The 60948-nt window shown below is 39.1% G+C and overlaps 1 protein-coding gene across 1 annotated transcript; it reads left to right on the forward strand.

The window, feature by feature from the left end:
- Positions 1 to 45733: 45733 nt before the first annotated feature.
- On the forward strand, positions 45734 to 56792 carry LOC104108865 (persulfide dioxygenase ETHE1 homolog, mitochondrial-like). The gene is made up of 9 exons (XM_070177182.1): positions 45734 to 46098; positions 54192 to 54320; positions 54432 to 54539; positions 55013 to 55147; positions 55750 to 55791; positions 55921 to 55980; positions 56062 to 56115; positions 56388 to 56412; positions 56498 to 56792. Exons 1-9 carry the CDS (start codon positions 45853 to 45855, stop codon positions 56572 to 56574), a joined length of 876 nt encoding a protein of 291 aa, XP_070033283.1. The 5' UTR covers positions 45734 to 45852; the 3' UTR covers positions 56575 to 56792.
- The last annotated feature ends 4156 nt before the right edge of the window (positions 56793 to 60948 follow it).

The following is a 60948-nucleotide window of genomic DNA, read 5'->3' on the forward strand; positions in this document are numbered from 1 at the left end:
GAATTTTGGTGTTGAAGTCATAAAAGTTGTGATTTACATTGAGGCAAAGTTGTAAGTTGTTGTAATACCATTTTGTTGAGTTATTCACTTTCGGTTGCTATTGTTGAGACTCTTGTGCATATTGTGGTTGAGCCATGGGCTATTTATTGTGGAAACGCTATTATTGTTGACTTCTTTGGCAAGTTGTGATATTGGGCACTTGAGGTGCTATTTGTGAGATGTTGTAATATTGATACGCATGCGGTGGTATTATGATTGGGGTTGAAACGCACGCGGTGAGATTTGGTGGGATTGATTCGCGTGTTGCTAGTAGGGAAACTACTTGTAGTCACGGTGTGATAGGAGGGCTAAAACGCGGGTAGCTATTTTGGGAAAATGATTTTCAAAACTAAATGCAAGGATCCCGCGGTGATATAAGGAAAGATTGTGATTTGATTTGTGAAATGAGACTACGAGGCGGTACCTCGGTAGTGATTCTTGTTGATACCTTTCAATTACATCACTTGTGTTTTGTTGCATTGTTTCCATGGCATTTTATTCTTTGTATTCTTCCGTGATGTCTTAATTTCCTTAGTTCAGTGTAGCTATTCTGGTTATAATTCTTCATGGTATCAATTTCATTATTTTTCATTATCATGTTGCCATATATACATGTTCAGTTTCTTATTTATTCCAGTAGGATCTTGACCTGACCTCGTCACTACTCAACCGAGGTTAGGCTTGATATTTATTAGGTATCGTTGTGGTGTACTCATGCTACACTTTTGCACATATTTTTGTGCAGATCCAGGCACCTTTTACCAGCCTAGGCACCAGTGAGTCGGGTTCGGATTTGGAGACTTCAAAGTATACTTGTCGGCGTCCGCAGGCCTCGGAGTCACCCTCTATCTAGTTCTATTTCATTTTCCCTTTTATATATACTGTTGTATAGGGATGTTCTGTATACTCTAGTAGAGCTTGTGACTTGGAATCACCGAATTTTGGGAGTTTTGTTTTGTTGAGTTGCGAAGTTCTTTTATAATAGTTGTTGAATTATTTGAGAGTTTTTATCATTTTTCAGTTAAATTCTGCATGTATGTTATGCTTACCTAGTCTTAGAAACTAGGTGTCATCACGACATCCTACGGAGAAAAATTAGGGTCGTGACATGAGTGCATCCTAATTTAATTATACCCGAGATATGCATCAAGAAAACTCATCAATTCATGTACGGCCAAAGCATCGATCATTTTGTCAATGTTTGACAACGGGAAAGATTCTTTAGGGCATGCCTTATTTAAATATTATTCTATACGCATTCGGAAACAGCCTCTCTACCCCAGGGTAGGGATAAGGTCTGCGTACAAACTACCCTCCCCAGACCCCACTAGTGGGATTATACTGGGTTGTTGTTGTTGTATTCTAAACTTATTATTCATTTTAGGAACAACCACTACGTTAGCTAGCCAATCAGGATGTTTCACATCACCAATGGAACCTATATTTTATAACCGAGTTCCCTCCTCTTTAACAAAATTGTTCCTGACCTCAGCTATCGGCCGTTTCTTTCGCTTCACCGACGGGAAATTAGGGTCCAAACTTAAGTTGTGGACAGCCACATCTAGTAGAATACCTGCCATATCAGAATGAGACAATGTAATGCAATCAAAGTTAGCTTTTATAAACTCAATAATTTTAAGCCTGAGTTTGGGACTCAATATCGTTCCAGGTAAAAAAATTTAATAGGGAACTCCGCGAATAAAGTGATTTGTTCCAGTTCCTCGGCGATTGACTTTGTGGCATCTGCTTCTTTTAGTACCTAAAAGGATATAGGAACCTGATAATAATCTCATGTCTCCTTGTCTCCAACACCTTATACCAGAACTGGAAGGGCAGCAGACATCGGTTCATGTAGTTGTTATTTGCTCGTTCCTTCCGACTTGTTGCTGGATAATAAGGTGACTGCATTCATTTCCCTCGCAGCTAGTTGATCACCTCTAATTTATTTGACCACATCTAGTGTAGGGAACTTCACTAGTTGATGGTAAGTCGATGGCACCACCTTTATTTCATGAATCCATGGCCTTCCAAGTATCACATTGAATCCCATAGCGTCATCCACCACCTCAAACAAAGTAGTCTTCGGCATGTGTGGGCAATGAATCACCCCTCGAGTTGCCCGGCTAGAAGCTTTATTGCGAGAACTATATTTTGGGTTAACTTAGCTTGTTCCAAAACTCTCAACTAGATGATATTGGTTGAACTACCTAGATCAACCAACACACATTTAATTTTAAAATCTAAATTATTAAGTGATATTACAAGTGCGTCGTTGTGCGGTAAAATAAAACCATCGGCATCTTCTTCCACGAAGGTAGATTCATCATCTTCTGATGATTCTCGTACTCTCTTGCCATGAGTTACCGATATCTTTATTTTCTTTGCTGCCGAAAACGTCATCACATTTACTTTAACTCCACCAAAACATATGTTTATTGTTAGAAGGGGTGACCCTATGGATGGTTCCGTAGCATCTCGATTCCTTCCATAATTGTTCTTGGTGAGGTCACTCAGAAATTCTCTAAGATGACCATTCTTCAGCAATCTTGCAACCTCTTCATGAAGATACCGACAGTCCCCAGTCTTGTGGCCATACGTTCCATGGAATTCACACCATAGAACTAGGATCCTTTGACTAGGATCTGACCAAATTGGATTCGGAAATGTCGACTCCTTGATGTTTCTCAGAGCTGAAACCAGTTCTACCAAACTAATATTGAAGTTATAATCAGATAACCAAGGATATACTGAATCTTGAGACTTTTATGACCCAAAGTGTCACGACCCAAACTAACCTCTGTCATGATGGCGCCTATCGTGGAACTAGGCAAGCCGACTCATTTCCAAAACAAACCGATATTTTTCATTTCAAAGATAATTTCAAGGTTATTTAACATAAAACCTCCATTTAAAGAGTTCAAATCAAAGAAAAATAGAAGTGCGGAAACGAAAAGCCCGACATCGGGGTGTCACTAGTCATGAGCATATACTACAGTCTGTCTAACAATATCAAGGCTAACGCAACCCGGAAAATAGCTAAATACAACCAGAGGAAGATAAGAGGGAGAAGAGTAGGGGCTGCGATCGCCAAACAGCTACCTTGCTATTTCCAATAAAATCTGCAACCAGAACACTCAATAACCGCTACCTTGTCCAGCTACACCTGGATCTGCACACAAGGTGCAGGGAGTAACGTGAGTACGCCAAATCAGTAAGTAACAACAATAAATAAAGACTGAGCAGTAGTGACGAGAAATAAAGCATATAACGTTCATATCAGGAAATCTTAGTAAAATACCACATGCTCTTAAAAATCAAGATTTGAATCAAACATCTCGTTTAAACCCAGTTCCAGTAAAAATCATTTTAAAGACATTTTTCCAACAGTTTTTCAAATTAAGGCACAATGCAAAGGTGAACAAAAATGATGAAATCATAAACAGACCCTCGGGCAAAACATCACTCATATACAGCCTATCGGGCAAACCTCACAGTCACTCGTGCCACTCGGGCATACCTCACAATCACTCTTGCCACTTGGGCATACCTCACAATCACTCTTGCCTCCTAGTCACTCGGCCCTCGGCACTCGCACTCAGTAGGTACCTGCGCTCACTGGGGGTGTGTACAGACTCCGGAGGGGCTCCTTCAGCCCAAGCGCTATAATCTGCACGGACAACTCACGTGCGATAATAATAAAGTATGCTGCAGGCGGGCAGCCCCGATCCACACTCATCCTCACAAATCAGGCCCTCGGCCTCACTCAGTCATAAAGTATGCTGCAGGCGGGCAACTCCAATCCATACTCATCCTCACAAATTAAGCCACTCTGGCATTTCACTAAAACAGGGCATTCGGCCCAAAATATTTATATGCATCAAAATAGAGGCATAAAACTGAGTTATGCGGTAAACAAGTATAACCATGACTGAGTATAAAATTTTCAATCAAAAACAGTGAGAGGATGGTAAGAAACAGCCCCTAAGGGTCCAAACAACATTGATGCAAGGCCCAAACATGGCATTCAGCCCAATTTACAGAAAATCTTTCAAAAACATATAAGTATCAATGGTTTCAAAAAAGTATGCAACTTTACAGTTGCTACGGGACGGACCAAGTCACAAATCCCCAATAGTGCACGCCCACACGCCCATCACCTAGCATGTGCATCACTTCAAAATAATAGAATGATACAAAATCTGGGGTTTCATACCCTCAGGACTAGATTTACAATCGTTACTTACCTCAAACCGGTCAAATCTCTACCCCGCAATGCTCTTGCCTCTGGACTCAGCCTCCAAATGCTCTAAATCTATTCACAATCATTATAATACCATCAATATACACTAATGGAATGAATTCCACAAGAAAAACTTCAAATTTAGACCAAAACCCGAAATCGGCTCAAACCCGGCCCCCGGGCCCACGTCATAATATCTGATAAATCTTATAAAACTAGAAAGCTCATTCACTCACGAGTCTAACCATATCAAATTTATCAAAATCCGACATCGTTTGATCCTTCAACTCCTTAAATTACTCTCCAAATATTCCAAGCCCTAACCCCTCATTTTCACTAATTACCATGATTAAACAACGGAAAATTACCATATATACAAGTATTAGGGCTCAAGTAACTTACCTCAGCGAATCCCCCTTGATTCCCTCTTCAAATCTCTCCCAAAAGTTCCAAAAACCGAATAGAAATGGTGAAGAATGCACCAAAATCGCGAAGGGTTCTATTTATGGTTTCTGCCCAGGTTTTTCGCACCTGCGGCCATTTGCTTGCACCCGCGCGACCGCACCTGCGGTCCAAGAAGCCGCACCTGTGCAACTCACTTAATCACCCAGCTTCCGCACCTGGGAACATCTTCCTCGTACCTGCGGACTCGCATCTACGGTCCCAGGTGCACATCTGCGAAACCAGCCCAAACTCCTCATCTCCGTATCTGCGCTCAAGGCCTCGCACCTGCGGGCTGGTAGATGCGGCCAATTCTTGGCACCTGCGTTCCCAGCCTTGGCTCAGTGTCTCCCGCACCTGCGTACTCCCCACGCATGCCAGCGGCCTCGCACCTCCGACCCTTGCTTCCGCAGGTGCGAAAATAGCAGAAGCAGCAACTCCAGCTGAAATTTCCAACTTCAACAAATCAGTTAACCACCCGGAATCACCTCGAGGCCCTCGGGACCTCAACAAAAAATACCAACAAGTCATATATCAACATATCAACTTAGTCGAACCTTCGAATCACTCAAAACAACATCCAAATACCAAATTACCCACGGATTCAAGCCTAAGAACTTCTAAATTTCTAAATTCGGCAACCGATGCCGAAACCAACCAAACCATGTCCAAATTACCTCAAATTTTGCATACACGTCACAAATGACACTACGAACCTACTCCAACTTCTGGAATTCCATTCCGACCCCGATATCAAATTTTCCACTGCCGACTGAAATCGTCAAATTTCCAATTTCGCCAATTCAAGCCTAATTTTATCACGGACCTCTAAATCATATTTCGGACGCACTCCTAAGTCCAAAATCACCTAACGGAGCTAACGGAACTATCATAATTCAAATCCGAGATCGTTTACACATAGGTCAACATCCGGTTGACTTTTCCAACTTAAGTTTCTACTTAGGAGACTAAGTGTCTTAATTCACTCTGAAACCACTCCGGTCCCAAACCAACTAACCCGATATAACATAACACAGCTGAATAACATAAAAGAAGTAGAAATGGGGAAAACCGGGCTATAAATCTCGAAATGACCGGCCGGGTCGTTACATCCTCCCCCTCTTAAATATTCGTTCGTCCTCAAACGGGTCTAGAAACATACCTGGAGTCTCGAATAGGCGTGGATATCTGCTCCGCATCTCCCGCTCGGTCTTCTAGGTGACCTCCTCCACAGGCTGACCTCTCTATTGCACCTTCACTGAAACTATATCCTTTGACCTCAACCTTCGAACCTGCCGATCTAAAATAGCCACCGACTCCACATCATAAGTCATATCACCCTCCAACTGGACCGTGATGAAATCCAAAACATGGGACGGATCTCCAATATACTTCCGGAGCATGGAAACATGAAATACTGGATGCACACTCGACAAGCTGGGTGGCAAGGCAAGCTTATAAGCCACTTCTCCTATCCTCTGAAGCATCTCAAAAGGCCCAATGAACCGGGGGCTCAACTTGCCCCTCTTCCCAAACCTCATAACACCCTTCACGGGTGATACCTTCAGCAAAACCTTCTCCCCAACCATAAAAGACACATCACGGACCTTCCTATCCGCGTAGCTCTTCTTCCTGGACTGCGCCGTGCGAAGCTGCTCCTGAATCACTTTCACCTTAACTAATGCATCCTGGACCAAGTCTGTACCTAAGAGCCTAGCCTCACCCTGCTCAAACCATCCAATCGGAGATCTACACCTCCTCCCATACAAAGCCTCGTACGGAGCCATCTGAATACTCGACTGATAACTGTTGTTATATGCAAACTCCGCGAGTGGCAGAAACTGGTCCCATGAACCCCCAAAGTCAATGACACAAGCATGAAACATGTCCTCCAATATTTGAATAGTGCGCTCGGACTGCCCGTCCGTCTGAGGGGGAAAAGTCGTGCTTAACTCAACCTGAGTACCCAACTCTTATTGTACGGCCCTCCAAAACTGCGATGTGAACTGAGTACCCCTATCTGAAATGATGGAAACTGGGACACCATGCAGGTGAATGACCTTTCGGATATATATCTCAGCCAACCGCTCTGAAGAGTAAGTAGTACCAACTGGAATGAAATGTGCGGACTTGGTCAGCCGATCACAATAACCCAAATAGCGTCGAACTTCCTCGAAGTCCATAGGAGCCCAACTACAAAGTCCATAGTGATCCGTTCCCACTTCCACTCTGGGATCTCTAACCTCTGAAGCAAGACACCCTGTCTCTGATGCTCATACTTAACCTGCTGACAGTTTAGACACCGAGCCACAAACCCAACTATATCCTTCTTCATCTGCCTCCACCAATAGTGCTGTCTCAAATCCTGGTACATTTTCGTTGCACCTGGATGGATGGAATACCGCGAGCTGTGGGCCTCCTCAAGAATCAGCTCTCGAAGCCCATCTACATTAGGCACACATATCCGGGCCTGCATTCTCAGCACCACGTCATCACCAATAGTCACATACCTAGCATCACCTCTCCAAACCCTGTCCTGAAGAACGAGCAAGTGAGGGTCATCATACTGATGCTCCCTGATACGGTCATAAAGAGAAGACCTGGATACCACACAAGCCAATACCCGACTAGGCTCCGAAATATCCAATCTGACAAGCTGGCCTGCTAAGGCTTGAAAATCCAATGCCAAAGGTCTCTCTACTACTGGAAGATATGCTAAACTCCCCAAACTCTCTGCCCGGCGACTCAAAGCATCGGCCACAACATTAGCCTTTCCCGGATGGTACAAAATAGTGATATCATAGTCCATAAGAAGCTCCAACCATCTCCGCTGACGCAAATTAAGATCATTCTGCTTTAACAGATACTACAGACTCTGGTGATCTGTATAGATCTCACAATGAACCCCATACAAATAATGACGCCAAATCTTTTAGGCGTGAACAATGGTTGCTAACTCAAGATCATGGATAGGATAGTTCTTCTCATGGGTCTTCAACTGGCGCGAGGCATAGGCAATCACCCTACCCTCCTGCATCAAAACACAACCAATGCATATCCTCGAGGCATCACAATACACGGTGTAAGAACCTGAAGCTGATGGCAGAACTAACACTGGAGTTGTGGTCAAAGCAATCTTGAGCTTCTGAAAGCTCTCCTCACATTCATCCGACCACCTGAATGGAGCACCCTTTTGATTCAATTTGGTTAAGGGCAATGCAATAGATGAAAATCCCTCCATAAAGCGACGGTAGTAACCTGCCAAACCAAGAAAGATCCTAATCTCCGTGGCTGAGGATAGTCTGGGCCAACTCTGCACTGCCTCTATCTTCTTTGGATCCACCTGAATACCATCACTGGACACCACGTGCCCCAAGAATGCTACTGAACTGAGCCAAAACTCACATTTAGAGAACTTTGCATAAAGCTTCTCCTCCCTCAATCTCTACAATACAACCCTCAAATGCTGAGCGTGCTCTTCCTGGCTACGAGAGTACACCAGGATGTCATCAATGAATACAATGATGAATGAGTCCAAATAGGGCTGGAATACACTATTCATCAAATGCATGAACGTTGCTGGGGGTATTGGTCAGCCCAAAAGACATCACCAAGAACTCATAATGGCCATATCGGGTCCTGAAAGGTGTCTTGAGAATATCTGAATCCCGAATCTTCAGCTGGTGATAACCGGACCTCAAATCAATCTTGGAGAACACCCTCGCTCCCTGAAGCTGGTCGAATAAATCATCAATACGAGGCAAAGGATACTTGTTCTTGACTGCGACCTTGTTCAACTGCCTGTAATCAATACACATTCTCATGGAACCATCCTTCTTTTTCACAAATAGAACCGGTGCCCCCCAAGGTGACACACTAGGCCGAATAAATCCCTTATCGGGGAGTTCCTGAAGTTGTTCTTTCAATTCCTTCAACTCCGTCGGTGCCATACGATACGGTGGAATAGAAATAGGCTGAGTGCTTGGCACCAAATCAATACCAAAATCAATATCCCTGTCATGCGGCATTCCCGGTAGGTCTGCAGGAAACACATCCGAAAAATCACGTACCACCGGAACATAATCAATGACGGGGGTCTCAGCACTAACATCCCTCACAAAAGCCAAATAAGATAGGCAACCCTTCTAAACCATGCGCTGAGCCTTCAAATATGAAATCACCCTACTTGGTACATAATCTATAGAACCGCTCCACTCAACCTTCGGAATTCCCAGCATAGCCAACGTCACCGTCTTAGCGTGACAATCTAGAACAGCATGACATGGAGATAACCAATCCATACTCAATATCACATCAAAGTCAACCATACTGAGCAACAATAGATCTACTCGGGTCTCCAGACCCCCAATAGTCACCACACATGACCGATATACGCGATCCACAATAATAGTATCACCCACAGGAGTAGATACATGTACAGATAAAACTAAGGACTCACGGGGCATATCCAGAAAATGGGCAAAATACTAGAAAATATATGAATACATGGAACTAGGGTCAAATAATACTGAGGCATCTCTGTGGCAAACTGAGACAATACCTATAATCACAGCATCTGAAGCAAACGTCTACTGAGATGGACCTCCATGACAATGAGGACACTGCCTCCACATATGCCCAAGCTCCCCACACTCAAAACAACTCTCTGGTGCTGGCGTCGGAACCTGAAGGGAACCCCTACCACCGGGATGACTGGTAGAAGAACCTGGCATGGAAGAGCCCTGAACAGGTGGAGCACGGGACGAACTTTGAACTATAAGGGAACTAAGTGATGAGTGGCCTTGATGAGAACTGTAAGAACCATGGCCAGATGATACACCCCGATGAAATAGCCGAGCTGACTGAGCCTGTCTGAAATGACGACCTCTACCGTGCTGGAACTTACCCCCAAAAGGAGCACCGCTGAATCCACCCTGACCATGAGGCCTCTTGGCCTCCCACTCAACCCTCTCCTGATCGCGAACCATCTCAATCTGCCGAGCAATGTTGACAACCTCATCAAAGGTAGCACCCGAAACCTGTTCCCTGGTCATGAGCAACTGTAGCTAATAAGTGAGGACATCAATAAACCTCATGATCCTCTCTCTGTCCGTGGGAACCAACCAGATAGCATGACGGGCCAACTCGGAGAACCGCATCTCATACTGCGTCATAGACATATCAACCTGGCGGAGCCGTTCAAACTGTCTACGCAACTCCTCTCTGCGGGATCGAAGCACGAACTTCTCCAAAAAGACCACGAAGAACTGCTGCCAAGTAAGGGGTGCTGCGCCAACAGGCCTATGCCTCTCGTAAGTCTCCCACCATCTGAGTGTAGCCCCAGAAAACTGAAAGGTAGTGAATGAGCCCCACAAGTTTCCAAAATACCAGCAGTACGGAGTATCCTCTTACACCTGTCCAAAAAGTCCTGAGCATCCTCTCTCTCTGTGCCACTAAAAGGTGGTGGCCGAAGTCTCCCAAACCTCTCCAACCTGCGCTGATCATCCTCAGGCATAGCAGGAACCACATAATCCTGAGCAACAGCAACCGACTGGGCTGGTGGTGCCTCTGGTGTCTGAAGTCCCTGAATAACCTGCTCGGATGTACGAGCGACGGGAGTCTGAGTGCCTCCCCTGGCCTGAGAAGTGGCTGCGGCCGTCAAAATAGAGACCGCCTGAGCAAGGCCAGTACACGCTGTTAGAATCTGAGCTAGGGCCTTCCAGAAGGCCTGGAATCACAATAGGCACAGGTGGTGCCTGAGCTGGTGCATCAACAACTGGAACTTGGTCCTGATCTGAGACAACCGGTGGATTTGTAGGTACTGCCCCAACTGATGTACGGGCTGCACCTCTGCCCCTACCATGGCCTCTCGCGGCCCTGGCTGGGGGTAATGGTCGCTGTCCCTCCTGACCGGTAGTACGAGTCCTCACCATCTGTGAGAGAATGAAACAACAGATGTTTAATTACTAGAATCAACAAATTCGGACGACAAGAATCCAAGAATGTGAAGTTTCCTAAAGGTTTTGCACCCTCCTGAAGATAAGTACAGACGTCTCTGTACCGATCCGCAAGACTCTACTAAAACCGCTCATAACTCGTGAGACCTATGTAACCTAGGCTCTGATACCAATCTGTCACGACCCAAACGAACCTCTGTCGTGATGGCGCCTATCGTGGAACTAGGCAAGCCGACTCATTTCCAAAACAAACCGATATTTTTCATTTCAAAGATAATTTCAAGGTTATTTAACATAAAACCTCCATTTAAAGAGTTCAAATCAAAGAAAAACAGAAGTGCGGAAAAGAAAAGCCTGACATCGGGGTGTCACTAGTCATGAGCATATACTACAGTTTGTCTAACAATATCAAGGCTAACTCAGCCCGAAAAATAGCTAAATACAATCAGAGGAAGATAAGAGGGAGAAGAGCAGGGGCTGCGATCGCCAAACAGCTACCTTGCTATTTTCAATAAAATCTGCAACAAGAACACTCAATAACCGCTACCGTGTCCAGTTACACCTGGATCTGCACACAAGGTGCAGGGAGTAACGTGACTACGCTAACTCAGTAAGTAACAACAATAAATAAAGACTGAGGAAATCTTAGTAAAATACCACATGCTCTTAAAAATCAGGATTTGAATCAAACATCTCGTTTAAACCCAGTTCCAGTAAAAAATTATTTTAAAGACATTTTTCCAACAGTTTTTCAAATTAAGGCTCAATGCAAAGGTGAGCAAAAATGATGAAAACATAAACAGCCCCTCAGGCAAAACATCACTCACATACAGTCCCTCGGGCATACCTCACAAACACCTTGCCACTTGGGCATGCCTCACAATCACTCTTGCCTCCCAGTCACTCGGTACTCGCACTCAGTAGGTACCTGTGCTCACTGGGGGTGTGTACAGACTCCGGAGGGGCTCTTTCAGCCCAAGCACTATAATCTGCATGGACAACTCACGTGCGATAATAATAAAGTATGCTGCAAGCGGGCAGCCCCGATCCACACTCATCCTCACAAATCAGGCCCTCGGCCTCACTCAGTCATAAAGTATGCTGCAGGCGGGCAGCCTTGATCTACACTCATCCTCACAAATCAAGACACTCGGGCATTTCAGTAAAATAGGGCATTCGGCCCAAAACATTTATATGCATCAAAATAGAGTCATAAAACTGAGTTATGCGGTAAACAAGTATAACCATGACTGAGTATAAAATTTTCAATCAAAAACAGTGAGAGGATGGTAAGAAACAACCCCTAAGGGTCCAAACAGCATTGGCGCAAGGCCCAAACATGGTATTCAGCCCAATTTACAAAATATCTTTCTAAAACATATAAGTATTAATAGTTTCAACAAAGTATGCAACTTTACAGTTGCTACGGGACGGACCAAGTCACAAATCCCCAACAGTGCACGCTCACACGCCCGTCACCTAGCATGTGCGTCACTTCAAAATAATAGAATGATACAAAATCTGGGGTTTCATACCTTCAGGACTAAATTTACAATCGTTACTTACTTCAAACCGGTCAAATCTCTATCCCGCAATGCTCTTGCCTCTGGACTCGGCCTCCAAATGCTCCAAATCTATTCACAATCAGTATAATACCATCAATATACACTAATGGAATGAATTCCACAAGAAAATCTTCAAATTTAGACCAAAGCCCGAAATCGGCTAAAACCCGACCCCCGGGTCCATGTCTCAAAATCCGATAAATTTTACAAAACTAGAAAGTCCATTCACTCACGAGTCTAAGCATACCAAATTCATCAAAATCCGACATCGTTTGGTCCTTCAACTCCTTAAATTACTCTCCAAAATTTCCAAGCCCTAACCCCTCATTTTCACTAATTACCATGATTAAACAACGAAAAATCACCATATATACAAGTATTAGGTCTCAAGTAACTTACCTCAATGAAGCCCCCTTGATTCCCTCTTCAAATCTCTCCCAAAAGTTCCAGAAACCGAATAGAAATGGTGAAGAATCCACCAAAATCGCGAAGGGTTCTATTTATAGTTTCTGCCCAGGTTTTTCGCACATGTGTCCATTTTCTCGCACCCGCGCAACCGCACCTGCATTCCAAGAAGCCGCACCTACGCAACTCACTTAATCGCCTAGCTTCCGCACCTACGAACACCTTCCTCGCACCTGTAGACTCGCATCTGCGGTCCCAGGTGCGCATCTGCGAAACCAGCCCAAACTCCTCATCTCCGCATCTGCGCTCAAGGCCTCGCAAATGCGGCCAATTCTTCACACCTGCATTCCCAGCCTTGGTCCAGTGTCTCCCGCACTTGCGCACTCCCCACACACACCAGCGGCCTCGCACCTGCGACCCTTGCTTCCGCAGGTGCGGAAATAGCAGAAGCATCAGCTCCAGCTGAAATTTCCAACTTCAACAAATCCGTTAACCACCCGGAATCACCCTGAGGCCCTCAGGACCTCAACAAAAAATACCAACAAGTCATATATCAATATACCAACTTAGTCGAACCTTCGAATCACTCAAAACAACATCCAAATATCAAATTACCCTCGGATTCAAGCCTAAAAACTTCTAAATTTCCAAATTCGGCAACCGATGACGAAACAAACCAAACCATGTCCAAATAACCTCAAATTTTGCACACACGTCACAAATGACACTACGAACCTATTCAAACTTTCGGAATTCCATTCCGACCCCGATATCAAATTTTCCACTGTCGGCTGAAATCGTCAAATTTTCAATTTTGCCAATTCAAGCCTAATTCTATCACGGACCTCCAAATCACATTCCGGACGCACTCCTAAGTTCAAAATCACCTAACGGAGCTAACGGAACCATCAGAATTCAAATCCGAGATCGTTTACACATAGGTCAATATCAAGTTGACTTTTCCAACTTAAGTTTCTACTTAAGAGACTAAGTGTCTCAATTCACTCTGAAACCACTCCGGTCCCGAACCAACTAACCTGATATAACATAATACAGCTGAATAACACAAAAGAAGTAGAAATGGGGAAAACAGGACTATAACTCTCGAAATGATCGACCGGGTCGTTACACAAAGAAACGTGACCGGCACCCGGCACATTATCCGATCCGAGCGAACCAACCCATATGAAAAGACTCTCTCTAACTCAAGTTCCTGGGATAAGATTTTATAAACACTATGCAACTAATATTTTATAAAAAGTGATAAATAATTATATAAATCATACATTTTATCATTTCAAATGAAAAGACAAGTGAAGTATCAACCATGATATAAATTCTTAGAACATTTATATCAATCTAAGATTTTGAATAAAAATAATACAAAACCATTTCAATTTCATTAAGTCATTGAAATCACTTTCGGCTCCCGAGACCTAAACATAAGAAAGTCTTTTTTATCTTTCACCGGGAGTGTTATACCAATGCCGACATAATAAACAACCACTAGGTGATCATCCTAGGAACAAGTATTTGACTCTACTCATCTGGGCGGCTTTTCGTAGTGTCATACGAGTTGACTTAACCTCATTACTTTAAGTAATGATCATTTGCCCTCTCAATGGGGTACTTCATCCCACAAACTACGGTTTAGCCTTGGAATACGTCCCTATACCGACACGTGTAGTTTCATGATAATAAACTTAATATTTAAACCAATCTTGGTCGTCTCCACTAGTAACTCCCAAAATATTTGAATATCAAAAATAGATTCACAGCATAATTGCCTCAAAGGATCTATTTTTATCAAATCATGATTTTCATAGCCAATCCAAATTATTTGAACAAAATCAAATGAATAACCTTTTTCATGTTAAAGCCTTTAGATATTAACATCAATCTAAAGATACAACAAGTACTTCCTTTATTGAAATTTCAAAAGACAAACTCTTTCATGAAAACATATCTTTATCACTCAAGCATTTTATACTTTTATCAACAAATAAACTTTGTTTGTTGGATCTCTAGGAATTCCTTTCAACCAAGAGGGGGGGAATTTGGATATATTATCGAAATGGTTAGCTCCATCTATAAATCTTTTGCATCAAAAGTCGAATAATTCGATGGATTGGAATGAATTTTTAAAGGATGCAGTTCTTTCAGTCAGTATAGCTTATTTCGGAATATTTATAGCATCCTTTTTATATAAACCCATTTATTCTTCTTTAAAAAATTTTGAGTTAATTAATTCTTTTGTTAAAAAGGGTCCTAAGAGAATTCTGTGGGACAAAATTATTATAAGAATTTCCTAAGTGTCATTTCGCCAACGAGTTTTGAGAACAAGATTTTTATAAATTATATGACACTTCAAAAGTAACAATTTAGAAACACATGGTGACATCTTTCCCGCTTGTCCCCGCAAGTACGGATGCACATTTACAAATAATATAATGTATCGACTTAAGACATGCTTTTAAAGAGAATCACTCAAGAAGAGTAAGTCATAATCAACTTACCTAAAACTTCAAGATCCAAAAGTAATACAATGCTCCAATTGATTAAAATGCCCAAATATCACCCACAATTCAATATCTACCATTAGATATCCTAATCACATCAAAACAAATACGAAAAAATTCATAAATATCAATTTAGGCTTCACAATTCGGCAGCAAGAAATTATCCAATAGGTTCACCCATTAGCATATTCAGTTCCATTCTTATCATTTAATACTCATTTGGAGTCACTAATAATACTACTTTAATTACCCAACATCATCAAGTCACTATTCATTGCCTTCTCCAACAAAACCCAAGGTTCAAGAATACCCATTTCAAGAACTAGTATTGTATCTTATCTAAATGGTGATTTCTAATTAAATTCGTTCATCAATTAAGTTATCAAGTCTATCAGAATCATTAGAAACTCAAAATAATTTCATTTATATCAATTCATCATTATACATCTTTTGCTTTACCCAAAATGCCATTCTCAAGACCCACCTTTAGGGTTCATACAATACCCCATTACAACTTCAAATAAAACTCATAAACATGCTACCATACTCCAATATGTCATATATTTAAAGCTCAAGTGAAGAGATTATCTCTTGGTGGAAGAATCTCACGTTTTCTCTTTTTGATGTTCTTGAAGATTGAATACATTTCCAATGGATTTTGATCTATGAATGATGTTAGAACTAACATTAAATGGTATTATGTAGACACAAATGCATCTTAAACACTTATCTTGAAGTGTGTTGACGAGGGATGTGCTCTACCTTCTCTCTAGATTCAAGACCCTTGTCCAAAATTCCATCTCTTTCTCTCTCCCCAAAATAGTCACTTTTATAATTTTTATGGCATGCCTAGCTACGCACACCTCCAACGTAGCTACGCTCCCTTTCTCTTCAGCTCCCTTTCATTTGAATACCTTGCTGGAATTAGCTATGCTTATCTTTATTTTTTTCACTTACCCATTTAAGTCCACCTATCTCATTCACGCATATTTTGGTATGCATTATTGAATGTTAACATATGTTAGTATCTCATTCGTTACCTGGGAGATATTCATGATTCACCTACCCTTCTCATACTTATGATATGCTTTGAATACCCTGAATCTGTGCCCATACGTGACACTTTATTTCTTACAATTTACTTCCTTACATGCGACATTACCCTAATGACAACCTCGTCATGTCGAGGGTCTCCCAATCCATAGTGAGAGTGAGGATCATCTCTTGTATCTTGCCTTATTCACTTTTTGAAAGTCTTGAAGGTTTCCTTACACCCTCTTTTTTTAGAGATGTTTTCAGTCATTCTTGACATTATCCCAAATAAGTCTTCATTCTTATAAGTCACAATGCGATTTCTACAAACTTGGTTGATTCACACTCTCTTACCAATTCGATTTTCGTCATTCCTCGACATCCCATCAAAATAATTTGAGATAAAACCTTCCCATTTATCTTGGAACCATTATGTTTTCTTCTTTGTACCTTTGTCGTACTCATTAGTGGTGACCGTCATAGTGACCGATCATTTTAACATCTTGACTTAAATTCTAAATTCTAGATCAGGGCCTTACCCTTTTGAGGTTCCCTCTTTCACATCCTCTAGTATAATATTTTGTACGTTCTGGATCTACTTTGACAGTACTAGCTGGCATCATTACCTCAATTTCATTTTCATGAGCCATCAGTATACATTTGATAATTTTTATTCACCACATCCGTACATCTTGGCATAATCAAATCCACTCTATTTTTTAACCTTAAACCATCCTTCTATTTATGGACAATCCGACAAATTTTCCAAGCAACACGTGTAATATCTTGAACCGCGAGCTTTGTGCTCGTCACTTCTGTATATACCATGTCAAATAATCAATACACCCAAAAACTGTGTCTCTCACTTCAGGCACAAAGCACGATCTAGTAAGAAGAATCCTCCCCTATATAAGTGTGGTCGGCAACACACCGATAAGAGGGACTCTACTTGATATAGCTCCATAGACTTCCTAGGACTCGACTTAGAAAATAGTATTCTAATATTAAGTCTGTCACGACCCAAAGTCACGTGACCGGTACCCGGCACACTATTCGATTTGAGAGAACCAACCCATATGATGCACCCAAACCATATGCATGAAACCCAATTTAAATGTGGAAGCTCTTTAAAAACATATATATTTTCAAGTTAAACGATGGAAAGTTTTCCAATTCAGAATCATACATGAAGTTTTCCATAATAAGAACAATGAGACTAAGTAAAATAAATATATTTTCATGTATGTCGTGTACAACCCCATTACTACAACTTTTTACGACTATCTATGGAGCCTATATGCCAAAGAATATAACTAAACACTTGGGATAATGCTCGACTAATATAAATTAAGAAAATAACATGATAACTACCACGCAATAAGTGTGGTGCCTCACCATATACCTCAAGAAGAGAGTCATCCTAGTCATATCCGCATGCCACATATCATACCTCATCCTGAAACATGTAAAGTAAGTGAGGCCCTGGAGGGGAGGCACTAAGGGCTGAGTATACCACAACGGTACTCAATAAGTGTCATAGACTCTCTCTAACTCAAGTTCTTGGGACAAGATTTTACAAAAACTATGCAACCAATATTTGATATAAAGTGATAAACAATTATATAAATTATGCTCTTTATCATTTCAAATGAAAAGACAAGTAAAGTATAAACCATGATATAGATTTTTAGAACATTTATATCAATCCAAGATTTTGAATAAAAATCATATAAAACCATTTCAATTTCATTAAGTCACTGAAATCACTTTCGTCTCCTTAGGCCTAAACATAAGAAAGTTTTCTTTATCTTTCACTGGGAGTACTATACCAACACCGACATAATAAACAACCACTAGGTGATCATCCTAGCAACAAGTATTTGACCCTACTTATCTGGACGGCTTCCCATAGTGTCGTACGAGTTGACTTAACCTCATTACTTTAAGTAATGATCATTTTCCCTCTCAATGGGGGACTTCATCCTAAAAATCTCAGATTAGACTTGGAATGTGTCCCTACACCGATACGTATAGTTTTATGGTAACAAACTTATTGAACCAATCTCGATCGTATCCACTAGTAACTCCCAAAACATTTGAATATCTAAAATATATTCATAGCATAATTGCCGTAAAGAATCTATTTTTATCAAATCATGATTTTTACAGTCAACCCAAACCATTTGAACAAAACCAAATGAATAACTTTTTTCATGTTAAAGTCTTTAGCAATTAACATCAATCTAAAAATATAACAAGTGCTTCCTTTGTTGAAATTTCAAAAGACAAACTTTTTCATGAAAATATATCATTAGCACTCAAACATTTCATACTCTTATCAACAAATAAGTTTTAATAAAACTTATAAGAATTTCCTTAAGTGTCATTTTGCCAACAAGTTTTGAGAACAAGATTCTTATAAAATTACATGACACTTCATAAGCAACAATTTAGAAACACATGATGACATCTTTCCCGCTTGTCCCCACAAGTATGGATGTACATTTACAAATAATACAATGTATCGACTTAAGACATGATTTTAAAGAGAACCCCTCAAGAAGAATAAGTCTTAATCAACTTACCCCAAACTTCAAGCTCCAAAAATATTCAATGCTCCAATTGATTAAAATTCCCAAATATCGCCCACAATTCAATATCTACCATTAGATATCCTAACTACATCAAAACAAATACGAAAAGATTCATAAATATCCATTTACGCTTCATAATTCGGCAACAAGCCTTCAACCATCCTAAATTATCCAATAAGTTCACCCATTAGCCTATTCACTTCCATTATTATCATTTAATACTCATTTGAAGTCATTAATGATACTACGTTAATTAACCAACATCATCAAGTCACTATTCATTGCCTTCTCCAACAAAATCCTAGGTTTAAGAACACCCATTTCATGAACTAGTGTTGTATCATATCCAAATGGTGATTTCCAATTCAATACATTCATCAATAAAGTTATCAAGTCTATTGGAATCATTAGAAACTCAAAACAATTCCATTTATATCAATTCATCACTATACATCTTCTTCTTTATCCAAAATGGCATTCTCAAGACCCACCCTTAGGGTTCATATAATACCCCATTACAACTTCAAATAAAACTCATAAACATGCTACACATACTCCAATATGTCATATATGTGAAGCTCAGATTACCTCTTGGTGGAAGAATCTCACTTTTTCTCTTTTTAGTGCTCTTGAAAATTCAATACATTTCCTATGGATTTTGATCTATGAATGATGTTAGAACTAACATTAAATGGTGTTATGTAGCCACAAATACATCTTAAACACTTACCTTAAAATCTGTTGATGAGGTATGTGCTCTTCCTTGTCTCTAGATTCAAGACCATTGTCCAAAATTCCATCTCTTTCTCACTCCCTAAAATACTCACTTTTATAATTTTGATGGCATGTGTAGCTATGCACACCTCCAGTGTAGCTATGCTCCCTTCCTCTTCAGCTCCCTTCATTTGAATACCTTTCTGAAATCGGCTACGCCCAAGTCAGCATAGCTACGCACAGCTCGCGTAGCTACGTGGCTGTTGTGATACCCTTTAGTAAAAAGATCATAACTTCTTGTAGGATTATCCAAATGACAAACGGTTTGAATCATTGAAAACTAGACTCATAGATATTTAATTTAATAGGTCATAAAGAACATAAATCTTTATATATCGGGACTTGTCCTTGTCTAAAATTAGATCTTGTGCAAACTTATTTAAAACTTTAGCCCATCATATAGTTTTCAACTTGACTTAACCTTAGGGCTATTCTTAGATCATAAAACATTATTCATATACCTTGTACACATATTACCATCATAAATTGAAATCCTTTATATCATTAGTCTTTATTCACATTCATATTAATATAATTAGCACACGTTAATCTTCTTAGTAGCCTTAAAACACTTCAAACTTTTCCGGGGTGCTACAGTGTAACAAACCGAACGGACGTTTTGAGCATTGTGCACTTCGTTCGGTAGTTAAGGGCATGTGTAGCTCCATATGATGTATTATAACTTGTGTAAATAGTTGGTTTTAGTTTTTAGGTTATTCGAAATTGATTTGGAAGAATGAATTTTATGTTTGAAGCTTTAAGTTGAAAGGGTTGACCAAGTTTGACTTTCATAAATTTGACCCCAAAATAGAGTTTTGATGGTTTCGTTAGGTTCGAACGGTGATTTTAGACTTGGTAGTATGCCCGAATTTGCATTTGGAAAAGTGTAGAAGGTTTCGGCACTAATTGGTGAAAGTTGAAAATTTGAAGTTTTGGAAAGTTCATAAGTTTAACTAAGAGTTGACTTTAAGGATATCGGATTTGGATTGTGATTCTAGGAATTGGAATAGCTTCGTATGTCATTTGGGACTTGTGTGCAAAATTTGAGTTCATTCCGGGTTGACTTGATATGTTTCGGCGCAAGTTTTGGAAGTTGGAAGTTCAAAGTTCATTCAAGTATGAATTGAGGTGTGATTCATCATTTCGATATTTTTATGTGTGATTTTAGGCCTAGAGTAGGTCCGTACTATGTTATGGTACTTGTTAGTATATTTGGACGGGTCCCCGAGGGTCCCGCGTGAGTTTCGGACAAGAATCGAACCATTTCGTCGCATGTTTCAATTGGCTAAGGTTGTTGGTTCTGGTGTGGCCGCATCTGCGGTCAATTGGTCGCAGAAGCGACTTCGCAAATGCAGGGTTTTCCTTTGTAGAAACAAAAAGGGCAGTTGGGCATGAAGGCCACATAAGCAGGATTTATTCCGCACCCGCGACATCGCAGAGGCGGAGGGTTAGGTCGCAGAAGTGTGATTCGTCGCAGCAGCGGAAACAGTGGTCGCACCTGCGTGTGCGAAGAAGTGAAATTTGTTTCGGAGGTGCAATAGGCAAATTACAGTGATTATCCGTAGAAGCACAAGTTTGGTTGCACAAGCGACGCCGTAGAAGCACAAATCTATTCGTAAATGCGAACATGCCTCGGCAGAACATATATTTCGGGGAGTTAGTGGTTTTTCATCATTTTTGGATTTTGGAGCTCAGTTTGGGTGACTTGGGAGAGGAATTTCACCATATGAATTGGGGTAAGCATTCTTGACTTGATTTTGAATATATTTCATGAATCTATCCTCGTTTTGGCATTTGGTTGATGATTTATAAAGAGAAATCGGGGAGGTTTCCTAAAGATTCATAGAATGAGATTTTGAGTTTTGAACATTGATTTGGAGTCAGATTTTAGTGAAACCAGTATGGTTGGACTCGTAATTGAATGGGTTGTCGGATTTTGTAAGTTTTATCGGGTTCTATGGTCTAGGCCCAGGTTTGACTTTTGGTTGACTTTCAGGTTTTGATTAAAGATTCGACCTTTATCATTCATAATTGTTTTCTTATGCATTATTTGATGTATTCGAGTTTCTTTTGACTAGTTTCGAGCCGTTCAGAGATCGGTACACGCGGGATGGAATTTTCGGAACATAGTTTGGCTTGTTCGAGGTAAGTAACACTTCTAAACTTGATGCTGAGGGTATAAACCCTTGAATATACGTGATATGTGTTTGGTGTTGAGGTAACACACATGCTAGGTGACGGGCGTGTGGGCGTACACCGTGTGAATTGTGACTCGATTATTTCTGTGGTACTGTGTGGTTACCTAATCCTTTTTTTATCTATGAAATCTCTACTTGCTAGAGTAATTGGGTTATGATCCATGATACAAACCATGTCTAGGCTATATGCTTATCCTGTTGGGACCCACTAAGGTCATCCCTGTTGTTGAGTTATTTGTTTACATTACAATTACATACTCAGGCATACGCATTCCTTTGCATAACATATCTCAGTTTCTGATACCATTTATTGATACATGACATCATCATTTTGGGCTGATTTTCATGATATTCTGAGTCTGAGAGACTGGAGAGATTTATGACTGCATGAGACCGAGGGCCTGATTGTGAGGATATCGATACTATAGCACGTGAGTTATCCTTGCGGATCCAGATATTGATACTATAGAACGTGAGTTCTCCATGCAGCACGTGAATTGTCCGTGCGAATCCAGATATTGATACTATAGCACGTGAGTAGTCCGTGCAGCACGTGAGTTGTCCATGCGATTTATCGGGTGCTCGCCGCAGTAGGTATTATTGATTCATGCCATGATTGGCTTATTATAGCGCTTGGGATGGATCTGCCCCTCCGGAGTTTGCACACCCACAGTGAGCGCAGTTGTTATTGATTTATTTGGGCTGGATCTGCCATGTTCAGTGCTGAGTGACTGAGTGTGTCGAATGATTGGGTGTGATGAGTGGAAAGTGTGAGACAGTGAGATTGAGTACTCTGAGAGTGTGAGTACATGAGTTCATCACTGTGATGCATTGCATTTGACATGCATACTTGACATACAGGCATAGAGATGAATTTCCTCATGCTATGCGGTTTTGGTGACATCTATGATTTCACGTGCACATTGACATGTAGGTATAGAGATGTATTTTCCTCATGCCATCTGATAATGAGACTTCTTAACTGTTGTTGAAAGTTTTTGGGAAAAATCACAGTTTTCAAACTTACTCATATTTTTTGTGTTTCCGATGAAAGATTTGGGATTTACTATTATACTTGTAAAGCATGCCTATTTTCCGTAATTGTGAACTAGCTTAGCATCATATCTCTGAGTTATTTCTTGTACCATTTTTATTATATTGTTATGAATTGTTGCTGGTTATTGGAGTTGGACTCCGTCCCTTGTCCCAGCTCGTCACTACTTTCAACCTAAGATTAGGTTTATTACTTATTGAGTACATAGGGTCAGTTGTACTCATACTACACTTTTGCACCCTTTGTGCAGATGTTGAATGTTGATGTTGATGTGTACGACGGGAGTTGGATTTGAAGATGTACTTGCATTCCAGTTATGGCTATCACTTGTCCTTGGTAGCATTAGATTCGAATTTTGTTCATTTACATTTCAAACAGATGTTGTAATAATTTCAATTCAGTTTCGTAAAAATCAAAATCTCAGAATTTCATGGTTTGTACTACCAGTCCTTGGGAAATATATATAGGTTCAGATATTTTATCATTCATTTGTCTCAATAATTCTCATTAAATTGGATAGTTGTTAATTGGCTTACCTAGCGGGTTGGGTGAGGTGCCATCATGGCTAGTTGGGTTTTGGGTCATGATAGCTTGGTATCAGAGCCCTAGGTTCATAGATTCTACGAGTCATGAGCAAGTGTCTAGTTGAATCTTATGGATCAGTATGGTGATGTCCATACCTATCTTCGAGAGGCTACAGGGCATTTAGGATAAACTTCTCATCTTATTTTCCTTATCAGGTGACATTGATTCAGCTTGAAGCGTAACGCTTTGAATTCCTTCCACGCACTCGTATGTGTATGTGAGCGCTCGGTATCAGCTGTGCATCGACGGCTTGTGATTCCATAGATGAGGTGCGAGATGCGATTTCTGTGTGCTGATGATGGGCCAGTCTGGAGGACTTGAGGCTGGATTTTGACTGTAGCTTGAGCACAAGGATTTCAGTTGTGTGAGCATGTGTTTTTGGACTTATATGTCCGGTAGTGTCCCTATGAATAGAATTTGTGGCTCGATGAGTGGTTGGATGGCTATATGATGAGTATGATATGACTGCGGGATATGTTCAGATGGATTGAATATGACGAGAAGAGTTTGTTTAAGATGTAAAAAGGACTACTGGGTGCTTGATTTTTGTCTTGATGTGACGTATAGTCGCGAGTTATGAGTGTATTGGAGGATCATTCATGTTGTTTAACTGTGGGATAAATTAGGTTCTCGTGCCTTGTTGGTGAGTTTAGACTCAGGAAGATAAAGTGATTGCGTAGTAGTTGTGGCTGTAAAAGGGTATAAAGAGATGTCAGTTTGAGGTTAAGCATGTGAGTGAAAACCTGCGAGGTAATCTACGGATGTGTGATTTTTATAATGTTGTGTGGAGGCTTTCTTTTCTACCAGTGGGTTATATTTATGCGATTTGAGTTTAGATCAATTGTAATAGTTGACCTGATCGTCACGAGGATGAATGCGATATTTGAAGATGATTTGAGGTATTATATGGTCTATGTTACCTGAGCTTAGGGAGGATTTGGTTGAATCTCACTGTGGCATTATGGCAGTAATAAAGTAGGGCATTGTGAGTTATCGAATGTTTATTCTTTGGCTTTGACCCAAGTGGGGGAGTCTGCTATCGGCGATTTGATTGCATAGTTATGTGTTGTATTGGTTTCGGTCTGAGGCATACTTGTGGATCAGTTATGACTCGCAGAGGTTGGTTTTGAGGATGACTTGAGTAAGAAATTTCTGATGTATTACACCTTATGGATATATGGGAGTCTTGGAAATGGTCCGGGATTGTTGTTTGTGATGGATGTAATGTACCAAAAAAAGGATTCACTCGATTGCTTAAAGGTGTGGATTACTTCTTTGGGTGTTATCGTGCTAATGGGGCACAGGTCGTTCGGCCCATTTTGTCGGTGCAATTGAGATTTGAGCAGAGTGGATGACTCTCGAGGAGGTTCTAATGGATACAAGATTTATATGTGGAAATTGAGAATTTTCCAGACTTGTATATGGCTAGAATCTAAAGTTTACATCGGATGGAGTCGGGACTTGCGGTACCTCTATATCATTATGGATTCTACAGAAACGGCTTTAGATTCACAAAAGGTCTCTTCAGAGTGAGTGTCTCGGTTGTGGTACTTTTGGGGTGCGTATGAGGGGATACAATGGCATATGGGCCTTAGGGCGGTGTGATTTTATGCTAGGATCTCTTATGGTGAGCTTTAGGGTAAGGATCATGGTGTTCTCATAAGGAGAAGTATCAACTTGAGGGTAATTTGGAAGGATCTCGGAGAAATAGGATAGTTTAGTAGTAGGTTAGATCAGCACAGTAATGGATATGATCGGTTCTTTGGGTACTTATGATGTGATGAGTTTCTACAGGTGTTTTGTGGCAATGCTCTTGGACTTTTGGTGACCTGCGTGGCTTGGTTGAGTTAGAGATTCAGTTTTGATGGCTTGGTTATGTGCAAATTGGTTTCGAAGAGTTTTCAATGGTTTTTACCATGATTTTAGATGGATATTTCCTACCGGCGTGAGGAGCATATTGTGTATTGTGATTTTCTCCTCGATAATATCATATGGAGGGCTTCCGACTGACCGGGTATGTATTCTGCTTGTGACTCAGAGTTGATTATGAGATTCTTGTACTTTTCATATGATGGCTAGATAGATGAGGTGTGGTTTGAGATTGGGATTTGCATGTGCAAGCATACGATTTAGTTCCAAAAGGAAGATCATCAGTTTATGCAGCAGAAACAAGTTTGGATGTTGGCACCAATTGGTATTACCTGAGTAAAGTATACATTCAGAAGGCGCACTGTGTTTCGACTTACGGATGTTTCATTGGTATTGTGGTACTCGCCGATTGATTGACTGTTGATATTCAGTTTTTTTCTATGTGGCACGAAAGAATTATGGAAGTATTCCTCGTGGGATGATCGTGTATAAGACCTACTGAGGTCATCCATGTTGTTGAGTTATTTGTTTACATTTCAATTACATACCCAGTCATATGCATTCCTTTGCATAACATATCTTAGTCTCTGATACCATTTATTGATACATCACATCATCATTTTAGGCTGATTTTCATGTCATTGTGAGCCCGAAAAACTGGAGAGATTGATGACTGAGTGAGACCGAGGGCCTGATTGTGAGGATATATATATTATAGCATGTAAGTTGTCTGTGCAGCACCTGAGTTATCCGTGCAGATCCAAATATTGATACTATAACACGTGAGTTATCCGTGCAGATCCATATATTGATACTATAGCATGTGAATTATCTGTGCAGCACGTGAGTTGTCCGTGCAGATCCAGATATTGATACTATAGCATGTGAGTAGTCCGTACAGTGCGTGAGTTGTCCGTGCGGTTGATCGAGTTGCTCGTCGCAGCAGGTATTATTGATTCATTCCATGATTGACTTATTATAGCGCTTGGGCTGGATCTGTCCCTCCGGAGTCTGCACACCCACAGTGAGCGCAATTGTTATTAATTTATTTGGTCTGGATCTGTTGTGGGTTGGATCTGCCTTGTTCAATGCTAAGTGACTGTGTGTGTTGAGTGATTGAGCGTGATGAGTGGAAAGTGTGAGATAGTGGATTGAGTACTCTGATAGTGTGAGTACATGAGTTTCATCACTGTGATGCATTGCATTTGACATGCATACTTGACATACAGGCATAGAGATGCATTTCCTTATGCTACGTGATTTTGGTGACATTCATGATTTCACGTGCACATTGACATGTAGGCATAGAGATGTACTTTCCTCATGCCATTTGATAATGAGACTTCTTAACTGTTGTTGAAAGTTTTTGGAAAAATAACATTTTTCAAACTTACTCATTTTTTTGGTATTTCCGGTGATAGATTTGGGATTTACTATTATACTTATAAAGCATGCCTATTTTCCGTAATTGTCAACGAGTTGAGCATCATATATCTGAGTTATTTCTTGTACCATTGTTATTATATTGTTATGAATTGTTACTGGTTATTTGAGTTGGACTCTGACCCTTGTCCCAGCTCGTCACTTCTTTCAACCTAAGGTTAGGTTTGTTATTTATTGAGTATATGGAGTCGGTTGTACTCATACTACACTTCTGCACCCTGCGTGCAGATGTTGGATGTTGATGTTGATGTGTACGATGAGAGTTGGATTTGAAGATGTACATGCGTTCTAGTTATGGCTATCACTTGTCCTTTGTAGCATTAGATTCGAATTATGTTCATTTATATTTCAAACAGATGTTGTAATTATTTTAATTCAGTTTTGTAAAAATCAAAATCTTAGAAGCTCATGACTTGTACTACCAGTCCTTGGAAAATATATATAGGTTCAGATATTTTATCATTCATTTGTATCAATAATTATTATTAAATTGGATAGTTGTTAATTGGTTTACCTAACGGGTTGGGTTAGGTCCATCACGGCTAGTTGGATTTTGAGTCGTGATATACAGAGACCTTGATGGTTCTTTCTCCTGTAAAGCCCTGCTACTCCGACCATGATTCGTCCTTCTATCCGATACAAACCTATCCGAAGACTGCAAACCTTTAATTCCTCTCCCATAAGATCTGTCATGCTGGAAATGATTTCTAGAAGACCTTCGGTCTGCATCGAAATCACTGTTGAACTTCTCCTGATTCCAATCACGATCCCGGCCTTTAAATGATACCAAAGAACTCAGTTGATCATCTTCAATTCTGATTTTTGATTCATAACAATTATGAACATTTGCCCATATGGTTGCCTCAAACTCTAACATGTTTTCCTTCAATTTCTTAGAGGCATCCGAGCTCAATGGATTGAGGAATTTGGTGAACGCTTCAGCTGCCCACTCATCTGGTACTGCCGGCAATAATATCCTCTCCTTTTGAAATGGATTACGAACTCCCATAACAATTCAGATTCTCCTTGAATTTTTCTGAATATATCTGCTTTCCTGGCTTGGACCTTCCTCGCCCCAGCATGAGCTTTAATAAAGCAATCTGCAAGCATTTCAGAAGAGTCAATCGAATGATCAAGTAAAAGAGAGCATCATGTTAAGGCTCCATTTGTTAGGGTTTCGCCAAATTTCTTCAACAGGACAGATCCAATCTAATGCAGGGACAAATCATTTCCCTTTACAACTGTAGTGTAAATTTTGATATGCTCTTGGGGATCCTAAGTTCCATCATACTTCGGAATATCGGTCATCTTAAATCTTTTTTTAATCAACTCCGGGGCCGCACTTGGTTTGAACGGCAACTACGTATACTTCTTTGAATTCGGCCCCTTCAATATCGGTGGTGCTCCCGGGATCAGGCGTGAAATTCTTCAGCATTTTGATAACATATCCTCACGCTCGTTGTTTGTTCCAATATTGAAAGAGTTGTTCACATCGTCAGCTGCCATATCTGATTTTACTTTGACTAAAAAAAAGCGTCAAAATGTATTAGAAATAGACTAATGAATCAAAGTAATAATATAATTGTCTATGCCCCACGGTGGGAGCCAAACTGTTTAATTGTAAAACTGTAACATATAGTTTATAGACACGTAAATTAATTTGATCAAAGAATATAAAATAACTAAGAACAGAAATAAACTGATTAAATAAACTTGAAGAAAATACAAGTCTGACTGTGAGAAGAGATTTTCCGGAAGCAAGAAGAAGAATAATATGTAGAACAAAAAGAAAGAATGTTGTTAATAGAATAAGAATAAATTTTGCCTTTTCGTGTACAGATGTTTTTGTCCCCGACAATGAATACAAATTCTTCTATTTATAGCTCAATTCAGGAAGACAAGATCCACAAATCAAACTCTTCTTTAATATGAATAAAATCACTCTTGATGGCTGCATAACGGCTACATAAATGCAAAAAAATTTTGTAATGGTTGCTCATTGAATACTGTCCTTTCCAACCGGCATCTTTATTTCAAACTTTCGCCCTCAGTTCTAGCGTATACGGAACTCACTCAGCACCGGTCACATATTCGTAACCGGTGCCAGCTATTTGCTGACTCATATCTTATATGTCTTCACTGCCATGTATCAACTTGACGAGCGTTCACCTGTCATTTACCAATTTTACCCCATACAATAGATAATATCGTGAATGTTGACTAGGAATTATACTAAAACAATTTCAAGGTCTCAATATGATTAAAGAAGGTGAATATTTGCGAAAAGAGCTATGGACTTATAATTCTGACAGCTGAAGCAAAATGGAGGAGGTAATTTGAGAGTAACGGAGCAATTATGTTCAACGTTGAAACAAACTAAATAGTTTGATCATACAAATTAGTCCGAGTTTATACATATGATTTAAGTGTTATATATATATATATATATATATATATATATATATATATATATATATATATATATATATATATTAGTTAAATTATTATATGCAGCAAAAGCAATTCCAGTATTAAAATCACAATTAATTTAAACAACAAGCATATACGGAATTATACGGATCACCTCTTGAAGCATGAACACAAATTGTTGTTCAAGTAACCCTCTAGTTCCGCAGCTTATCAACGAAATCACCATCAAGTTTGCATCTCAGCATCCAGATCATGAGAATTTCTTTAATTCTCTAATTATTCAAGCACAATTGAAACCACAAGATTTAATTAATGAGGCTTCCTATTATGTAATTAATTCAAAATATATTTAAATTAATTCTACTATAATTATAAATTTTTCCACTAAAAATTATTTATTGCATTTCTCAGTTCGATTTCGAAAGTTTTTCATAAAACCTTATTTAACTCCTTGTGTTAAGATTCAAATCTAATCAATTAAATTAAACTACTGACAACTTAATTTATTGATTATACTCTTTAGACTTTCACCTAACTTATTTTATATGTCAAATACAAAATTCACCTGCAGGGTTTACACATCAAAACTTATAAGCTTTCATAAAAATGTATCATCAATCTCTAGACTGAGACTTGGATTTCATCAACTAACTATTAGTTCGCTAATATATATTATCATTGTTCATTTTACTAGGCATATTGATCCACAAAAGAGTCTTACCTTTTAATAAATTAAAATAATAAATAATAAACACAACTACTAATAATTATATCAAGATTAAGATTATAAGTATATTTAGTTGACTAAAGAATTATTTTTTTAAGTAAGTATAAAATACTTATCTCTACTTAGTCCTTTTAATACATACAAATTGTACTAGCACAAGAAATTAGAATTAAACCATTCCCATAATTAAGAAAAATAATATTTAATCTTATGCTACATTCATTCTAATGGCTTGTCCAATTCCATCATTAGGTTGTAAACATAAACTTTATGACTTATAAGAACCAATGATTTAATCTTCCATGTAAATCTAAAACTTATACACTAAATCATCTACTATATAAATAAATGACACAAATAAATACATGATCTATTTATAATAAAATTTTATTAAATTAAATAAATATATAAATAATTATTTCATAAAGAATACTATAATAAACACATAGTTTATAGTATATCCTAACAATATTGACAAGGTAGAGACTATTATAATATCATAATATTTTAACATATATCTAATAATAGAAGTTAATTACCATTTTATTAAGTTACCATCTGCACCCGTGAGTTTGACTTTTAAATCAAAGAGGACAGGTAGAAATATAATTAATTATTTTCAAATATGATTCACTATTTTTATTCGTTAATCACTGTCTCCTTTTCAATCAAAAAATGATAATGAGGAGCATGATATATCTATTTCTCTTTTTTCTTTCTCTCTTTCAGAATTCTAAAATTTCTGTACAGTAGTTCAGAAAAAAATTTACATGAAAAATAGAGCTGTTGGACCGCAAATCAATGAATAAAGATAGTATTTGATTATCTTCATTCCACCTATATTTTATTAAATAGTTCATGAGGCATGGTACATTGACAAGACTTGATACTGACTTCATCTTACATATCTAGTTAAAATGTTGAAATAGTACGGTGAGTATAGATGCAATAGTTCTATTCTAAAAAAACAAATATTTTAAAGATAAAATAATAAAAAATTTGGTCAAAATTAAAGTGCTTATAAGCTAAAAATTTATAAGTTATAGGTGACCAGCTTATGGTTTTTTGGCTTATTTTTAACTTATAAGTACTTTTAACTTTATCAAACGCATAGATAAGATGAAAAGTGCTTATAAGCTAGTTTAACCAGCTTATAAACTTAGTCAAACTCTATCCTACTCATATTCTGCCGTTTCTGGTGCTTAAGCGGTCTCTTTTATACACAGTCAACATCTCTACTCAAAACTTTTATTAAGAGGTTCTCAACTATTGTATTCTTTCACGAGGCACTTTCAGCCCAATCATTCAGGGCTAAAAGGCCCAGTTCCAATTTAAAGGGTTAAAAAGATTATAGTCCAAACTTGGTAGGGTTGAGATTATCTCACGTGTCAAGTTAACTTTCCCGATTAAGATAATGTTTTTATAAGTTCTAATCATCTATTTGTTGAATTCATCTTGTAAATAATAGTACGAACTTATAAAAATATTATATTAATCGCGGATATTTTTCATAAATATATTGTTGAAACTTTAGTGAGTAAAGTTATCACATATCTTTAATGGTGGAAGCTAGCAGGTAGCTGATTGAACGATGAAAATATGTTTACAAAACAAAAAGAAAAGAAAATAAATCAAATAAAAATATATAGAAGTTTATTAATTAAATTTAAAATTCTTCTTAAGGTTTGATTTTAGTCTATTAATTTTGTCGAGCAAATAAGTTGAAAAGGGAAAAGTAATTTTTTTAAATCTATTTGAGATAGAAGGGTCTTTGGTTATAGTAATCTCAACGTGGAGACAACTTAAAGGATAATATTTACTCCCTCAATTGATTTTTTTGATCTTTTTCTTTTGTGATTTATAATATTTGATTTTTTTAGATATTAAGAAGGTGTTAATTTTTTTTTCCTAAAGTTATCTTTGGAGTAAAGAGTGTAGGAGTATTTGTTATATTTTTAATAAACAACTTAAAGTTAATATGATTGATTTTATTATTAATTAATATTAAAATATAAATTCTTTTATACGTGTGAAAATAGCCACACAAAAAAATATCAATTAAGGTGCAAAGCTTCTAGACACTTGGGTCATATAGTGCGTTATATAGAAAGTTTACAAGTGGACACTTTTTACCGCCAACGCCCACTGAAAGTGGATTTAGAAGTTAAAGGCATCAACTTTCGTGTAAAGCACGTATGACTCCCGTTAATGCAAATGCAAATCATTCTCAATCGGAAATTCTATTAGAATTGGTCACTACTTCTTCTTTGGTTTTGAAATCTTGACCTTTTATACAAATACAATCATAACCATTTAATAATGATGCCGAGTTTCCGCTGTTTTCGTTTTTCTACATCATCACCTTCTTCTTACTTCTCTATTTTCTTGCCAAAATCTCATAGCTTTCTTCCTTTTACATTTTCACAAAAAATGGGTTCCCACGGGCATAGAACCGAGGATTGTCGGCAGTTAAGGGAAAAAGTGGCTCGTTTGTTCAATAATGGGCATCTTCGGGAATTCCAAAGTGAGTGCGCCAAAAGCCATTTCAAAAATAGGGACACCAACAAGCAAATCGAACACGAAGAACCTCAACATATGATTAACATGATTATCGGAGGAGTAGACGTTCCGCAAGGACCAATGATAAAACGCACCAAAGTTTCCATCACAAGAGAAAAACGAACTCGAGACTATGTTTCGGAGGGATCCATCTTGTTTAGTGACGAGGACTTTAAGGACGTCATTCAACCCCACAATGATGCACTGATAATATTTATAGTCATTGATAAATCTCGAGTTAAGCATGTGTTAGTTGATCCAGATAGCTTAGCTAACATCATCTGATGGAGAGTCTTGGAACAACTGGGGCTGTTGGATCAAATCATACCAGCAGTACGAGTACTGAACGGTTCAATATGGCATGCGAGACAACAAAGAGTGAAATCACCCTACCGGTCAACACAGCCAGAACCACTCAGCAAACGAAGTTCCATGTGATCGAGGGTGATATGAGGTACAACGCCTTATTCAGAAGACCGTGGGTTCATAGCATGAGGGCGGTGCCATCAACCTTGCACAAAGCGTTGTAATTTCCAACTTCAAATGGGATCAAAATGGTATACGGGGAACAACCAGCCGCAAAGGAGATGTTTGCAGTCGAAGAGATGACCCTAGCACCTCCGGTCACAACACCAAAAAATAAGGGACTGATGAAGAGAAAGACACCAAATAGCAATCACAGGTCTCGGACTCGATCGAGCCGAGAAAACGGGAGGAGCATCTAACCGATGAAGGAGATGATTTAGAGGTCCCGAGATCTTTTGTAGCACCTAATGACGTCGATGCTACCAAGTCAACGATCGAGGAACTGGAACAAATCATATTGTTTGAGCATCTACCGGATAGAAAGGTATATCTGGGTACGGAGCTAACCCCCATGCTCAAACTCATTGACTTTCTTAAAGTTAATGCCGATTACTTTGCCTGGTCCCACTTAGACATGACAAGAATCTCACCGAAGATAATAACTCACAAATTGAGCTTGGATCCAAACTTCCACCCGATCAAACAAAAGAGGAGGCCACAGTCCGAAGTCAAGCACGTATTCATCAAAGACGAGGTATCTAAACTCTTAAAATAGGTTCCATTCGGGAAGTTAAATACCCGGATTGGCTAGTTAATGTAGTTGTCATACCTAAAAAGGGAAACAAACTTAGAATGTGTGTAGATTATAAGGATTTTAATAATGCATGCCTAAAGGACTCATTTCCTTTGCCTAACATCTACCGGATAGAAAGGTATATCTGGGCACGGGGCTAACCCCCATGCTCAGGAGAAAACTCATTGACTTTCTTAAAGCTAATGCTGATTACTTTGCCCGGTCCCACTTAGACATGACAGGAATCCCGCCGGAGATAACAACTCACAAATTGATCTTGGATCCAAACTTCCACCCGATCAAACATAAGAGGAGGCCACAATCCGAAGTCAAGCACGCATTCATCAAAGACGAGGTATATAAACTCTTAAAAATAGGTTCCATCCGGGAAGTTAAATACCCGGATTGGCTAGCTAATGTAGTTATCGTACCTAAAAAGGAAAACAAACTTATAATGTGTGTAGATTATAAGGATTTGAATAATACATGCCCAAAGGACTCTTTTCCTTTGCCTAACATCGACCGAATGATCGATGCGACAGCAAGGCACGAGATGTTGAGCTTTCTCGATGCCTATTCTGGGTACAATGGACCCGAGTGACCAAGAGAAAACTTCTTTCATAACTAAGTTCGGCATTTATTGTTATAATGTGATGCCATTTGAAAAAATACAGGTGCCACGTATCAACGCCTAGTTAATCGAATATTCGAGGAACAAATAGGGAAATAAATAGAGGTTTATATTGACGATATGTTAGTTAAGTCCCTATGAGCATATGATCATTTGAAACATTTGTAGGAAACCTTCGGCATACTAAGGGAATACAACATGAAGCTGAACCCGGAGAAGTGCGCCTTCGAAGTCGGCTCAGGCAAGTTCCTCGGTTTAATGGTATCTAACCGGGGAATAGAGATCAACCTAGATAAGGTAAAGGCCATAGAATATATCACTGTGGTTGACAAGGTCAAGGCAGTACAAAGGCTTACCGGGTAGATAGCCGCATTGGGCCGATTTATTTCCTGGTCATCGGATAAAAGCCACTGATTGTTCTCGTTACTAAAGAAAAAGAGCAACTTCTCTTGGACTCGGGAGTACCAAAAGGCTTTGGAAGAACTCAAAAAATACTTATCAATCCTTCATTTGTTGCATACCCCAAAGGCGAACAAGCAAGTGTACCCTTACTTGGCAGTATCCGAGGTAGCGGTAAGTGGTGTCCATGTTCGGGAAAAAGAAGGTATGCAATTTCCTATATATTATATTAGTAGAACCCTAGGTGATGCTGAAACGAGGTATCCACACCTAAACATTAGCGTCTGCCTTGCTAAGCGCATCTAGAAAACTAAAACCATATTTTCAATGTCACCCTATATGTGTCGTGACCTCGTACCCGTTAAGGAATGTTATGCATAAAATCGAACTCTCAAGCCTGCTAGCAAAATGGGCCATAGGAATTAGGGGGGTACAATATTGAATACAACCCCCCAACAACTATAAAGTCTCAGATATTAGCAGACTTAGTGGCCGATTTCACACTGGTTTTGATCGCCGAGTTCAATAAAGAATTATTACTCGCCTCGGGGACTGGCTCGGGGGTCTGGTTTTGATCCCCGAGTTCAATAAAGCCGAGTATGAGGCTATGATTGCAAGTCTAGAGTTGACTAAAAGCCTGGGGGCTGAGGTGATCGAAGACAAGTGCAACTCCCTCCTCGTTGTTAACCAAGTTAATGGGATGTTCGAAGTCAAAGAAGACCGGATGTGGAGATACTTGGATAAATTATAAGTGGTGTCACATCGGTTCAAAGAATTAACGCTACAACATGTGCCTCGAGGTCAAAACAGCGAAGCCGATGTGTTGAATAATTTAGGATCATCAGTAGACTCAGATGAATTCAACTACGGAATGGTAGTACAATTGACGAGCTCAGTTATATAGGTTGGCTATGCCGAGGTAAACGCAACGAGTTTCACTTGGGATTGGAGTAACAAATATGTGGACTACCTTCAGAAGGGGAAACTTCCATCGGATCCTAAAGAATTAAGGGCCCTTCGAACTAAAGCTTCCAGGTTTTGCTTAGTTGAAGGCCAATTGTACTGAAGGTTGTTTTTTGGACCGTTAGCAAGATGCTTAGGGCCTAGGGAGACCTATTACGTGATGAGAGAATTTCATGAGGGGATTTGCGGGAACCATTCGGGAGCGGAATCGTTGGTTCGAAAATTGATCAGGGTCGGGTACTATTGGAATGAAATGGAGAAGGGTGCAAAGGACTTTGTTCAAAAATGCGACGAATGCCAAAGGCATGCCCCAATAATTTACCAACCGAGGGAGCAGCTTCACCCGGTCCTTTCTCTATGGCCGTTCATAAAGTGGTGAATAGACATCATAGGTCATTTACCATGGGCACCCGGTAAGACCCAATACATCTCGCTCATGACCGGTTACTTTTCCAAGTGGGTTAAAGCACATGCATTTTAGAAAGTTAGAGAAAAAGAGGTTATAAATTTCATCTGGGATCATATAATATACCGGTTCAGGATACCGATCGAAATCATGTGTGATATTGGGAGATAATTCATCAGCAGCAAGGTCAATATGCTACAAAGACATCGAATGACGATATGATACGAAGATATCTAATGATGATATGCACCGGTAGAAGTGAGGGAACCAAGATTTAGGTTATGATATGCTACGAAGACATCGAACAACGAGGTCACGGCCGCAAGTCTAATTTTAGCAGACAAATGGCGAGAAGCTGCCATGGTCCGGTTAGCAGCTCAAAAGCAGCGAATGGGAAGATACTACAACCGAAGGGCAAACCTTCTACACTTACAAGTCGGGGACTTGGTATTGAGGAAAGTCACACTACATACCAAGAACCCGAAGGACAGGAAACTAGGCCCGAACTGGGAAGGACCATACAGAGTCATCCGTAAAATTGGAAAAGGCCCGTACTATCTTGAGGCCGAAAATGGCATACAATTGCAAAACAACTGGAATGTGGCACACTTGAAGCGGTACTACTGTTGAGGCATGAATACCTAAATTACTTTAAGGTTTATTATCCTTTGAACTAACCCGTGCAGGTACACAATCGATGTCAAGTCCAAGAATTAGGTCTGAAAGTACGTGCTGTACTCTTTTTCCCTTCGATCGGTTTTTTCTGAAGTAGGTTTTATGGCAAGGTTTTTAATGAGGCAACAGTAAGCGTGTTACTCTAGTTTTGAAGACTGGTCTAGGATCGGGGACTGGGGACTGCCCGTGTCGGATCAATAGTACTAGAGCCCTCAAAATTCGACCTCGAATACTAGGGGACTATCATACCCTGAGTCAAGAACCGAATATTTAAGTTTAGAAATTTCGAAGACAACTCTACTCGACATCAAAAGTCAAGGCTTGAATAGTAGAATTCGTTGTAAGGGCCAAACGATCAAGTGAATCGTGCCGAGATAGTTCGTTCTCGCCATGGCGGATAGTATTTGTATCTTCAAATATTTACACTACATTTGAAGTAATAAAGTGAGAAAATTCACATTACATAGGCAATGTTATCTTTGTGTCACTTAGAATAAATATTAGATTCTAAACCTTCTAAGCCTTCGGGCCATCCTTAACCGGAGACATGAAACCAAAGACAGTAAGAGTCCACGAGATCGTGCACAATCATCTAAAGACCCATAATCATACGGGTCACCCTGAACCAGAGACTGATGCATGACAGTAAGATCGGGAAAATTAGGCTACTAAATCCTGAGTTCATCGAGCCTACAAGGCAAGTCCTAAATATGAAAGGCCACGGCCAACTTAAGATATGAAGTCATTGGAGCTTCGATCACGATGTATAAACAACACGGAGACGTCTGAGTTCGTGCATGTAAAAAGTAAGGTCCTTACATATTGTAAAATCCATAAAAGATTATGTCTGATCTGATCAAGTCAATCGATATCGAATTACGGTCATGAAAAGAGCTACATTCGCCAAAGATTAACTATGTCCGGATAAATCATTCGAATGTTTTAATAAAGACATTATTTTACTTTTTACCGGATCCTCCGAGATCAAAGCAACTCGGAGTCGTTACTTGACCCAGGCCCTATCCAGCTTTGGAAGTTAAACAGTTTAAGTAATGTCAAATTTTATGCTAAGGCATTGATGATGTACATGTTATATATCCTAAGTCCTAAACATAAGCAAATGCAGAAAAGGTAAAGGACAAAATATGTAGCCGAATGGAAATTTCATATATATATATATATATATATTCACCAAAAGGTATTTACAGAGGCACGATAAAACGTCCCCAAAGTACAAAGCGTACAAATACAAGAAAGGACAAAAATAAGCTAAGGCATTTCCTGCCTAGTCTTCATCAGAACCCAGCTCGCTATCCGAACCCTTGGGCTGGTACCTCACTTTGGCCTCGGCTTTGAGCCTCTTATCCTTTTCCATCTCGGCCACTAAGTCGACCCCCCGAGCATAAATCTTCTCGAGAGCCTCCCTCGAAGATAGCCACTTCATGTACTCAGCCTTCGCTATAATACGGGCTTAGGCTATCTCGACATCAGTTTTATACTGGGCCAACATGTCATGGGCTTCCGAGACCTCGTTCGAAGCCATCTCCAGTCTGGACTTCAGTGCAGTGTACTCTAAGCTCAGAGCATCCCGCTCTGCCACAACTGAGATGAGTTGTGCCCGGAGTTCCTCATTCAGCTGAGCCCATTTGTCGGCCTTCTCTTTCGCCACTCGGAGTTGCACTCTAGTCGACGCCAAGTCCTCTTTGGTGGCATCCCACTCTGAGCCAGGCGGTCCATTTTGCACCTCAACTCATCAGCTGAAGCCTTGACCTCGTCTATTTCGAACCTAAGCTGGTCGATCAAGGTTATTTTCTCCTGGACATGCGAGGTTGCGGCGTTAGCATTTGCATTTAACCTCTCGTTATCGATCTTTGTAACGACCCGGCCAGTCATTTTGAATATTATAACCTCGTTCCTACATTTACTGCTCAATTTATGTCTTGCAATTGATTTATGACTTGTTGGGTTAGTTGGTTCGGGTCCGGAAGAAACTCGAAGTGAAATGAACACTTAGTCTCTTAGTTAGAAAGCTAAGTTAGAAAAAGTCAAACAGAAGTTGACTTATGAGTAAACAAATTAGGATTTGACTTTTTATGATTTCAATAGATCCGTATTGAAATTTTGGAGCCATAGCAAAAAGAATCGTCGAATTCAGACATCGTATGAGAGAGTTATGCCCATTTCTGTATCGGAGGAGATTTTCCGTCGCCGCGAGCGCCCAGGGTAGCGTGGGACGCTAGCCCTGGCGCTGGGAATTTTTGGGTACTGGAAACTGCGCCACAGGCAGTGCCCCACACTACCTGTGACGCTCAAAAACACCAGAGACTCTATAAACGGATTTTTTGATCATTTTTGACAAAAATAGAGTTGGGGAGCTCGGTTTGGGCGATTTTTGGGCGATTTTTACGGGTAAACATTGGGGTAAGTGTTCCTTATCCTATATTGATTATATTTCATGATTCCATACTCATTTATATCATGAATCCGTGAATTTATGGAAGCAAAATAAGATTTTTACAAAATCTTCCAAAAATGTAAAATGAAGATTTGAAGGTCAATCCGATGTCGGAATTTGATAATTTTTGTATGGTTGGACTCGTCTCGGAATGGGTGATTATCGGATTTTGTGAGTTTCGTTGGATTCCGAGACATGGGTCCCACGGGCGATTTTTGAGTTAAATTTCGGATTTTGTTGGAAAAATTTGTATTCTCGTATGGAATTAATTCCTACGATTCGTGTTGAGTATATTGAATTAATTGTGAATAGATTTGGAGCTTTTGGAGACCGAGTCCAGAGACGAGGGCATCCCGGAGTAGGATTTTACGCTGTTTAGATAAGTAACAGTTTTAACTTTGGCTTTGAGGGTATAAACCTGGAGATTTGACATCACGTGATTGTTTGGAAGTGATATCCACGCTAGGTGACAAGCGTGTAAGTGTGCACCGCGAGAGATTGAGACTTGGTCCATCCCGTGAGGTTGTGAGGCCTAATGGCTATTATCTGTGGTTATGTGTTTATTTGTTGTTGAACTTGTTTGCCTTCATGTTAGAGATCATGCTTAGGCTTTATTCATGCTCACATTATTGGTACTAAGTCAGAGAAAATATTGTACATGTTACCTCAGTCTCTATTATTTGCTAAAATGTGGTGGTACTTGATGTGGGCTGTGTTCCCTTATTTGTTGGTGATGATGAGGCTAGTGAGGTACATGATTGAGTGAGGCCGAGGGCCTGGTTGTGAGGATATTAATACCATAGCGCGTGAGTTGTCCGCGTAGCACGTGAGTTGACCGTGCGGGTCCAGGTAGTGATACCATAGCGCGTGAGTTGTCCGCGTAGCACGTGAGTTGACCGTGCGGATCCAGGTATTGATATTGATTGAGTGAGGCAGAGGGCCTGGTTGTGAGGATATTAATACCATAGCGCGTGAGTTGTCCGCGTAGCACGTGAGTTGACCGTGCGGGTCCAGGTATTGATACCATAGCGCGTGAGTTGTCCGCGTAGCACGTGAGTTGACTGTGCGGATCCAGGTATTGATATGATGGCACGTGAGTTGTCCGTGCTTAGCGCTTGGGCTTTAGGAGCCCCTCCGGAGTCTGTACACACTCCCAGTGAGCGCAGAGTATTGAGTGTTTTGAGTATTGAGTGCGAGTGATGAGTGATAGTGTGGCATTGCTGTGAGGTTGTATTTATTTATACTGTTGCTGCATTTATCTGTTAAACTTCTTTGTGCCATTTACAGATTTATAGAATTTACCTGTTTATTTCTGTTTATTTTTAAATTGTGAAAATAAATAATTGGACTGTTTTACTTAGCTCGTCACTACTGCTCAGTTCCTTAGTTATTTCTGTTACTACTGAGTCGGTTGTACTCATACTACACCCTGCACTTTATGTGCAGATCCAGGTGAGTTAGAGCGCGATGATTGTTGAATTCTGTGGAGATTGCAAGGTAGCTGCTAGCATCCGCAGGACCTTGTTACGCCTTTTATCATTTCTTCTTTTGGATTGTATTGACAGTTAGACAGTTTCATTTCTTAGTTCATAGATTTAGACGCTCATGACTTAGTGACACCCCGATGTTTGGGGCTCATTTTCGTATTTCTAAAAATATATTTAGAGTTGATTTAGTTATGAGAAATTCAAGTGTTGAAATATTTTATTAAATTCTTATAATCGGGTTAGTAGAAATATTTTAGGAAGTAGGCTTGCCTTGTAACACGATAGGCGCCATCACGACCATGGTCAGATTTTGGGTCATGACAATCTTGATCACTCTTACCTGTTCAACCAGAAGGGCATGGTCCTGTTTCACTTTCGAAGCCTTCTTAGGCTTTCTCCAGTTCGACTCGGAGGTCAGAGCGGTCGACCTTGTCCTTAAGGACTTCATCCTTCTGCTCATAGAGAGCTTTGTATATATCTGTTTGCCGGACCTGCTCCTTGAGCTCGAACTCGAAGTGACTCACATCTAACCTGGACCAGTGAAAGCTTTCATGGTAAAGCACCGAGGCTTGAGATAGAGAAAAAAATCGTTAGGAAATTATTAAGGCAATATGAACTTATTAATATGAAAAGGAAAGAAGGTATACCCGATTCAGTGCCTGCTATGCCTTGTTGAAGAGGCTTAGCCCATCTACCTCGTTCATCTTCACTTGGTCTTCCTTAGTTACCAAGGAACGGAGATAGCTGGCCACTCCAACTGGCCCAAGCAACATGCTGGTATACGTTGGCACCGTGAACATGACCATCTTCTTTAGCTCAGGGTCCATGCTCGGGGCCGAAAACTACTTCTCAAGCTTCGAGCTCGAACTCGGCCCACATGCTCCCGGTTGCGCGACTCTTTTTGGGATCTCCAGGTATCCAAAGCTAGAGTAATCCTCCAGCATGCCGACGGGCATCATCCACAGCCTGAGACGCATCGGTTGGTTTCTCCTTGGCAGCCCGAGCTTCGTTTAAATTGGACTTCAGCCGAGGCGGTGATTTTTGAATATGGATGATGGCGTCTTCTTCAGGAACGGCTACTCTGGGGATCAGCATCAATCGGCTTATCAGTGATAAACTCCATGTCATCGTCGTCCTCGAGAAAGTCCTTGAGCCCGTAAAGAGCCTCGGAATCTGGGACCCGGGCAACGAAAGCCTTTTTGGTGCTTTTTCTTACCTGGAGCACAATCTTTTTCCTCTTCTTGGCTTCGGCAGGAGCGTCCGAAGAGTCAGGGGATCTTTTCTTCTTCTTTGTTCTCTCCTCCTTCTTCACAACAGCATCGGCAACGGGCTGTTGTGAAGCGGAGGATTTTGTAGACAGGGCCGAGGCCACAACATCGATGATTTCCCAAAGTTTTGTGGTCTTGGGCAATACTATGAAAAGAAGACTTAGTCATAACAATGACATAATAAAAAAATGACCCTAAGAAAGATTCAATCAAAAAAGAGGGGCACTCACCATGAGAACGAGCCTCCCACTTACCTTTGGAGAGCTTACGCACTCACGCTCGGGATAGGATAGTTGCTTGCATATGCCCTCGACCTACTCCCTAAAATGCAGGACCGCATTGGGGACCTGGGCGACAGCTACATGTCAAATGAAACAAATAATGAGAAAGAAAAATAGATACAAAGAAGTACTTTGATGACTTAAGAGGAAGTAAACTTACGTTTTGGGTTCCACTTCTCGGGGAACGGCATGAACTTGGAAGGAATGAGGTCCTCGGTCTATATCCGAACAAACCTCCCCTACCAGCCTCTGTCCCTATCCATGTCTATACATGAGGAGAGAGCTTTATTTGCCTGACGGGCAAGTTTGATTAACCCCTCTCAGAAGATTCAGGGGCTGTAAACTCGGAGTAGGTGGTCAACCATGAACCGGGGCTCCTCCGTGTTTTTAGCAAAGTGATAGAGAAGGGTCACGATCATCCAAAAAGACGGATGAATCTGCCCGAGGCAGATTTCGTACCTCTTGCAGAACTCGAGGATCACCGTATCAACCAGACTGAACGTGAAATGATACGTGTAAACACTTAGATATCCATATATATGTGTTGTGATGTCCTCGTCGAGATTGGGAACGACTATGTCCTTGCCTTCTCATTTACATACCTCTGGGACTACTTTAAGTGTCTCCTCGGTGATGGAGCAAATATATCTCTATGCTTCCTCACCTCCGTCTCCTTGTGCGGAAACTTTCTTGACCTTAAAGTCATTATCTATGGAGCAGCCTCCGGGAATGAAATCTGTAAGGGGGCTCCCGGGGCTAATACCGGAAGTGTTGCCTCGATGCCAGTGGTCGGGGAAGAAGTCATGGATGCAGTATTTTGGGGTACTGATTTCGAAGTCTTAGCCATCTCTATCTGAAAATATGAAGGTTTGAAGGTTTAGTATGAAGGTTTGAAGAGTTGGTATGAAGATTTGAAAGTAAGGTATGAAGGTTTGAAGATAAAATATGAAGATATGAAGATATGAGGAACAAGTTATGAAGATTTGAAGGATTGATGAACATATGAAAAACTTGAGGGTAACTCAAGGAAGTTCGAAATCAGAAAGTAAAAAAGTGAAAAAAGGAAACCGGAGCTTTTATAGGGAAGGAATAATGAATGCATGACATTTCACATACAGTAATTGTCAAGGATGATCAACCGGCGGCTGACGCGTGTCCAAAATCAAAGTGACGTGACTGATGGGACATTTCAGTTCGTCAACTTGCTTATGGTGTGCGAAGGAAGGAACCGGGGTCAATTAGTTACTTCTCATCGCTCCTATAATCTACTCTCCGAAAAGTGAGGGGACTATCTGTGTACAGGTAAAATCGAAAATAAAGTTATCCACAATTTTTCGCTAAGAATCGAGGAACAACGTTACTTGTTACTAGCTCGAGTAAGGCCGAGGGTGCCCGCAAATCAGAACCAGGAGCAGATAGATGATATGTCGAGAATCGAGCATGGCCGAACCCAGAGAGATTCCAGCTCGAGCAATATGAAGAATCGAGGGTAAAGGGAGAAACTGTTAAAGAAAACAAACTGAGAGCCGAAATATCTGCCATCAACTGGATATTACGGTGCGGATCACGCTCGATATTGGTTGTAGATCGTGTTTTCATGAGAGAAAAAGAAGGAAATTTTTTTAATCTTATTTAGACTTGTATTGGGGTTAAAACTCCCCTACTATATAAAGGGGAGAACTTTTTCATTTTTTGGGTTACTGTTGGTACGCATATCAAAGCAATAAAGTTTATTTTTGGCTTAGAACAATTGGTCATGTGTTCTGCAGTTGTTCATCTATTTAGTTGCAATCGAGCTCTATTCCGAAGACTCGATTGCAACCGATCTTTAGCACTCGAATCTAACGCCGGGCTTAATTACTTCGTCACATTTGGTTTGATCGTTTTATCTCCTTTTAATTCAATTATTTATTGTTCTTTAATCATTTCTGTTAAATAAAATTACATATTTTTTAAATCGCGTACAAATTTAATTGTTATCCGTTTTAAGGGTAAACACTTACAATTCTTTTCAATTTTTTTTATTGTGGGTTCTTTAATTCAAAAAATAAAATAAAACAATTGTTATTTAACAGATGTTCCAAATTAAGTCAACAGTCGTGGAAAACTGAAAAAAGAAACACTAATTTGATTATGGCATCTTGATAAGAGAAAAATTATTAGTTTCTATCCACATGTTCAGACCTATACAATTTTTTACTAGTCAAATCAGATCATGATCTCGATAAACAATATTGTTAGTTAAGCAAAAGTATAATTTTTTAAAATCCATATCGACTATTAAATCAGACTCATATTCTGCAGTTTGTTGTGCTTAGCTGTCTCTTTTTTTTATACAGTCAACGAATCAATCTAAATCTAAGGAACATAACATAAGACTCTCTACAACATCTCTACTCAAAAGTATTTTTAAGAGGTTCAGAACTTTTGTACTATCAAGTTAATTTTGACGGTTAAGATAATGTTTATAAGTTCTTATCAACTAATAATCTCAATTACAGTGAAAAAAGAATTAATAATCTCAATCTGTAAAATTCATCTTGTAAATAATGGTACGAATTGAGATCATTAGATGATAACAACTTATAAAAATATTATTTTAATCGTGAATGTTTTTTATAGATATATTGGTGAAACTTTGGTGAGTAAAGTTATCACATACCTTTGATGATGGGCAGAGGCGGAGCTAGGAATTTAAGTGTTCGAGTTCTAAATTTTAAAATAAAACATTGCTCTCAGGGGGAATCGAACCTCCATCTTTCCCAGCGAACCCACAACCCTTATCATTGAACCAAGACCCCTTTTGTTGCTGGGTTCGACAGTATATATTTATATAGATTTAGTAAATATTTCAATATAAATACAGGGTTCCCAAAAAAGTTATTGGGTTCGTCCGAACCCGCACCCACTACTATAGCTCCGCCCCTGATGATGGGAGCTAGCAGGTAAGTAGCTGAGTGAATGATGAAGCTATATGTTTACAAAACAAAAGGAAAAAGATAATATACGAATTGAGATCATTAGATGATAAAAACTTAGAAAAATATTATTTTAACCGTGAATGTTTTTTATAGATATATTGCTGAAACTTTGGTGACTAAAGTTATCACATACCTTTGATGATGGGGCTAGCACGTAGTAGCTGAGTCAATGATGAAGAAATGTTACTTTAGACCATTAATTTTATTGAGGAAATAAATTAAAAAAGGAAAAGCAAATTTTTTATTTAAATCTATTTGAGATAGAAGGGTCTTTGGTTATAGTAATCTCAACGTGGAGGCAACTTAAAAGGATAATCTTTACTCTCTATGGTCCGATTTAATTGATTTTATGTCCCTTTTTTTTATCCATAATATTTGATTTTTTGAAAAAATTAACTTCTATTTTTCAAAGTTGTCCAATGAACAAATTAATATTAATATAATCAATTTTATTGCTAATTAATACTAAAAGATAAATTTTTTTATATGCGTGAAAATAACTAAAAAAGAAATCAATTAAGGCGCAAAGCTTCTAGACACTTGGGTCATATAGTGCGCTATATGGGAAGTTTACAAGTGGACACTTTTACCGCCAACGCCCATTGAAAGTGGATTTAGAAGTTAAAGGCATCAACTTTCGTGTAAAGCACGTATAACTCCCGTTAATGCAAATGCAAATCATTCTCAATCGGAAATTCTATTGGAATTGGTCACAACTTCTTCTTTGGTTTTGAAATCTTGACATTTTATACAAATACAATCATAACCATTTAATAATGATGCTGAGTTTCCGCTGTTTTCTTTTCTCAACATCATCACCTTCTTCTTACTTCTCTATTTTCTTGCCAAAACCTCATAGTTTTCTTCCTTTTACATTTTCACAAAAACTGGGTTCCTACACGACGTCGTCTTCAGCACAAAGCATGCCTTCTAAACTACTTTTTCGTCAGTTATTTGAGAAGGAGTCATCTACCTATACTTACCTTCTTGCTGATGCTTTGCATCCTGAAAAACCAGCACTGGTAAATTTATTTAACTCAGCTTTTTTATTCATATTGAACTTCTCTTTACAATCTTGGTTGATGGGGTTTTCGTGGGTTGTGATTAGCGTATTTGTGAAATCTTAAATGGTTAGAGAAAATACACTTTTATTTATTTGATTATATCTTGAACACGCACTTGATTCTTTCTTATATATATATGAGCCAAATACGTGAAAATTCTTTTTGATAATGAGAATATGAGACTTGAACATGTTATAATTCTGTATTACTGTAATAAACAATTAAACTTTCTGAAAAAACAAAACAGAAAGTTAGTAATACTTGTTTAACGAAATAGATTCTGGAAAAAAAATAGTATAGGAATAAATCGAGCCCACTGAATACACAGTGTGTCCTTAAGGAAATTATTCCCCTCAAATACCCGAGGTGCTGGAATATATCCTCCCAGGATAGAACGATTTAACTCACCGGAGTGTTGGTACCAAAACGCTGGTGAACAGCGAGCCACTCGAAGGCTGTAAAACACACTGGAATTTATTGTGCAGAAGAAGAAGAAGAAGAAGCTCAGAAAATTTCGTAAGGAAAGATTCTGGGATTCAAACTCTATTTATAGAGTTGTTGGCATTGTTTCTGAAAAGGTTTGCAACCTTTCAGAAACAGTCATGGCTGTTGGAACAGGGTTGTTTGAAATATGAAAACGGGCCTGACCGAACCGGGTCGCGGGTCATGGGTTATTGAATTTTTCATTAATTATTTAATTAATTAATTAAATAATTGAAAGGAATTTTGTCCAAAAAGATTAATCAATCAATCGATCTTTGACCGAATCCGAAGCCGAAGCCGAAGCCGAGCCGAGCGAGCGAGCGACGACGACGACGGCGCGAGGCTTGCCTTCTTCTTAACTCTTTAAGAGCTAAAAGAAGAGCAATTATATATATACCCATCAAAAGCCTTTTCTTCCCCCGATATGGGACAATGTCCCTTTGCCAAGGGAAACTCAAATATTTCATTTTCCCTCCATTTCTCATTCACCCTCTTTAAGCTACACAAGCTTAAAATCCCAACAATCCCCCACATGAATGGGGAATGGCTATAAAATAAAGGAATGCACGGACGCATGTGTGTTTTACATGCAAGAATTAATTGCATCTGGATAAGTAGGTTTCCCTTTGAACTTTTCGTAGTGAACTTATATCGGATATACTCGGTCAATCGGTAGATTTGATATCTTTGAACCGTCAAGCTTTGTTGTATACCTAGACAACATAAGTCACACAATCAATCCTTAACCATCTATGGTTCTCACGGTTGTGTTCGTTTCGGCCATGAACACCGCCTGGTTTCATGAGTGCTTAGAGAATGGGCCTTTACTTTCATTCCCTTGAAGCGGCTTACACTTCACACTCACATAGGTGATTTCTAAACGTGTAATCCTATAGACACACTATCTGGTCATATCCTGCCAGACTTAGCAAATCATTAAAAAACCTTTAAGCTTTGTTGAATCATCAAAAAGCCTTAATGCTTTACCTCGATTTCTGAACATTGTCTTCATCACGAGAATGGGTTGAGTTATTTGACAATGTTGAACCGTCATTCATAACTTTGTTTGATCTCTTTGAACCTAGCTCGTGGGATCTCCAGTCTGCTAGGTAGAGTTACCGTCATGATGACTTGTCCTAGACCTTAACCCCATTCCCTTTGATGATCTTTCAACTGCCTCTCTACATAGGCCTTTTGTAAGTGGATCCGACACGTTATCTCTTGACTTTATGTAGTCAATTGTGATAACACCACTAGAGAGTAGTTGTCTAACGGTATTGTGTCTCCGTCGTATATGACGAGATTTTCCGTTATACATAACGCTCCCTGCCCTGCCTATTGCCGCTTGACTATCACAATATATACAAATAGGTGCCAAAGGTTTGGGCCAAAATGGAATATCTTCCAAGAAATTTCGAAGCCATTCAGCTCCTTCACCGGCCTTATCTAAAGCTATGAATTCAGATTCCATTGTAGAACGGGCGATGCACGCTTGTTTGGATGATTTCCAAGACACTGCTCCACCCCCAATTGTGAAAACATATCCACTCGTGGATTTAACTTCAGATGATCCAGTGATCCAATTTGCATCACTATATCCCTCGATCACGGAGGGATATTTGTTATAATGCAAAGCGTAATTTTGGGTATGTTTGAGATACCCCAAAACTCGTTTCATTGCCATCCAATGTATGTGATTGGGATTACTTGTAAACCGACTCAGTTTACTAATAGCACATGCTATATCTGGTCGTGTACAATTCATGATATACATCAAACTTCCCAATACTCTTGCATAATCCAATTGTGAGTCACTTTCACCTTCATTCTTTTGAAGTGCATAACTCACGTCAATTGGAGTCTTGGCAATTTTGAAATCCAAATACTTGAACTTGTCAAGTACCTTTTCAATGTAGTGAGACTGTGATAATGCTAGACCTTGTGGAGTCTTGTGAATTCTGATTCCTAAGATCACATCAGCAACTCCTAAGTCTTTCATATCGAATTTGCTAGCCAACATGCGCTTAGTAGCATTTATATCTGCCATGTTTTTGCTCATTATCAACATGTCATCAACATATAAACAAACAATGACTTCATGACCTGGAGTGTTTTTAATGTAAACACATTTGTCGCACTCGTTGATTTTGAACTCACTTGCCAATATTGTTTGGTCAAATTTGGCATGCCATTGTTTGGGTGCTTGTTTAAGTCCATAAAGTGACTTAACAAGTTTGCACACTTTCTTTTCTTTACCAGTTCCCACAAAACTCTCAGGTTGTTCCATGTAAATCTCTTCCTCTAATTCTCCATTTAAGAAAGTTGTTTTAACATCCATTTGATGGATTTCAAGACCATACACGGCTGCTAGTGCCACTAACACCCTAATAGATGTTATCCTCGTTACTGGCGAGTAAGTTTCAAAGTAATCAAGGCCTTCCTTTTGTCTATAAGCTTTGACAACAAGTCTTGCCTTATATTTGTCAATAGTGCCATCAGCTTTCACTTTCCGTTTAAAGATCCATTTCGAACCTAAAGGCTTATTTCCCGGAGGAAGATCTACCAATTCCCATGTATGGTTATCCAAAATTGATTGAATCTCACTATTGACTGCCTCTTTCCAAAACGCTGAATCAGAAGATGAACATAGCTGCTTTAAAAGTTTGAGGCTCATTTTCAAGCAAGAATGTCACAAAATCTAGTCCAAAGGAAGTAGATGTTCTTTGACGTTTGCTACGCCTTGGATCTTCTATACTTGGAGTATTTTCCTTTGGTTCTTCCCGAGGTCGTTTAAGTCTTTCACTTAACGACTCACATTCAGTTTTATACGGATAGATGCTTTCAAAGAATTCAGCATTATCTGATTCCATTACCGTATTAACGTGAATTTCGGGATTATCGGATTTATGAACCAAAAACTGACATGCTTTACTGTTTGTAGCATATCCAATGAAAACGCAATCAACAGTTTTTGATCCGATTTTAACCCTTTTAGGTAAAGGAACTTATACATTTGCTAGACACCCCCACACTTTGAAATATTTCAAGTTGAGTTTTCTTCCTTTCCATTTTTCATATGGAATAGATTGCGTTTTGCTGTGGGGTACTCTGTTGAGTATTCGGTTAGCTGTAAGGATAGCTTCGCCCCACAAACTCTGCGGTAATCCGGAACTTATTAATAAAGAATTCATCATTTCCTTTAATGTCCGATTTTTCCTTTCCGCAATTCCATTGGATTGAGGTGTGTAAGGTGCAGTAGTTTGATGGATAATTCCATATTCCGAACATATTTCTGCAAATGGAAATTCATATTCTCCACCACTATCACTTCTAATCATTTTGATCTTTTTATTCAATTGATTCTCCACTTCATTCTTGTATTGCTTAAATGCTTCAATTGCTTCATCCTTACTATCAAGCAAATAAACATAACAATATCGAGTGTAGTCGTCAATAAAAGTAATAAAATACTTTTTCCCACCTCGAGATGGTGTCGACTTCATATCACAAATATCAGTATAAATTAAGTCTAAATGATTTGAATTCCTTTCAATAGACTTATAGGGATGTTTTACAAACTTAGACTCAACACATATTTGACATTTTAATTTATTACACTCGAATTTAGGCAACACTTCTAAATTAATTAACTTCCGCAAGGTTTTGTAATTGACATGTCCTAAACGAATATGCCATAAATCATTTGACTCCAATAAATAAGAAGAAGCTGCAATTTTATTCATACTGTCAACAACCATTACATTTAGTTTGAAGAGGCCCTCTGTGAGGTAGCCCTTTCCAACATACATTTCATTCTTGCTTACAACAACTTTATCAGAAACAAATACACATTTGAATCCATTATTAACAAGCAAAGAAGTAGAAACTAAATTCTTCCTAATAGTAGGAACATGAAGAACCTTGTTGAGCGTTAACACCTTGCCGGAAGTCATCTTCAGGAATATCTTCCCATAACCTTCAATCTTGGCTGTTGCAGTATTTCCCATGGAAAGCTCTTCTTCGGGACCAGCAGTAGAGTAAGTCGCAAATGCTTCCTTGACAGAACAAACATGTCGAGTGGCTCCAGAGTCAATCCACCACTCCTTCGGATTTCCAACTAGGTTGCATTCTGAAAGCATTGCACACAGATCATCAATGTCATCATTCTTTTCCACTATGTTGGCCTGTCCCTTCTTCTTATACTTTTTCGGGAGACGATAATCAGGGGCTTTGTGACCGGTTTTTCCACAATTGTAGTAGCTGCCCTTGAATTTCTTTTTGTTCTGCTCCTTAGTCTGTCCAGAAGACCTCTTTCTCTTCTTACTTTTTGGAGCAGTCTCCTCAACGATATTAGCTCCCATGATCGTTGAATTTCCACGAGACTTCTTCTCAGCTGTTTTGTTGTCTTCCTCAATCTTGAGACGAATCACAAGATCTTCCAACTTCATTTCTTTGCGCTTGTGCTTAAGATAGTTCTTGAAATCTCTCCACGAAGGAGGCAATTTTTCAATAATTGCAGCCACTTGAAATGCTTCATTCACGGCCATACCTTCAGCAATAAGGTCATGAAAAATAAGTTGAAGCTCCTGAACTTGGGTTCCAACAGTTTTACTGTCTATCATTTTATAGTCTAGAAACTTGGCAACCACGAACTTCATCAAGCATGCATCTTCAGTCTTGTACTTCTTCTCAAGTGCGTCCCATAATTCTTTCGAAGTATTCATCGCACTGTACACATTGTACAAGTCATACTCTAAAGCGCTTAAGATATAGCCTTTGCAAAGAAAATCTGCCTGCTTCCACGCCTCAACAATCATGAATTTCTCATTGTCCGGCATGTCCGCAGCAGGCACTGGAGGTTCTTCACTAGTGAATTTCTACATACCAAGTGTGGTAAACCAGAAGAACACCCTTTGCTGCCATCCTTTGAAGTTGACTCCGAAAAATTTCCCCGGTTTCTCTGCCGGTGGAACAGCAGTCCGGCTTGACGAGGCTATCATCGTTGCCGTAATAGTCGCAGAAGAATTTCCGTTATCAATTGCCATTTCTCACTATAAACAACAGAAGAATTCAATTAATGGCAAAATCAGAACAGTAAACAATACTGTTATTAACAAAAACAGTATGTATAATAAATAAAATCGAAGTTTTTATATACTGTTTCACAGAAAAACGATGAAATTTTTATGTTCTTCAAATCGTTTTATGAATTTCAATACTCTGATGAAGTTTTTTATATCTTCAAATCAGAATAGTAAAATTCAGAAGGAGTAGAAAACCACACAAGTTTTAATCTCCACAAACAAAATACAGAATATAATAAATTAATTTCCTTAAGAATGTTATAATTCCGTATTGCTGTAATAAACAATTAAACTTTCTGAAAAAAATAAAACAGAAAGTTAGTAATACTTGTTTAACGAAATAGATTCTGGAAAAAAAAAACAGTATAGGAATAAATCGAGCCCACTGAATACACAGTGTGTCCTTAAGGAAATTATTCCCCTCAAGTACCTGAGGTGCTCGAATATATCCTCCCAGGATAAAACGATTTAACTCACTGGAGTGTTGGTACCAAAACGTCGGTGAACAACGAGCCACTCGAAGGCTGTAAAACACACTGGAATTTATTGTGCAGAAGAAGAAGAAGAAGAAGAAGCAGCAGTTCAGAAAATTTCGTAAGGAAAGATTCTGGGATTCAAACTCTATTTATAGAGTTGCTGGCATTGTTTCTGAAAAGGTTTGCAACCTTTCAGAAACAGCCATGGCTGTTGGAACAGGGTTGTTTGAAATATTGCGGGAAAATGTATTTAAAATAATCCGGGAATGAAAACGGGCCTGACCGAACCGGGTCCGGGTCATGGGTTATTCCGGATTGAATTTTTCATTAATTATTTAATTAATTAATTAATTAAATAATTGAAAGGAATTTTGTCAAAAAAGATTAATCAATCAATCTTTGACCAAATCCGAAGCCGAGCGACGACGACGACGGCGCGAGGCTTACCTTCTTCTTAACTCTTTAAGAGCTAAAAGAAGAGCAATTATATATATACCCATCAAAAGCCTTTTCTTCCTCCGATATGGGACAATGTACCTTTGCCAAGGGAAACTCAAATATTTCATTTTCCCTCCATTTCTCATTCACCCTCTTTAAGCTACACAAGCTTAAAATCCCAACAGAACACACGACCTCTGTCTGCTCTAATGTAATGTTGAAGTGTGACCATCTCATCTAAAAACTGAACCTACCATAGAGCGCACATTTTTATTTATTAGTTATGTCTTTTATTCTAGTGATTCTGTACTTGGATGCCTTGATAAGTTTAGTTTGCTGGTAGTAAAATCAATTCTTTGCTGCACTAATGGTCAACATGTGTAATAGCAAGAGCTCTTACGAAAGGTTGCAACTCCTTTTGTCTTTTATAATCTATGTTAATGTTAGTATGAAACTATACGAGTAAAATATTGGAATCGGTAGCAAAAATATAATGGAATGAATGAGTTTGGCTCAATGCTAACCCGCCTCCACCTCCAACGTCCAACCTATGAGTTGCGGGTTCCAATAAAATTCAGAGGCAGATCGAGGATTTAAATTTGATGCGTTCACTTCTTATATCTGAACCTATTACGCTTTTGAATTTATAGGTTTAGAATTTAATATTTGTAACAATGTTTAGTGCTTTTTCACATTTATATGTGTTGAAAATACAGGTTCAGTTGAATCCATTGATTATATACTCAATGCGCCTCTGATGACATTGGGGTAAGTGGCTAAGTAGGGAACCGTTATTGATCCCTCTCAGTATGGGGGGATAAAAAGAAACATAATCGAAGACATTTGAAACTAAGTTACAAGGATATTCTTTTCCATAATATTGATCGCTAGATAAACATTTGGAATCTCACGTATTAGTAATTTCAAACGTGTTTTCTGTGGAATAAGTGAATGCCATATACTCAGTATTTATGAAGTCTAGATTTTGGTTTAAAAAGATAATGAAGGAAGGCAACTGTGAGAAAGAGCAACACTATTTAGCGGAGAAACTTTGAAGTTATGAGTCGATTATAAGTGAGCCATGCCTGCACTCTGTATTCTGTGGTCCATTCTTTAATAACCGATAATGCTAAGCAGATGTCCCCTATTGATGTAAATAACTATGTATTCACTTGCTCGAGACCAGACGAAGGGGGAGATAACTAACTACTATTTTAGTATTTATACTAGTTTACATCAGGATTAGCCAAGATAGTACTTAATTTGCTCATTTTTGGATTCACTTCAAAGTAAGACAGAATAGATGGTGGAGCTTATCCACCGGCAACTTGAATCTTCTTTCAAGATGAGTACCGGCAGTAAATGCATCATCGAGCTCTGGATCCATTTTTCTTTAAATTTTCTACAATTAGATTTATTCACCAACTTCTGAAGCAGTTAAAGAATTGAGGAATAACGAATCGTTGATTTCTTCATTTTAGATTTTGTAGCTTACCTCTCATTTTCTGCATGGTGCCTTGTGTTAAATTTAGCAATTCAGAATTAACTGATGTAAATAATCCAACTGCAGCTGATTGACCCGGTGGACAAAACAGTGGATCGTGATCTTGCACTTGTTAAAGAATTAGGTTTGAAGCTTGTATATGCTATAAACACACATGTACATGCCGATCATGTTACTGGCACTGGCTTGATTAAGGTCCGATTTATTTTCTATGAATATGATAACTGATTAACAACAATTTCTTCTTGATACTGTTATCACCCCGCGCTGTTTTCTAGTGCTTCATTATTGTTTTCATTGTTGCAGACTAAGGTGCCTGATGTGAAATCAATCATTTCTAAAGCAAGTAATGCAAAAGCCGATCTTTTTGTGGAACCTGGTGATAAAATCTATTTTGGTGATATTTTTCTGGAGGTATGCAGCAGACATATGTTTTTTGCATATAAGATTATAGTACTTCTTTTGGTGATAAGTGTGTAGATAAAGGATATATAAGTTTAGATTTTTGTTCAAATGGTGTAGAGGACGAAAATCATAACGATGAATTGAGTGGTTCTATGAAGTTCCCGTTGGAAGAAAATTTTGTACAATTCTAACATATGTCATGTCATAAACATCTAAGCGACTTGCAAACACATAACAATACTATCAGTTGACCATGTGATTCTATTTTAGAAAAGATGAAACTGTTTTAGTATTTTTCCAATTTAGTGAGCCTAGTGGCTGTTAAGATTCTTCAACAGTTCTATGGGACCAAATAAAATAGGACAGAGGGAGTACAAGACGAATGTCTACCAAAAATTTAATGAATATTTGGTTGTAGCTCAATTTTCTGGCTGATATTTACTTTCCATCTTTGAGTTACATCCTGATACATTATAATACAGGTTCGTGCAACTCCTGGTCATACATTGGGCTGTGTCACCTATGTTACAGGAGATGGACCCAATCAGCTTCAGCCAAGGATGGCATTTACTGGTGATGCTCTTCTGATACGGGGATGTGGACGAACAGACTTTCAGGTATATCTTCTTGGTGAAGTATGTCATTTTAGCTAAATTCTGCTGGACCTTTTACTAAAATAAATTGAGTGTGTGCGCTCCAGCCTCCAGCTCATTTAAATGCTCTATAAATAACTAGGATTTTGATCAGTTTCTAGCTCACAAAAGGTAAATGATGCTCTAAGATCGTGAATGTTCTTGCGGGATAGGGTCAATGTTCCGTTGGGACCAGGAAAGGAATGATTAGGTGAAGAAAACTATTGAAAAATTTAGTTGCCAGAAAACATTATATTTGGATTTTATATTATCTGAGGGATGGAGTTAATGCTCGGCCGTGGCCAGGAAAGGAAAGATTAGGCAAAGAAAACTATTGAAAATATCAATGTTTATAACTATTTTTTGGATTTTATAATATCTCTTGCTGAAAATTTGAGACAGGGATGTCCTTCGATTACCCAATCTACAATAAACTGGTCTTCAATGTTGTGCAATTTACATGGTTAAATCAAGATCAAATTAGGCGGAGTACATCGACAGCCCCTTAAACTTGCCAGTGTATTTCGTTTAGACACTCAGACTAAGATATGTTCCACTTTTACTCATTTTTCCTACTTTAACTGCAGGGTGGAAGTTCGGACAAATTATATGATTCTGTTCATTCACAGGCAAGGACATAAAGTCTGTTCCTTCTATACATGTCATTACCTGTAAAAGAAAAGTAAAATAAATGTAATGTTGAATCCGTTCTTTTGTTATCCGTATTATTGCTGATCATCATTGCTTTGTGAAAACAGATTTTCACATTGCCAAAAGACACATTGGTATATCCTGCTCATGACTACAAGGGGTTCACCGTAAGGATACACCTATCATCTTTTTGCTGTTTCTAATGCTGCATATTTCGGCTTGTTTACACTGGTGCAAATCATTTTCAGGTTAGCACTGTGGGGGAGGAGATGCTGTACAATCCACGCCTTTCAAAAGATAAGGTACTTCTCTGCTAGTAGTTTTTGCTATAGTTTTAGTTTCATGCTAAGCTTTGCCTTTGTGGTTAAAGAGTGTGGTAACTTGCTGACTGTAGTTACAGTTGTGACTAAGTTGGTGAAAAGGAATCTACTTAATATACATTTGCATCATTGAGCTGACTGTAGTTACATAAAGTTCTAACTATACTTGTGCGTCGTATATTTATCTTTCTTTTTCTAAGAAAACCTTGTTCAACTCTTGTTTCTCATGTTTACTAAAACAACAATGTTTGCAGGAAACATTCAAAAACATCATGCAAAGTGAGTAAACTATTCAAATTCTTTTCTTTTTCCCTCTCAATTGCTTTTTATCTTTAGTTGCTAATTAGAGCACTTTTTCTAGCAGATTTGAATTTGTCATATCCAAAAATGATGGACGTAGCGGTTCCATTAAACATGGTTTGTGGATTGCAAGAGACTTGAAATCTTATCTTTGATTTGATCCTTTCATGGTCCCGCAGGCTGTAAATAGAGAGCAGGATACACACAGTTGGAAGTGAAAGCGGACTATACTATTGAATAATTTTGAATAATGGTTCATCCAATATATGAGTTTCCAAAAGCTTTGCTGAAATAATATGAATCTTGAGTGTGTATATGATACTTCATAATATGAATAGTGATCTTTTTTTTTTTATTTACATCCTTTTCTTCTTAGTTGGTTGCTCCAAAGTTATTGTTAAATCATTTGGCTGAAAGATTTTCTTGCATTAGGACAGCAGATAGATGACTAAACATGCTACTGCTTATTCTGTCAAAAGTTTTCTATATTTTATGCAATCTTTAGACCACAAGCTCACTTATATGTATAGGTTACAACATGAACACGGAAGTACTAAAGAAGATTCTTGAGGAGTTGAATGACAATGTGCATATAGTATAAGGTGTTAAAGTACTTTCACAATTTCTGCAAAGAATTGTAGCAGAAGCAGAGCAAGGGGTTACCACTATACTCACACTTCATGGTGCAATGTCAAATGCAGAGGCGAATTCAGGATTTAAACTCTATGGGTTCAGCTTTTAAGATTTTTAGCATTGAACTCATTATATTTTTAAAATTATGGGTTTAAATTTACTATTTATTGCAATTTTAGTACATTTTGCACATAAATTTATGCTTCGCATCGAAAGTTATTGGTTCAGTTGAATCCGTCACGTATATGCTACATACGCACCTGGCCAAATGAAGCGCACCTAAATTAGTAAAAATACATTACTGAAAAGCTCAAATAGATGGAAAAAGATTGGAGGGGCCATCTTGAAGATGTGCACTTTAACAGCATCAAAACATATGTTATCTTATGCATCTAAGTATACCTGAGGTTGAAAATGTCTAGGTACATGCGTGTTTGGTAGGATGAAAAATATTTTTTTCGAAAAATGTTTCTGAAGATGGTTGATTGGAGAGTGAAATATTTTCTATAAATTGTTTTACCAAAGATTGATAATAATGTTGACAAATTACAACATTGTTTCAATGAATTTGAGTACTAGAATTTAATAATAACATTTGTTTACCCTTAAAATAGGATAACAATTGAATTTATACGTGGTTTTATGGATACGTGATCTAATTTGATACAAAGTGAGAAATCAGATTAATGTGGAAGTAAACAACAAAAAGATAAATGCAACCCACGCAAATTGAACATTCTTTAGCATTGTGAGGTTAATCTCCCTCGAGCTAGAAATGATATTGTGGATGCCGGAGTAAAATGAGATGTGACAAAGCTAGAAATAACAGTATATTGCCTTTTGATATATGTTACAATGTGTGTTTATAAATTACTAAGTCCCCTTTATATATTAAGGGAGATCTACCTTTTAAGATATTATTTTATAAGAAACATAAATCCTTGATTTTGAAGACAGTTGGCTCCTGTTTTGACTAATTCCGTGATTTCTGCCATAATGATTGGTTAATGGCGAGAATTACGGACCTCTGTCGGATGATTTGGCAAAGCTTTTCTTCAAGGCCGTTAGAAACAGGACCAGTTATGCCTTCGATAAACTCGAGGGTAAATCTGATGGTCTCGATGGCTAGTTTTGACGATACTTTTGAGTCCGACAATATCATATTTCGATCTTGGCTGACCATACTGGACATCAGATCGAACTTCGAACTTCGATATCGAGCTCGGTTTTACCCGTGTACAGATAGTCTCCTCATTTTTTGGAGATTAGGCGACAAGAAATGATATGAGCCTTCGGTTCTCACTTTGATAAATCATGACATAAGCGACAAAAGGTAACTGAAACGTCCCGTCGGTCCAGTCTTCAAGGCATTAAATGTGTGTCAGTTAACGGTTGGCCACTTTGGGATGTGAACCTCTGCTTGAGAAAACTATAAATATCCTTCAACCCATTCATTAGAACTTTTACATTCAAACTCTTCTTATGTTCTAAGAAAGCTTCATCACCTTCATCTTCTGGTTCTCGCCTCTTTCTTTACCGACACTTTCTTTTCTCCACTATTTATAAGAAATGGCAAAGACTTCAAAGTCCGTTCCTCAAAAAGAAACACCTTCTTCTTCGAAACCATATGAGAACGTTCCACATGTTGCTACTGAGGAATCGATACTAGAACCCCCTCTAAAGTCGTATGTCCTTGCGGGGTTCCCAACCGGGGCCGAATTCAAGGTTGAGAAGACCCATATGGTACCGGGTCGGTGCGAGCCAGTCTCGAGGTACATATGTACGATTACTGCCAGTATCCTCGATAAAGTCAAAGAGGACTGCAACTGGGAAGATAAACTCGTAGTGGTCCCTACCCCCGAGGAATCGATCAACACCCACGTGGAGGGTTTTTTAAGGGTTTACACTAACCCTTTCACACTGGGTCCTTTAGACCCGATTATCATAGCCTTTTGCAAAAGGTATGAGGTGACTCTCGGGCAGATTCATCCTTCATTTTGGAGGATCGTTATTCTGCTTCGATTCTTTGTGAGCAAGGTCGAGGGGTGTCCATTTACCATCGACCACCTCATGCGCATGTATCGCCCTCTACTTTACCGAGGGGATTAATCAAGCTCCCATGCCGAGCCACTAAGGCCTTATTCTCGAGTATCGACGAGGATCGGGATCAGGGTTGATTGGGTCGATTCGTTCGAGTGAGGACCCCGGACTTAATCCCGGTTGCGGACATGTCATTTCCTCATAAATGGAACATGAAACGTAAGTATAACTTTGCCTTCCATATTTCTTTTATTGCTTTTCTTTTCCTTCCTTTCTCATCGATGTTATGTGATGATGCAATTGTTGCCCAGATGTCGGACGCCGTTCCTCAACTCAAAGAGTGGGTCGAGGGCATTACGACACATAGACCTTACTCCGAGCGCTTATGGCGTGAGCTCTCGAAGGGCCGATGGGAGGCCCGTAATCATGGTGAGAATTTTTCCCTAATAACATATTTGATCTTAATTTCACATCATTGGTCTCTGAATCATTTTACCCAGATAAATGAGCTAGATCCCCCTAAGCGAAAAGGTTATACCTGGGTTAAGCTATGTAAAACATCCTCAGCGAAGAGTACTTCTACCCGGAACAATGAGCTGGATCCCCCTAGGCGAATAGGTTCTACCTGGGTTAAGCTACGAAAAACATCCTGAGCGAAGAGTATTTTTACCCGAAACTATGAGCTAGATCCCCCTAGGCAAAAAGGTTCTACCTGGGTTAAGCTACATAAAACATCCGGAGCGAAGAGTACTTCTACCCGAAACTATGAGCTAGATCCCCCTAGGCGAAAAGGTTCTACCTGGGTTAAGTTACGTAAAACATCCTGAGAAAAGAGTACTTCTACCTGGAACTATGAGCTGGATCCCCCTAGGCAAAAAGGTTCTACCTGGGTTAAGCTACGTAAAACATCCTGAGCGAAGAGTACTTCTACCCGGAACTATGAGCTGGATCCCCCTAGGCGAAAATGTTCTACCTGGGTTAAGCTACATAAAACATCCGGAGCGAAGAGTACTTCTACCCGGAACTATGAGCTAGATCACCCTAGGAGAAAAGGTTCTACCTGGGTTAAGCTACAAAAATGAGAGGTATGATCGGCAGTGATGCATTCTAAAAATAAAGGAAAGTGGAGATTTTGAGAAAACTTACCTTTGGTGACATTCGTCCTTTAAGAATCGTCATTCTGCACTGCTTTGTTCCTGCTTCAAAACAAAGAAAAATTGTGAGTTTTAAAAGTTGTGGTCGGTTTGTGGCCTTGATGTCTTTGGCAGCTTGGCTTTGTGCCCATCTTCTTTTGATGATGATTTTAACCTGCCACTAGATGTTTCCTGAATACCACTTGCATTTCTGGCCCCAGAGAGCCTTTGACTTTTCAAACTTTTACATGACGGTTGGTCGCGTGGGACTTAACTTTTTCAACATTATTTTGCCTTTGTGGCATTTCACTTTCGACTTCTTTTCTCCAAAACTTTCAATTTCAGAGCATTGGGGGACCTTTGGCTTTTCAAACTTTTCCAAAATGGTTAGCCACTTGGGACTTAACCTTTTTCAACTTCATTTTGCCCTTGTAGGCACTTTCAATTTGATTTCCTCCTTTTGAGAGTTTTTGATTTCATAGCATCAGCCATTATGGCCAGTCAGGGTTGACTTGATGCCCCTACTGAGGCTGGGTGCCTCTTGAATATTAGCTTATATCAAACAAAAGCCCTATAAATCAGTCTTGCCATCCCTTCTTCGCCTTAGTTTTGGAACAAAGTTAAATCGAAAGGGATTCAAAGAACAACAAACAATGGAATAGACAATGAATTTAGACAAGAGGTATCCCTTTCGGGGAAAGGAAAGAAG

Source organism: Nicotiana tomentosiformis, chromosome 6 (assembly GCF_000390325.3).
Source record: "Nicotiana tomentosiformis chromosome 6, ASM39032v3, whole genome shotgun sequence".
NCBI classification, from domain to species: domain Eukaryota; kingdom Viridiplantae; phylum Streptophyta; class Magnoliopsida; order Solanales; family Solanaceae; genus Nicotiana; species Nicotiana tomentosiformis.

Excerpts from the sequence above, each read along its gene's own strand:
- LOC104108865 (XM_070177182.1), top strand. The coding sequence starts at position 45,853 with ATGATGCTGAGTTTCCGCTGTTTTCTTTTCTCAACATCATCACCTTCT. Across the intron at positions 55,981-56,061 it reads ATGACTACAAGGGGTTCACC|GTTAGCACTGTGGGGGAGGA; the intron begins GTAAGGATACAC and ends AATCATTTTCAG. Across the intron at positions 56,116-56,387 it reads CACGCCTTTCAAAAGATAAG|GAAACATTCAAAAACATCAT; the intron begins GTACTTCTCTGC and ends CAATGTTTGCAG.